This window comes from Phodopus roborovskii, unplaced genomic scaffold, assembly GCF_943737965.1.
Source record: "Phodopus roborovskii unplaced genomic scaffold, PHOROB, whole genome shotgun sequence".
NCBI lineage: Eukaryota > Metazoa > Chordata > Mammalia > Rodentia > Cricetidae > Phodopus > Phodopus roborovskii.
Window position 1 is genome coordinate 12,712,995 of NW_026126410.1, and position 72,089 is coordinate 12,785,083.

The window sequence follows — 72,089 nt, forward strand, 5'->3', positions numbered from 1 at the left end:
TTTCATTTTGAAGATGTAAGGTTTAACATATCATAAGTTTAATCTTTTTGTGAGAGCCATTTAATCATTTCCTTCATTTATGAAGTAAGTATACTAAGAAGGATGTAACTACTTTCTTTTTTCTGTAAAATAAAAATCAGTGTTACAGCCTATGAGAGAATGTTTGCCATGATGAAGTTCCTCTGGGGATCAAGGGGGAGCTTTAAAAAAGAAGGCAGTGAAAGAAGGCTCCATACATGTGAGAGTTGTCTTATCACTGGGTTTAACACCAATCCTGTTTTATCTTACCCAATTAGGGGTTGAGTTTTATGTTTCCCTGTAGCCAAAGATCAGAGCATCTTAATCTACCATTTTGTTGTTCTAAATAATCAAAATGAAATATTGATCATATCAGTTTTTATGCCTAAACTTGCAGGCATATGAAGTAGGGGCAGGGAGGAGCAGATGCAGCCAAACAATTGGTTCGTAAGTAAAGCACCATGCTGCCACATCGTCTTCCATCTTCTCTCATCTAATCCAGCCATAAAAATCCAAAAGCCAGGGGTAGCACAGAGGGTGACTGAACCCAGGAGTTTGCCAAAACAGACTAGACCTTACTTCTCTTAGGTGAGAAAGAAAAGCCCTTATGTGTGAGAAATGGACTGGGGGTTGGGGGGAAGAGGCGGGGGGGGGGAGAAGACAGGAGGGGGGAGGAAGAACTATGGTTGGAAAGTAAAATGAAATTTAAAAGAAAGGAACAAGAGCTCCTGAACAAATTGGGAGCATGAGGGGAGGGGGAGGGAGGGAGGATAAATAGAAGGGGAGAAGAGAAGAGTACAGGAGAACATGAGGGATCAGGAAGATTGAGTCCAGGAATGAATAGAGGAGAGCAAGAAAAGAGGCACATCAATAGAGAGAGTCACTGTAGGTATAAAGAGACATCTGACACTAGGGAATTGTAAAGAGATCCACAAGGATGACCCCAACTAGGAATCTAAGCAATACTGGAACAACTACTTAAATGCCCTTCCTCTATAATGAGATTGATGACTACCTTATATGCCATCATAGAGACTTCATCCAGTAGCTGATGGAAACAGAAGCAGACACCCACAGCTAAACACTGAGCCAAACTCCTAGAATCCAGTTGTACAGAGGGAGGAGGGACAAACAAGGGGGTCTAAGACCATGCTGGGAAAATCCACAGAGACAGCTGACCTAGGCAAGTAGGAACTTGTAGACCCCAGTCTGACCAGCTAGGGATACAACATAGGACCAAACCAGGCCCTTTGAATGTGGATGTCAATTGGGGAGGCCTGGACAGTCTATGGGGGTCTCTGACAGTGGAACCAGGATGCATCCATGGTGTATGAACAGACTTCAGAAGCCCATTTCCCATGGAGGGATACTCTCTTAGCCTAGATACATCAGGGAGGGCCTAGGCCCTGCCCCACATGATTTGACAGATTTTGATGATCCCTTATCGAAGGCCTTGCTTTTTGTCTTTGTAAAGTTCTTAGAAAGATTGTTATGATATGTTTCTTAATTACAGAGGGAAAAAGGGCTGCTTTTTAAAGCAACTCGGGGCCAGAAAAAAGAAGCAAAATTTGTTTTTAAGTTATATAATTTCTTACAAATTATCCCTAGTCAGACAACTGGATTGTAATCCTCCACTTGCATACGTATTTTTCATGATATTATTCTTCCTCTGAAAAGTAAAAAAAAAAAAAAAAAAAAAAAAAACTGTTACTGAGAATGAACCACTTAACAGTAATACTCTGCTTTTTGTTTTTCTTTCTTTCTTTTTTTTCTTTTGCTTGAGTGTCAACCTAATACAGAAAGTCTAAAAGCCTCTTTAGACATGAGATAGATAGGTGTGTGTGTGTGTGTGTGTGTGTGTGTGTTTGCAACTGGACAGACACAAGTGCCATTACCATTTATCCAGCTCCTATCACATTCCAAAAGCTGTCCTTGGGATGGAGAATGCCACTGCCACCAGCAGATTCCTATCTCATGGAGTTTAAACATTAGAGGGAAGCCCCAAGACAAACAAAGTGATGAGATGGACAGTGAATTAGATAATTCTAAAGTAAAATTCAGTCTTAAGGAAGCAAGAGAAAGGGATAATGGTAATAACCTTTAGAGTATCCCTGAGCCTCCTTCAGCAGCTGACAGGAGTGTAGAGAGGAAGGAGACAAAGGAGAGGAGATATGGCAATGACAGAGAGGACAATCTCTTCCAAGTGAACATCAAGTAACCAGCCTGAGCCTGGACCAGGCCTGAAGAGTTCAAGGATTATGCTGAAGTTGGAATGGGGAAGAACAGGAACAAGAAAGAAAATCAAGGAGAACACAGACCAAACATTTAACACCTGATGAGAAAATAAGATGATTTACCCTTCTCTAGAGGATGGGGATGTGGTGGAGGGACTCAGAGCACAGAAGCCATGTCCCCAGTATTTGAGTAGGATTGGGGAGTTCACAGTCACAGAGTCACAGAGAAGACTGAGGGGGAAAAGCTGCAAGTCTGTCCAGATAACAATAACCTCCACCATTCAGGACACACACGTTAGCCTCAAGTTCACTGTTGTAGTGGTTAGAATGAGAATGATGACACCCCCCCCCCCCGCAAAGGCACATATTTTTGAAAGCATGGTCACGAGGGAGTGGAACACTTTGGAAGGATCAGGAGTGTGGCCTTGGAGTAGGTGTGGCCTTACTTGAGGAGGTGAGTCACTACGGGTGGGGTTTGCGGCTTCACAAGCCCATTCCAGGATCAGTTTCTACCTCCCTCTGTGTGTGTCTCTCTCTTTCTCTCTCTGTCTTTCTATCTCTGTCTCCCTCTCCCATTCTATCCCTGTCTGTCCCCCTCTCTCTCCCTCTCTCTCTGTCTGGTGTCTAGGGATCAGGATATAAAGCTCTCAGCTACTTCTCCAGAATCATGCCTGCCCATATGCCACCACATTCCCTATCAGTGTTTCTCGATGTGTAGATGGCAACCACTTTAGGGGAATCAAATGGCCTTTTCACAGGGGTTAAAATACAGAGATTTACACTACAATTGATAGAAGTAGCAAAATTACAGTTATGAAGTAGCAGCAAAAATAATTTTATTGTGGGGGTTACCAGAACATGAGGAACTATATTACAGGGTCACATTAGGAAGGTTGAGGACCACTGTTCCCCAAGATGGTGATAATGGAATACCCTCTGGAACTATAAGCAAGCCCCCAATTAAGTCCTTACTTTTATAAGATTTGCCTTGGCCATACTGTCGCTTCACAGAAATTGAAAAATAACTAAGACAATAATGAAGCTGAAGCTGGCCTTAAACACATCATATTCTGGCCTTTACCAACAAAGTGATAGAATTACAAACCTGCACCACCACACTCTACCCCCTTCATCACATCTAACAGTGGTTTATCCTTGTGGTCCATCCTCATGGCATTATAGAACTGCCCTGCCTGGTGTCTGGTATCTCCTGACCAAGGTAGTCACCTTTAGGGGAAGTTCATGTATCAACATGTATTCAGTGTGCTTTCTTAACTTCTAGCATGCCTAAACATGTTTCTGCGTGCCATTTTAAGATTTCATAGATGATCTTTATAACTGTGTCCTGGAAGGACCATAAAGAAAGAGAAAAGTGTTTGCCATCTACAGTATCTGTTTTAAATGAGAAAAACAGGAATCAAGAAAAAGAGTATTTTTATTGTTTTTAACTAAAGTCTTTGAAAACCCAAGGTCTGAAAATAACACCCACCTATGGAGCCAGAAGGATGGTTTACCAGGCAAAGGCTCTCACTACCAAGCCTGGTGACCTGACTCTGATCCACACAGTAGAAAGAAAAATTGACAAGTTAAAGTGGTCCTGTGGAATCCACATACATGCTGTGGAATTCATGTGTCAATAGATAAACATAATAAAAGATTTCACCTAGGAAAACACTTAGGTCTCAAAAGTTCAGTAGTCCCAAAAATATAAGGTACATTGAAATGTCCACCTGCTTCAAATTCATCTTGAATCTGTAACTTTTTCAGTCTTCATAGAAAAAACAAACACGCTGAGCCTTGCTTCCTATGTCCTAAAATGTGCTATATATCCTCCTGCAACTCCCATTTACCAGTTGTCGAGTCCTGTTTGCTATCTATATTAGGTGCCTGGGGCTTCCCCTGTCCTTTAATGCTGTCTTCCCAAACTCAGCCTTAGAAGCTGATCACAGACTAAGCATCAAAATTATCTAAGTACCAGAAGAAAGGAGCATCCCATTATCCCAGAGTAACTAATGAAAATAATTTCATTTTACTTTTTTTTTTTTTTTTTTTTTTTTTTTTTTTGTTTTTTGTTTTTTGTTTTAATTGAATGAAAGTAAGGAAGAGAGTTTATCATCTCCGGCTTACAGATCACTGCAGCACGGGTGTTTATTTCTGGCTGCAAGACATGGGGGGAGAATTCTAAAGCCCGGCCCTTTCCCTTCCTGAAGCCTGAGTCTGTGGAGGGTGCTTACCGACTTAGGAACTGGGCATGTCCTGGAGAAGCACACAAGCCAACTGTCCTTACTCCTCCCGGGACTCTCCTTTGTGTGACAATAGGCCACCAAGAGCCTGTCCCAGTTTACCGGACAGCTCTGCCACTTCCAACCTAAAGCCTTCCGAAAAGCTCTCATTTTGATGAATGAAGTAATTTATACACAAGATAGGAATGGCAGAAAGAGCGATGAGATACAGAGTGCTGCTTCAGCCCTCTTGGTGTGGTCTAGATTGCACACCGACAGCCAGCCTTGTCAAGTGTTCGATGTTCTCTCGGATAAACAGTTACCGTGTGCTGGAAAGCACTGGAAGTCTTTTTGGCCCATCTCCATTGACTACCAGGAAGAAAAATCACCTTCTTATTCCAAGCTGTCTTTTTATTTTTTCTTTTGTAGTCATGGCCATAACTGCTATTGCTTTAAGTAAAGCAGTTAAAACTGCTTAACCTCTGAAAGTCTCATTCATAGAAAGTATTCACTTTAGTTGAGATATGACACAGAAAAGGCAATGTGCTGAGGAGACAACAGGAAGTGTCCTCGAGCTTCTCCCTGGGCCACCTTTTGTGTATGTGAAGATGAACAATACTAGTCTCAGGATACAGTTTTTGCAACACATCTTTAAAATGCTAAGAAATTAAAAATAACACCACCATAGCCCCTAAACACTGCACAATTCTGTCACTGTGGCATCATCTGTTTTGACTATACCAATGACAAATATATAGCATTTCTTTCCACTGTAATCAGTAAGCACATTTTTCACATTTCATATCTCATTTAGTATCCTTTGAAGACTGGGTTTCTGTCCTGCTTAGTCCCACAGCTATTTAGGCCCAAATAAACACACAGAGACTTATTTTTTTATTTAATTTATTATTTTACATGTCGATCTCAGTTCCCTCTCTCTCCCTCCCTCCCTCTTACCCTCTCTACCTCCTCACATGCACCCTGACCACCCTCCCCTCCCATCCCCCCCCACCCCAATTCCACATGTAGGGCAATGCCATCCAGGTGGGGTCATGTAGATCTGGCAGGTCATTTGAAGTAGGGACTAGGACTTCTCCCCTGTCTCTAGGTTAAGGCAGTATCCCTCCATGGGGGATATGTTCACAAGGTCCTTTTGTGCACAAGGAATACACCCTGGTTCCACTGTCTGATGTCCCTTAGACTGCTCAGTCCTTCTGGCTGAGACCCATATTCAGGGGGGCCTGAGTTAGTCCCATACTGGATTCCCAGCTATCAGTCTGGGGGCCCGTTAACTCCTCCTTGTTCAGGTCAGCTGTCTCTATGTGTTCTGCAACCTGGTCTTGTCCTCACCATCTGCATCTGGGTTCTAGTTCGACTCAGTGTTTAGTTATGGGTGTTTGCTCCTGTTTCTAACAGGTATTAGGTGAGGGCTCCATGGTCAAGTTAGTTATTGATCTCACTATCAGGGAAGGGCATTTATGGTAGCCTTTCCATGGATGCTCAAATTGTTAGTTGGAGGCAGTCTTGTAGGTCTCTAGACCTTTCTTTGGGTTCAGTTTTCTCTTCAAACCAATATTGGCTCCCTCTTTTATGTTCTCTCTCTCTCTCTCTCTCTCTCTTTCTCCTGTCTTCTATTCCTACCCTGACTCAATCTTCCTAGTCGCACATGTTTTCCTCTCCTCCCCCTCTCTTTCTCCTACTTCTCTCTCCATTCACTGCCCCCCCACTTCCACCAAACAGAGACTTATTATAAACTGCTTGACCAATGGCTCGGGATTCTCATAGGCTAGCTCTCTCATAATTATTAACTCATTTCTATTAAACTATGTATTGCCATAGACCGTGGCTTACCAGTAATGCTCTGACATTTTCTTCATTCCAGAGTTATATGGGGTCTCACTCTGGTGACTGCTCACTGCCTCCCCCTTCCCACAATTCTCCTCATCTGGTAGCCCCACCTATACTTCCTATATGGCTACTGACCAATCAGCATTTATTCATCAACCAATAAGAGAAACAATATTCACAGCATACAGGAGGACATCCCCCATCAATCCTTCCCATTAAACTAGTTCTCAAAAAAAAGAAAAGAAACAAAAATCTACATCATTTATACTCCAATTGCCTTTCCAATTCTGTTTCAATTATTCTTCAGTGAATTAGAATACAGTTCACTTGTTCTCCCAAAAACTATGTTCTTTGTGCAATCAATATTTCCTTTGTGTGACAAGTCCTATGATTTTATCTTAAATAAGAAAATAGCTTCCATTATTACAGAGTCAGTGTTTCTCTCAGCACACCCAAAACTTCAAATGAAGACTGAGCCAATGACAGGAAGAGCTCTCAGCCATTTATATACAACCAGTTAGACAACAATAATGAAAAAGGTACCAGAGGTCTTCTAATAGTTATGTTAAAACAATTACCTAGCTGGGATAATAGTGGGACACAAAAGAGAAAAGGAAAATTTTAAAGTAGGACTTACTCTAAAAATTAGATTCATGAAGTAAACAATTTTAAAAATCCATAGACAGTTAGCTAATCATTATTAAATTCAATAATTTAGTATGATATGCATGACGGTTTCGACCTCCAAAATAATTTAGTGCCTTGAGCTGAGATTAAATGCAGAACATTAATTTTTCCCTCTGGTTGTCAAGACAACAAGAAGCCATCAAATTCATTTAAATAACGTCTGCGTCATGTAATAATATTAAAGGGAATAAAATATTAATATGGGCCTGTGGTAGAACATTGACCAAAAGAGCTTCATTGCATTTTATTTAATTTATTACCCTAACCATCTGTCTTTATACTGAAACTAGAAATTAAAGTGTCATCTAAGAAATATTGTTTTTGTGTTCACAAGAAGGATTGATTAAGAAAGGGTCTTCCAAATGCTGGGAAAGTTTTGAATAGCCAAGAAAATAAAGTTATGAGTCTCATCTTAACTATTAGAATTGCACCCACACCAGGGGTCATATCCACAAAAATGAAGCTTTAAAAAAAAGAAAGAAAAGAAGAAAAGGAAGACATTCAATTCACTAAATGAGTCTTGACAAGATTTCTTCAAAAATAAGAGTGCCTATAAACTTTTGTTTTACATACATGCCCATACTCCTGGCTTACTCATTGGTCCTCCCAAAGTACACCGATGTCTATTCTGAAGCTCACCCTGGTCAACATCATTCTCATTTTGAGAATTCTCTCTGAAGGGTGGAGATTTGCACATCCGAAGATGATTTCCCAAATGAACCATACATGTTCCATATAAAACTTTCATTATTTGTTTGCTGGTTTTGAAACAGAGTCTCACAATATAACCCAGGCTAACCTCCAAGTCACTAGGAAGCCCAAGCTACCCTGAAAGGCTTTATCTTTCTGCCACAACTCATGGTGCTGGGATGACAGAAGACAAATCTCAGCTAGCTGGCCACAAAGGAAGATTTTACACATAAAAGTCTCTGTGGCCAGGGCTACCAGCATGGAAAACAAGCAGTGCTTGGTTTACTAGATTCCAAGAATTGTTTTCTTGGCAAAAATACTTTACTAATTGAGAAATTCACACAGAATTGTTTATTTTTTAATTTACTTATTTTTTAATTTCATTTTACATTCCAACTACAGTTCTCCCCCCCCCCACTTACTTCCTCCAGCCCCCCTCATCTCCTCCCAGCCCACCACTAGTTACTCCTCCTTATAGGTAAGGACTCCCATGAAGAGTCAACATAGTCTGGCAAAATAGGTTGAGACAGGGCCACAGGCACTTCTGCCATGCATTAAGGCTAAGCATAGCATCTCATCATGGGGAGTGGTCTCCACCAAGCTAGCTCTTGTACTAGGTTTGTATCATGGTCCTACTACAGCTAGTTCAAGCTTCAATATTATCTCCTGTATATTGAGGGACTAGGTGGGTCCCATGGAGTCTCCACAGTTGTAGGTTGAGTTCATGACTTTCCACAAACTTGGTTCAGCTATCTCTGTAGATTTTTCCATGATGGTCTTGACCTCCCTTTCTCATATATTCCCTCCCACATCTCTTGAACTGGATTCCAGGAAGTTGGACTACTTTTTAATTGTGGATCTCTCCATCTGGTTCCATCAATTACTGGATAAAGGCTCTATGATGATAGTTGGGGTATTCACCAATCTGATCATAGGGGTAGGCCAGTTGGGGCATCCTCTCCACTATTGTTAGGAGTCTTAGCTGGGATCCTCTAGAGAGAGCCAATATGGGCTGAGAGAAAAACCACAAAAAATTATTTTAAAACTCAACTTGGTTTAAACTTTATTTTAATCCTACCTTGCATTCTTTAATGCTCATCTTCGCATCTGTCTGAAAGATAGGAAACACACACAACAAAAACTGGAGGCTGGCCTCTTACAATTTCCCCATGCACAGGACACAGCAGGGCATGTCTCTTTAAGCTGAACTTCCACTGACTTCAAAGAACGGTCTGTGTGAATGAACCAGGCAGAAGCAGAGAGAGAAGCTGATCAGAAACCTGGCCATGGGGGATGTTGGGAGCAAGAAAAAAAAAAAAAACTTTCCAATTTCCAATGAAAACACTGAATCCTCCAAACAAGGCAATTGCTTGGTAGTGCTGAGATCAGAAAGGAAATTATGAAAGTCAGAACTGGAGCCAGACAACTTAGCTTCATGTGGAAAAAGAAAAAAGATAACACTGACATAAAATCTCAGAGTGATTACAGAACTAAAGACAACTGGAGTTTACTTAGACTGATCTACCATCACTTAACAGAAGACAGTGAACACATTTCTAGATTCCCAAAGCAGGGTTGTCATTTCAGGATGGGGGGACAATTGTATCAGAGTCAGAGGATCAAAATGGGATTTTTGTCTTTTATTCATATTTTAATTTAAAGTAAGTTCCCTAAACTAACTAAGTTGAAATATGTCTATACTAAAGCAGTAGGCTTGCCAATGAAACTTGAGGGAGGCATGGTTTTTATTCCATAGTTGCAGATATATGTACTTGGGACCAGGAAGGTGTCAGCTGCTATTTCCAGAGCCCCTACCTCATTTGTTAAATGATCTTTAGACAGTCATCAGTGGGATGTGTCACTCTTCTTTATCAAAATCCCGTGTGGGAAGTGACAATTAATGGAAGAGAAAAGAAAAAGAAAGATATAAGCTAGATAAGATATATAAGGAAAAGATAAGAATCATTGCCTAGATGAAACCAAAGACTTAAGAGAGTAATGTATTAACCTGTGACTGTCTCTAAGGGATCACTAGTTCATTTCCTGGAGTAAAGACATATATATCAAGAGTTATATGGAATTTTCTTACTACACCAGTCTTCTTCAGAACTACCAGAAAGATGTCAGCTTCTCATTCACTTTTAGGAAATGCTTATTAACAAAAATGCAAGAATCTAGACTTCAGACAATCTCATAGAAATCGCATTAGGAATTTATGATATGGAGGAAGGCATTTTCCATTGACCTATATATCCTATTCAAAATCTACCACTATTAGCTGTACCACAGTTCAGGATACAGATATGACATACATTAACCATGTATCCAAAAACCTTGACATCTAAGCCAGTGGTGTCATCCTTTAACTCTAATGTAACAGGCCTGGCAGGGTTGAAGATATTCTAAAGAGATAGCTATGTTCCTCAGTTTTGGCTAAAGGGTTATTAAAATAAAGGGCCTTGAGAACATAATTCCCCAGGAAACTTATGCTTGGAGAAGAGAAAGCCTGGGCCAGACAGAATGAGAACTTTTCTTCTAGGAAGGCTTACACATCGATTGACCACCTTACAGGAGAGACAATGAATGGTCAGTGATGGACAGGATCAAACCTTGACTTGGACTGCTTAGAGATGTATAACTTTGGCTCCTACTTAAATTATAACCATACTTCTTTGCTCTGAAGAGGAAGTATAGGGGAGACAAGGAGTTTGTCATCTCTCTCTTTAATTAAAAAATATTTCCTTAGTGCAGCCACATTAAATAAATCTCCCCTTTCTGCATTTTTTCTATGAATTTGACAATTTTAATTGTCTTATCTAAGAAAAGTGGCTAAAACTGACTTGTTGGAACAGTGGCTATGGCCCTGAGTGTGATAACACTGGAACTTCAGAAGGCTGGGAGGCCAGACACATGATGTGAACCTTTGTCAGAAACCAAAACAAAAAAATCTTTCATCTAAAGTTACAAAAGAGATGCAGTTGACAGATAAAATACATACATTTAAATTTTAAAATAATGTTTTTTTAATATTACTAGATTACATTAAGCAATTTGAAGTATTTAAATATACATGTGAATCTCAAATATTGAATGAAATACTTAAATATACTAAATGTATACTTAAATATACCAAAAAAAAACCCCTCTATGTTCTTTACCTGAAACTCAAAGTCAGCTAGATAGCCTGCATTGTTATTTGCTTGATTTGTCAAACTTATAAAGGAGAGGCATAAGAAAGGAAGATAGTAAAAGCTCCAGCTCATGGTTGCTGAAGAGAAACAATACGTCAGCTTTCTGTACCAAGAATAGAACTCAAAGATTCCAAAGAATTGCATGAATAGCCTGTGTACTCATATATAGTTGATCATCACTTAATAAATATATGAATATATTATTCTAAAAGAATAAAATGTTGCTTGAGTGAACTGCATTTGGCTATATTAAATAGTTAAGTTAAACTACTATTTACCTAATGATAGCATATAGAAGCACACAAAGTCATGCTTAATCATTAAAATGTTTTTTATTCCTAAATCACCATTAAACATTTATTTTTGAAGCATTAAATGTAGCTTACAATTGAGTTTTCTGACATGTCTTGTAATAGTCCATAAAAATACTATATCTATCTGTATGTGAACAGTTGTTGGAAAGAAAGGAATTTCTCCTCACTTTCCTTCTTCTCCTTATCTTCCATTAACCAAAATCTACTCTGAACAATGAGATCTTCCTCCTTTGTCCTCCTGGTCATCATTTTCTCAAAGTTCCTTGAAACCAGGACACAGCTTTTATATAGTTTGCAACATTCATGACTTTGAAAAATACTTTAAGACATATATTTTTAAAACATAAAGTATTAAAAAATACTTTAAAGCATTTCTTATTAAAAATAATTGTCCTCAAGAAGCTTTTTGCAATTGATAACTGCTTGGAAAATCCATTTTCTCTAATAGGGTGTCACTGGCTATATGCCCTGAAGAAGTTGTCTAACACAAAACAAGCCCTATGGGTGTGTGTGTGTGTACATTTTTGCATTTTGTTCTATTTGTCTTATTGGTTTTCTTTTAGCTTGTTTTAATTTTTATTTGTTGTTTTTCTGAGGTTTTATGAGAAATAGAGAAAGAATATGAAGTTGAGTAGGTAGGGATGTGGGAAAGATCTCAGAGGAGTTATGGGAGGTGAACAATTATATTCAAAATCCATTGCATTAAAGAAAATTTCATCTGACCACCTATGAAAGAAGTGTTCTTCTATGCTTTGAGTCTAAGTTTTCCCCCTCACAGTTGCAAGTTTTAAATGCTTGATCTGGGCCTAATGGTACTTGTTTGAGAGACTGTAAAACTTTTAGAAAATGGCACAAGTAGGTCACAAAGGGGAGCCCTTCGAGGTCACAGTCTAGCCCCTTGTTCTAGAGAAATTTTTCTTCCTCATCCAGCACCATGTAAATATCTCATGCTACCCTCTTGTGGTGGTTTCAATGAAAATGGGCCCCCTAGGCACTTAAAGAGAGCTAATATTAAGAGATGTGGCCATATTGGAGTAGATGTGGCCTTGTTAGAGGAAGTGTGTTTCTAGGATGGAGTCTGAGGCCTCAGAATCTCAAGCCAGACCCAGTTACTCACTTTCTCCTCTGCTGCCTGACAATCCAGATGCAGAACTCTAGGCTTCTTCAGCACCTCTACCTGCACTCAATCATGATAACAATGGACTAAACCTTACAACCTATAAGTCAGCCCCAATTAAATTCCTTCCTTTATAAAAGTACTCATTATGTCTTTTTACAGCAACAAAACCTTAACTAAGACAGAAGGTTATATGAGAGACTGTGGTATTCCTCTGATTGGCCTGACAATATTTTTGTTGGAGGATTCTGGAACACCTTGAGACTTTGCACTGGAAAATAAAATCAACATTTTAAACTAGTCATAATGAATCATGCTAGTAGGAGCATGGGAGACAGTGCTATCGAAGGTGATTTGAACTGCAAATGTTTAGCTCAAGCAATATCAGTGAAGAAGTATAGTAATATATAATCTAGAAATAATTCTCGCGATATTTTGGCAAAGAATTTGATTGCTTCCTTCCCTTGACTGAAAAATATGCTTGAGGCTAAATTTAGGAGTTAAGGATTAACAGCTTTGGCAGAGGAGATTTCCAGACAGCAGTATTGACTATATTGCTTGACCATATTCATGCAGGTCTATATTTAAAAAGGGAATAATCTGAGGAGCAAGGAAAAATAAAAAACATACAACTTGAGGGAAAAAGGGGCACCAGGAAGTATAAACACTGTGATGTTAAAAATGTAATGTAAATGAAATAAAGGGAATGGTGACCTCAGAACAGGATCCCACACAGCTAAGCTTCCAATTTGTAAAAACAATTTAAGGAAAAGTAAAAAAGAATTGTCAAAAAGTTTAGAGCTGTGTGTGGTGGTGTACACCTTTAATCCCAGCATTTGGGAGGCAGTGGCAGGAAGATTTCTGAATTCAAGTCTAGCCTGGTCTGCAGAGTGAATTCAAGGATAGCCAAACTTAGGCAATGAAAGAAAGCATCAAAAACAGATAGCCTGTGAAGATGTAATTTAATAAGGAGGGCATTTCCAGCCCCAGTAAACAGCAGAACTCAAAAGTCTCAGCCGTGTGGTACCTGCTTTAGAGTTAAATATAAAAGATAGGTGTTATGGAATCTTCCTCCATAACGAAGGAAAACTGCTGAGGCCAGGGATGTTATTGCCTGGAGGGCTAGAAAGAACATTGAGTGAAGCTTTGAAAGTAAAACCTAGATTGCCTTGGAGACCCCAAAATGTTGGAGATGCCTCAGCCATGGGATACCTTCAGAGGAAAATTGCCATATAGGGTGTGGAACCAGCCCAAAAGAAAGAAGTGAGCTGCAGTCAACAAAGCTGAAAGGAATTGGTGATCTATAGAGCACTTTGACATCAGACATGGAGATCCAATGTGCAGATTTTGCCCTGCTAATATTTGATCTTGCTTGGGTCTGGTATTTCCTCGTAGTGCTCCACTTCCTCCCTGTTGGAGTAGTGTATATGCTGTACTATTATATGTTGGATATATGTGATCTGCTTTTTTTATTTTGACTTTAGAGGAGATGACAGTTAAGAGTCTTAGAAGACACTTTGGACTTAGACTTTTGCTGCTGAAAATTAAAATATTTTCCCTTCTTCCCGCTGCAATATATTGATATTCCCTAAAACTATGGGCCAAAATAAATCTTTACTCCCTTAATATTCTCTGTGTCATGTATATTGTCACAGGAAAGTGAAACTAATACATTATCTGTTGCCTCACGGTTCTCCCTCATCTAAGTAAGAAATTGTAGTTCTAGTTCCTAAATTATGATGATTTCTGCACAGGTAATTATTCATTGGAAAATCTTGATATTATCTGAAGTCAAGTCCCTGCAATGTGTAATACATCTAAGTAGTGCAGTATTTTAGATCATTTAAAGATGTAGTTGGTTCATTTAGAAAGGTGAAATTACTGATTGTGCAGTTTTACATGAATCAAATGTCAATTAAAAATTGAATTCACTGATCACACAGGAAAATAGCCTAAATCTAGGGAAGCAGGATGGATATTCTTTGTCTTTTGCTATTTCGTGGAGGATATTCTGCAACTCTTTTTTTAAATATTTTTATTAAATTTGAAGCAAGCTTGTTTTACAAGTTTTCTATAGCTGATTAGTAGATGCAAAACTTAACAGGCATATATGAAAATATTTTTCATAAATCATTTGTTTAAAATTCTTTTGACTGGACAACAAACACATATAATACTCATGCTCAGAAAGCTGAGACAGGAGAATGACAAGTTCAAAAAGAGCCTGGACTATGGTAAGACCCTGTGTCAAAACAGCAAACACACATACACACAGACAAAGACACACACACACACACACACACACACACACTTTTTCTTTTTTACTTTAGTCATATTTACTCCAGAGGCTAGAGATAAGGAACAGTTGTTCCTAGAAGTTCAAGGTTAGCCTGGGAAACATAGAGACCCATATGTTTCATTACATTGAAATGTTATTTTCTTGTATTTTAGCTTAGGGGAAATAACCTATCCCTGAAAATCTAATGTGGTATCATACTTCTGAAAGTAACTTCTAATCTTCTTATGCTGTGACAATGTTTCTCCTTCTTGTGCCTCAAAACATTTGCTAGTGTTGGTAGAATGCCAGATACTTATCTGCTTTTAAAGGACACTAATGGAAGGACAACGCTTAGTTGGACACTGCAAGGGGCAGTGGACGAAGAATAAATAGAACAACACTGTCCCCCTTGAAGCTTACATTCCAGTAAGAAAAAAGAGAGAGAGAGAAAACTTTTCCCTTCCTCACTTCTCAGGTCTAGAGAGAATAAACAAATAAAATAAGTTACTTATCAGTGAAAGGACACAACCCTAAGTGATTTGATATGCTGCTTATAGGAAGGAAAATTTAAAGTGGTGCAATTAAAGCATATTGTGTTGGCTCATTCATGTTGTGAAAAAAAAGTGCATCAAAAAGTTTAAAAACAAAAGAAGTAAACAAGTATGAATTGTTTTTTATTGGGTGTCACAATAATGTTAGAAAGGTTAAGGACACATTAGCTAGACAATGTAATCAAATATGCATGTACATATATGTGTGTGTATACAAACTCATGACATGGAAGAGCAAGATAAAGAGAGTTCCAGAGAGAAGAAAGAACTCCTGTCTGTAACCCTGATGCAAGAGAGACACTCGCTTTCAAAAATGACTGGTACATTTGGAAGGTGTCAGGGGAGCCGTGGGTGAATAGAAGTGAGTAAATTCATGACCGAGAGCAGTCAGTGCCATTATCCTGATGGCCTTTACCTCATTTCCCATGGATGTATTTATCTGTGTTCACCTGACCTGAGCAGTTGGTGGGTGTTAGTTAGTCAATGGGCTACAGTTCCCTGTCCAGGGGCTAGGTTACAAATTTCAATCCTTATCATACATGTTCTCTACACTCATCATATGCAAAGCAGTAAATTAGCCACTTGGGATATTCCTGTAAGAGCCTTGATAAAAGTCAAGTGACATCCACAGATAAAATTATCAAGCCAACAAGCACAGGTGATAAGAATTCAGAGCACACATGACTGCTCAGAGACAACCTGCAAACTTAGACACACTGACTCTGGAGCTCTTCTTTTTTTCAGAGAAAACCATCTGGAGGAGTTTCAATGTCTTTCCCTGTGACAAATAGCAGTCAACTTACAAACTGTGGGATCTGTCTGCTGGTTCCATCTAGTTTTCCAGACATACATCTGTCAACACGTATACTACTCAATTCTAGTGTAGTTTCCGATAGGGCTGAAAAACGTTTCTGAACAAATCCTGGCACCTCTCACACTCCCAGCTTCCGTAAGTTAATTACTCTTCCATAAGATGTGATTTCCTGGGATTCAGTGAGCTGACATTGCTTCCTGTTAATTTATTCAGGGCTGAACAGTTACATTGATTAGACAACTCCACAGCATGGTCTCCATGCTTCTGGACTTGCTCTCTTTGCATTTTAATGCAGACAATGACTGAAGAGTGGAGCTAGCATGCCTTCTACTATGACCTCTTTACAAGTCACACACCAGCTTATAGTTCTTGAGAGGAATGGGTATTGTTTGAGCAGCATACTGGAAGAGAACCCTCTTACTAAGTTTGAATATCACTGGGAAAAAGGATTTCTATTTTTGTTTCCACAGAAAATGAAAAGCTGTGGATTCCTTCCAGACTAATGTGGTTTGATCAAGCCAGACCCCCTAAAACAGAGTTCCTGATGATCCAACATTCAAAAGAACGACACCCAAATTCCCAAATATTGTTTATAAATGTTTGTTTTCATTTAAATAGACTTGTATATTTCTCCTCTTGTTTAGATGTTGTGTTTATATAACTCAGAAATGTAATGTATAATTTAGTACAGATTTTAGATAACTACCCATAATAGTCAAAACTTATAGTTAAGTTAGTTAGGATTTCTAGATATACAGACATGTATTTAAGATGAATAGGCATTCTTCAAATCTTTCAAATACCTACAGAATATGGCATTTAAAATGGTTTAGGGTTTTTCTTGACAGTGAGACATAAATGCTCCTGGCAACACCACCTACACCAGAAAGAAAGATGGAAGATGGACATCAAAGAAACGTGTTATGAAGTTACTTCCAATATGGCAAGACTAGCCATTTAGACAAGGTACTGCTCTTGTCTTGACTGTTTGACTTTATGCTGTATAAACTGGACATGCAGGACCCACAGAAAAGTGACTGCTGATTCAAGATGGACATTACTACAGAGTTCCTACTTCATGGAAGAGTCTGCCAGACAGTCTACAGGACACAGAGAAAAGTGACTAACAAACTGCCAATACAAAAATACAGTTTAAAGTTTCCTACTTTGCTAAAGAGTCTGCCAGACACACTATGCCCTATGGGCTGAAGATGAAAAATTACAAAAGAACTTCAGGTAACTGAAAAGGCAATATGTCTCTGTCATTTCTAGAGTTTATATACTATCCTTCTGTGGTCTTTGTTGGAGTTAAAGATAGATAGTTATGGTTATAGTTTTCCTTAGTTAAACTTAAAGATAAGTTACATATAGGACTTTTAACTCACAAATATAGGATAGATGATAAAATAGTTTCTTTTAATCTCGCTAAATGTTAATGGACTAAATATTGTTAACTGTGATACTTATTTGATAACTGTTGTGTTATATATTTTGCTACGTTAAGGTTAAAACCCTTCTTTTTATTTAGACAGAAAAGAAGAGATGATGGGAGATGCGATTCTGTAAATATGTTTCTCATACTGGTTTAATGAATAAAGCACTGTTGGCCAATAGGAAAGCAAGATAGGAGATGAGGAGGAAAGAGAAAGGAGGGAGGGTCAAGATGGACAGACTGGGGAGACCAGACACCAGCCCCACTCCCCGGTAAGGAGACCACGTGAAAATACATAGATCAACAGAAATGGGTTAATAATTAAGACAGAGCTAGCCGATAAAAAACTAGTACCTGGCCAACAAAATTATATCTAATACAGAGACTCTGCGTTATTTGGGGCTGGCACGGTGGCGGGACAAGACCAGTGGTGGGCAGAAAGCTCTACTCCCTAACAATTTATTGGTGTGCATGAGAGTTGTGTGATACAACTCACATGCTCTTATAATAAGAGTTCTGTATGTCAGGAGGAACGTGGTATTAAAAGCAGCATTTTGAAGGATAATGATAGTACAGTATGTATGCCCCTAACAACGGACACAGGAAAAGTGCTCAGGTGAGTTCCTGACATTTCTGCATGAGCTACACAGAGTGATGGAATGTGTCCTGGCAGAAAATGTTAACAGGACAAAGCTCAGAAGAGCCCAGGAAGACTGGAAAACCATTGACTTGTAAACATCCCACCCTGCCACATTCAGTGTTTTAACACACTGGGTACCTTTCTTAGCTTTTTACTTCTTTCCTTGCTGGTCATGCTGGAAACAATTTTGTTCATTGCTTGGATGCACTCCAGAAGAACACAAAGAACTTCAAAATGCCACTCTAGAGAAAATAGACTAGGAAGTTTGGCTCGGATGGCTCTTTGCAAACAGAAAAGATGTTTCCAATGATACCTCCGGAAGAAATGTCTTCTTGGGACTCTAATGTCTAATGTTGAAATTGCAGTTGTCGCGTACAGTAATTTTTGCTCTTATTCTCCTCCACAACCTCAAGGCTGCTTTAAAAGACAGCTGTTCCCTTCAGCTTAAGTCAGTGGTGCATAAGAGGAGCAGAGGAAACAGGAAATCAGCGAGTCACTAGACAGAAAGCAGAGCAATTATCAAATAGGAAGGAAGCTCAGAGAAGGTAGGAGACAAGAGCAGGGGAATGATGCCAAGGGAACTAATCTGGCACAAGTGGATTGGTTCTGCTTCTGGCTTTATTCTAGAACAGACTGTCTCAGTCTTGCTCAGGACCCAAAACTCTCTAGTCACCCTGGATCCTTCACCAACTCTCTACAAGCTCACTGGCTCAGGGCTATGGTCGCAGGTTCTGGTCTCTTTAAGTGAGGATGTGAAGGATAGTTGTAATTCAGGCTAATGGGAGTTACAGCAGGCTCCAGGAAAATCTAGCTCTGAGAAAAAATAATTGGAGCAGGGGCAGGGGGACATTCCCATAGATTCCCTGGCTTCCTAAATGCCTGCATTTGTCCTCAGCTGAGGAATAAAAGGCTGAGTGCAGAAGCCATCCTCAAAACAAACCAGGCCTCCCAGTGTAACATGAATCCCTTCCAGGCCACAGACTAAACTGACTTCTTGAGAGAAGTCAGTCCTACACATGCATATGGCTTTCCCAAGAACCTTAGTGTCATCAGTGTGAATGAGTTCTGCCAGCGTTTCTCAGGCCTTTGAGTACTAGTGTCATGTCACAGATGCATCTCTACAAGGAACGACCCAGCTAAACAAGACCAGCCATGTCCCATTTACTTAACTGGAGGTTGAAAGAATCTACCAAAACAAGAAGTCTAAGGCAGAATTATAAGCAGCACTGATCCACTCATCACTGTTTTCTCTGGTCCCTAGAATGAGAGAAGTTTTAAAAATAGCTGAGAGACAAAAGGATAGAGGGGAAAGAAAAGCATAAGCTAGGTCATCATTTTCAAATATTGCCTTTATAAAAATGTTCAGTTCTTGCTTGAACAGTTCGTCTCACAATGCAGAAAGCATGGAACATTTCTGGAAAGCCTTCATCTTCTTCAGTACAGACTATAGCACGAATGCCAGTAGTTAGGAACAGTTGTTCACATAACTGCCTTTGAGACAGGGATACCTTTGCTTATCTATGAAATTCTGAAGAAATATGTAGCCCTAAGCTATAATAATCTGAATTATAATTTTTCAACTTTAAGATGATACAATAGAAATCTATACTATCTATATTCTTGCCTTTGAGTTTTGATCATTTCCCTAGCTAGCAACATGCAGTGGAATGTTGTGTACTGAGACATAGCTCATGATAAACCACACAATCCCTGTAAACAACCCAATTTTACATTGTGTTGAGCAGCTGAGCATGACATGCAATAGGCTAGAGAACGATGAGTGTTTTAGGCTTATAATATTTTTGGCATGCTGTCCCATTGTAAATCAAGGTGAAAATATACTTAACAGGTGATAATTAAACATCATAATTCCTAATAAATAAATAATTTTTGCCATACATGTCTCAAAACTTCCTAATTCCTTTATTTCCATAGATTTTTTACTGAGTATGTACTTTAAGCAAAGTCCTGGGGACACATCCATGACCTATGACAATGAAAAATTAAAATGTGCCAATGAGCAAGTAAATACACAGAGCATCATATAGTGATTCCCATTATAGAAGAAACTAGAAAATGGCAAATGAGGTGGCTGGGAGACAAGAGGGCTGGTCTTTTACATAGCATGGTTAGGAAAGTGAAGAGAATGGTGATCACACAACGGTTGATCCCAGAAGAAATCAAGGCAAAAGATCTTAACTAATTGAAGCATAATTGAAGACTATCACAGAGGTAGGTGTATCTGGAGTAAATTTACTAGGGGAAATAGTAGAAATGAGGTCTGGGAGCCACCTCATACAAAACCCAAAGGGCTACAGTGGGTATTGTGGCTTTCCTTCTATTGAATGGAAACCAGGGCTGGGTTTTGAGCATATAAATACCTTTTCACTTAACAGTCACAGAACTTCTCTAATTGCTGTACAAAGAGTAAGGAGGGGCTAGGAATGAGGTTAAAAATATTTCTTGCCTTTGTAGAGGATCTGACACCCATGTCAGACAGCGGCCTGTAGTGCCAGAACAGAGCATCTGAAACCCTCTTCTCAACACTACAGGTGCCTGCACCCACTTAATTTGTATTCACACAGACCCTTACACTTATCTTCTTTTCATTAAATGGACTTCCTGGCTGTTTTTGTGTGAACATGAAATGTACCCACAGGCTGGAGAGACAGTTCAGGAGTTAAAATCCCTTCCTGCTCTAGCTGAGGAATGGAATTTGTGCCCCAGCATCCACATGGGACACATCCCAGCAGCTCACAACCACCCATCTATAACTAAAGTTCCAGAAGTCCAACACCTTCTTCTGGCCTCCATACATTTGCACACAAACACGCACGCATGCACACACACACACATACACACACACAATTTTTAAAATTTAAAGAAAGCCTTAAAAGAAAGAGAGAATAAGGAGCATTAGAATAAACATAGTAGTAGAAAACCCACTTCTGGGCTCTGCAATAACAAAGCAACCAGGTGTGGGTGGTGCTAAAAGGGACTCTGGTCAGATGTACCGGATTTGGGGAGTATTTAAGGTAACATCTGTAAGATATGGCATTGCATATAAGCCATTTGGATATTAGGGGGTTTGGGCTGTGTAGGTGGACACTGCCCTATCTATTTCCCATTGCTATCTAATCACAAACCAGATCTTAACTCATTAGGATAATTTTCAATTAACTCTAATTAGAGCCTGTGACATTTTAAGCAACAGGGATGTTCCTGGTAGCAACATGTCAAATATTTCTCCACCTCCTGTTCATCTTTACCCTCTGCAAATTATTTGCATCTCACTTTCCATAGCAGCCTTCAGATGGTATTGGGGGAGCTACAGCATTCTACAGAAGAGACCATCTGCCCCAAAGTTACATTTCTAGCTGTCTTTCTAAGAAAGTGTAACATACAACTGGCTCCCAGTCCTTTCAGGTAATAGAATTCTTGATCTATGCAATGGCTTTTTCCCGTTTCTCAAAACTACATGTTAACAAAAGGTCACCAGCTGGCTCTGGTTCCCTGTGCGCTTTGCAAGGTAATATACTTCGGAAAAAGAAAGCTTAACTTAAAGGTCAAGCTACAAAATCTATTTTTCCTGACTGTAAAATAGTGAACATTCCCTTAGATTCATGGGCAATGACTTATCAACCTGAATGGCCACCACTATTCCTTAAAACTAGTAAGGAAATTTTAACATGAGGAAATGAGACAAAAGCAACCAAAGGCACACCAAAACCTTTGTCAATTCAGAAGTCTTTGAAGCTTGCTTTGCCCATCATAATATATTCAGAAAACATTCACATTTCCTAGGCACACACTTGTAAATTAAACCAAGCATGTTAAGAAGGCTTTGCCTTAAGGAAGGAAGAGAATGAGGAAGGGAAGAAGGGTAGGAGGGAAGGAGGGAGGGAACTAAAGTAAAATTATTGCCAAGTTGTTTCTCAATAAAATTTATTCTAAATTTGAAAAACTTAAGTTCTAGTATCAAATATGAATTCTAAACCAAGTGTGACAGTGAGTAACTAACATCCTATAGCGTGGTAGGCTGAGGCAGGAGGATTGATATGAGTTGCAAGTAACTCTATATAAAGGGGGTAAAGCATGTCTCACAAAAATAAATGAATGAATAAATATCTGTTATAAAATAAAAAATATGCTTCTTTTAAAGAAAAAATAAATTGAAATTAAAGCATTTGATAAGACTGTAGGAATATGTCATGTCACTGGAAACTCTACCCCAGGAACCACAGCTCAGCCCTACCCATGTCTGCTTCTCAGCCTTCACACACCTGAGCAGATCTCACACTCCAGGTGCAGATCCCTGGCCCATGACCCCACTCTCCGAAACTTAAAAATCCTTACTACTACCTGAGTATTCCCCAGTTGACCTCAGTTTTTACCCCATTTGTTCCATTTTCTCTTGTGTCAGGACATTTCAGAAGCTCAAACAAATGGCCACTCAACATGTTCCTTCAACAGACTACAGTCTTTACGACTCAGCAAAGGTTTTGCCAATTCTTTATATTATGTTTAAGCATATTCATGGCTGGAGATTTGTTCAGGGACACAGGACCTGATAACCAGATGCAAGACTGTGTTTAATCCCTGCCACCAGAGGAAAATAAGCATGTTTCATTTCCTTTACTATCATTTATTTTATTGACATTGCATATTTCACTTTCTTCATGTGCTAATTATCATACAAAGAACATGACAATAGCAAAAAAGAAAAATTAATCCTTGCTCTTACTTAAAATGGATCATTCTGGGGAAAACTCACAGTGAAGCAAGTGGGACAGGAGACTTGTGGAAGCAAGAAGTCAAATGTGCACCATTTGGAGTGAAATGGCAACTAAACTCTAGGATACTAACTCCCTCTCGTTGCCTTAGTACCCTGATTAATAAGTGTAATGGCACAGTGGCTTGGAGCTAATATTTTAAACAAATGCTAAACAAAACTGAGACTGCTGTGCTCAGAGCTCCTGAGGACTGGGGACTGCATGCTGGGGAGCCCCTCCAAGCAGACCAGCCCATCCAGGTGGACTAGCCCATCCAGAGCCTGCCAGCTTCCTGGTCCCACTTCCACCCACTAGAAGAGCCCTCCGCCTCTCAGCCTTGCTGAGAGCCTCCTGGGAACTGCCCACTGAGGAGCCTGTCCCAGGGGACAAGCCCATGTAGAGTCTGTTGGGGTCCTAGTCCCACCTCCACCCTCAGTAGCAGGTAAGCATGCGCCTGTTTCCAGACAGCCTTCTGCAGCCATGTTTGAAGCCTCCTGGAATCTGGGGACTGTGCATGCATAGAGGGAACTGTCCCAGCAGACCAGCCCACACACAGACTGCCAGTGCCCTACTCCCACCACCACCCACTGGAAGAGGAGAGCCATCAGAGTACTGAACCTGTTGCACCCACCAGAAGAGAACCTTGGTCCCGTACCACCAGTACACACTGGAAGAAGAGATGGGTAGACTATGGTATAAGCTCACATTCCACGACAAATAAAAGATCAATATGACTCCACCAGAGTCTAGGGACTCCACACCAGCAAGACCTGAACTTCCCAATACAGATGAAGCAGAAGAGAGCAACCCTAAAAACAACTTCATGAAGATTATAGAGACTCTAAAAGAGGAAATGAGAACATCCTTTAAAGAAATGGAAGAAAAGACAAACCAAAAATTGCAAGAAACAATTCAAACAGTACAAGGGTTGAAAGCCGAAATAGAGACAAAAAAAAAAAAAAGTCTAGAGGAATGCTGGAAATAGAAAAGCTGAGTAAATCATCAGGAACTGCAGATGCAAACAACAGAATACAAGAGGTGGAAGAGAGAATCTCAGGCATTGAAGATACACTAGGAGAAATAAATTCATCAACCAAAGAAAATATTAAATCTAACAAAATATACAGGATATATGGGACACCATGAAAAGGACAAGCCTAAGAATAATAGGTATAGAGGAAGGCATAGAAACACAACTCAAAGTGCAGAAAATATATCCAACAAAATCAGAGAACTTTCCCAACCTAAAAAAAGATATGCCAATAAAACTTCAAGAAGGTTACAGCACACCAAATAGAGTGGACCATCCTTCTGATGCATACAAGAAACACACCTCAACTTCAAAGACAGATGTTACCTCAGAGTTAAGTGGTAGGAAAAGATTTTCTAATCAAATGGTCCCAAGAAATATGCAGGTGTAATATCTAACAAATTAGATGTTAAACTAAAATCAATCAAAACAGATGAAGAAGGTCACTTCTTATTCATCACAAGAGAAAACCATTAAGATTAAGTATCAATTCTGAACATCTGTGACCCAAATATAAAGGCCCCCACATTACTAAAAGAAACATTACTAAAACTCAAATTACACATAAAATCTCACAGACTTATACAGGGAGATTTCAACACCCCACTCTCAACACTAGACAGGGACACCAGACAGAAACTTAACAAAGAAACAAAAGAACTAAGAAAAGGTATGACCCATTTGGGTTGAACAGTCATTTAAAAAAACATTCCATCCAAACACAAAAGAATAAAACTTCTTCTAAGCTCAACATGGAACCTTCTCTAAAATCAACCGCATACTTTACAATATGGCAAACCTCAACAGGGACAAAAAAAATGGACTATCCCCCTGTATCTTATCAGACCATCATGCTTTAAAGTAAAAATTCAACAACAACACAAATTGCAGAAACCCTACTAACTCATGGAAATTGAAAAAATGCACAATTTCACCATTCCTGGGTCAAGGACAAAATAAAGAAATTAAAGACTTCCTAGAATTCAATGAGAATGAAGACACAACATACCCAAACTTATAGGACACTTTTACAACAGAACAAAGAGGAAAGTTCATAGCACCAAGTGTCCACATGAAGAAACTGGAAAATAGTAGATTAGAGAATTGACAGCTCTAAAATAAAAAGAAGCAAATTCATCTCTCTTAACCTGGAGGAGTAGACACCAGAAAATAATCAAACTGAGGGCTGAAATCAATAAAGTGGAAAATGGGAAAACAATACAAAGAATCAATGTAACAAAGAATTGATTCTTCAAGAAAATCAACAAGATACACAAACCTTTATCCAAGCTAACCAAAAGGCAGAGAGAGAATATGCAAATAAACAAAATCAGAAATGAAAAATGGGACATAACAATGGACACAGGAAATATAGAGAATCTTGAGGTCATACTTTGAAAATCTGTACTCCACAAAATTCAAAAATTTAATGTAAATGGACAATTTTCTGGATAGATATCACTTATGACAATTAAATCAAGAACAGATAAATAATTTAAACAGACCCACAACCCCTAATGAAATAGAAGCAGTCATCAAAGGTCTCCCAACCAAAACAGCCCAGGGCCAGATGGTTTCATTGCAGAATTCTACCAGAAATTAAAAGAACAGCTAATACCAATACTCCCCAAAGTGTTCCACACAATAGGAGCAGAAGGATAATTGCCAAACTCCTTCTCAATTACCTTGGATCCAAACTACAAAAAGAAAAGCTACATACCAATAACCCTCATGAACATTGATGCAAAAATACTAAATAAAATACTGGCAAATCGAATCCAAGAATACATCAGAGAAATCATTCACCATGACCAAGTAGGCTTCATCCCAGGAATGCAGGGGTGGTTTAACATAAAAAAAAATCAGTGTAATCCATCATATAAACAAATTGGAAAAGAAATACTACATAATCATCTCACTAGATGCTGAAAAAGCCTTTGACAAAATCCAACACCTGTTATGAATAGTTTTCCCACCAGCTTGGTCCCACAGCCGAGTCAGCCACAAATAACATATAGACACTGTATTAGATATAAAGCTGTTGGCCTGTTACTAGCATGTCTTATTGGCTAGCTCTGTCTTAAATATTAACCCATTTCTAGTAATCTAAGTATTTCCTACCTCTCCCTGAATCCTCCTTCTCTCCTAATCCCAACTATCTTGCTTTCTATTGGTCAATGGTGCTTTATTCATTAAACAATACGAGAAACATATTTATAGAATGACATCACCCCCTTTGTGACAACGGTCTTAAAGAGATCAAGGATAATAGGAACATAATTAAACATATTAAAAGCAATATACAGCAAACCAACAGCCAACATCAAAATAAATGGAGAGAAATTCAGTGTGATTCCTCAAAAATCTGGAACAAGACAAGGCTGTCCACTCTCTCCATATCTCTTCAATATTGTACTTAAAGTACTAGCTAGAGCAGTAAGAAAACAAAAACATATCAAGGAGATACAAATTGGAAAAAATGGAAATCAAACCATTACTATTTGTAGATGATATGATAGTTTATATAAGTGACTCTAAAAACTCTACCAGGGAACTTCTACAGCTGACAAACACCTTCAGCAAAGTGGCAAGATACAAGATTAACTCAAAATAAATCAGTAGTGCTACTATATACAGATGATAAAGGGGCTAAGGAAGAAATCAGATAAACATCACCCTTTACATTAGCCACAAACAACATAAAATATCATGGGGTAATGCCAACCAAACAAGTGAAAGACCTATATAGTAAAAACTTTGAATCTTAGAAGAAAAAAATTAAAGAAGATACCAGAAAATGGAAAGATCTCCCATGCTCTTAGATAGGTAGGATCAGCATAGTAATAATGGCAATCTTGTCAAAAGCAATCTACAGATTCAATGTAATCCACATCAAAATGCCAGCACAATTCTTCACAGACCTTGAAAGAACAAGACTCAACTTTATATATAAAACAAAAGACACAGGAGAAAGAAAACTTCTGGAGGCATCACCATTCCTGATTTCAAGCTCTATTTCAGGGATATAGTCCTGAAAACAACTAGGTATTGGCACAAGGATTGACAGGTAGACCAATGGAATTGAATTGAAAATCCTGATATTAACCCACACACCTATGAATACCTGATTTTTGACAAAGAAGCTAAAAAATATACAATGGATAAAAGAAAGTATTTTCAACAAATGGTGCTGTTATAACTGAATGCTGGTATATAGAATACTGCGGATAGATCCATATCTATCACCATGCACAAAACTTAAGTCCAAGTGAATCAAACATAAATCCAGCCACACTGAACCTCTTAGAAAGTGGGAGGTACCCTTGAACAAATTGGTACAGGAGACCACTTCCTGAACATAACACCAGTAGCACAGACACTGAGATCAACAATTAATAAACAGGATCTCCTGACACTGAAAACCTTCTGTAAGACAAAGGACACAGTCAACAAGAACAATGATTTCCCATATAATGGGAAGAGATATTCACCAACCCCACATCTGACAGAGGGCTGATCTCCAAAATATACAAAGAATTAAAGTTACCAAAAACTCCAAATAATCCAATTAAAAAGTGGTGTACAGAACTAAATAGAGAATTCTAAATAGAGGAATCAAAACTGGCTATGAGACACATAAGAAAGTGTTCAATATCTTTAGCCATCAGGGAAATGCAAATCTAAACAACTCTAAGATACCATCTTACTTCTGTCAGAATGGCTAAAATAAAAAACCACCAAAGACAGTTTATGCTGGAGAGGATGTGGAAAAGGGGGAACCCTCTTCCACTGCTGGTGGAAATGGAAACTTGGATAGCCACTTTGGAAATCAGTATAGAGTTTCTTCAGGAAAATGGAAATCAGTCTACCACAAGATATAGCAATTCCACACTTAGGCATATAAACAAAAGATGCACATCCATCTATTATGGTTATCTCTTTTATTTCTTTTTATTCTTTCTTTTTTTTTCTTTCTCTCAGTTATAGGTTTGAAGAGAAAACTGACTCTAAAGAAATATCCAGAGACCTACAAGGGTGACTCCAGCTAACAATCTGAGCAACAGTGGAAAGGCTACCTTAAATGCCTTTCCCTGATAATGAGATTGATAACTAACATATATGCCATCATAGAGCCCTCATCTAGTAGCTGATGGAAACAGAAGCAGACACCCAAAGCTAAACATTGAGCTGAACTCCTGGGATCCAGTTGCAGAGAGGGAGGAGTGATGAGCAAAAGGATCAAGACCAGGCTACAGAAACCCACAGAGAATGCTGACTTGAACAAGAGGGAGCTAATGAACCCCCAGACTGGGAAACCAGCATTGGACCAACTCAGACCCCCTGAACCTGGGTCTCAGTTAGAAGGCCTGAGCAGTCTAAGGAACCTCTGACAGTACAACCAGGTATATCCCTAGTGCATGGAAAGACTTTGGGAGCACATTCCCCATGGAGGGATACTCCCTTAGCCTAGAGGTGGGAGGCAGGGGAAGTGCTAGACCCTAGTCCAAATGACTTGACAGATTTTGATGATCCCTCCTGGACAGCATCACCCTCCCTGTGCAGTGGGAGGGATGGGATGCAAGGGAGTTCCAGGGACATGGGAAGGAAAGAGGGAGAGGGAACTGGGATCGATTGATATGTAAAATAAGAAAAAATAACTATAAGTAAATAAAATCATAACCACATATTAATATAAGTTAAGCATAAAATCCATTGAAAACAGAAGGAAAAAACACTCTACAGACTTGTAATTTACTTCAACTACCATTTCCATCCTGATTCTACAAAGCTGTAGTTCAAGAAAAAAATGACTAAGAAAACAAAAAAAAAAATGCACATTCATACAAGGATATCTTTTCAACTGTGTTCGTTATTTGTAATAGCTAGAACCTAGAACTCAACTGAAGAATGGATGGAGAAAATGTGGCATGTATATGTAATAAAGTACTACATAGAGGGGAAAATAAAATGAAATCTGTGAAATGCACAGGCAAATGGATAGAACTTGAGGAAACCATCCTGAGTGAAGTAACCCAGTCACAAAAGACAAACACGGTATATATTCACTCATATGTGGATTTTAGACATACCAAAGGATCGCCAGCCTACAATCCACATGGCCAGAAAAGCTAGGAAACAAGGAGAGCCCCAAGAGAGACAGACATACATGGTACCCCTGAGAAGAGAAAGGGACAAGATCTCCCAAGCAAATTGGGACCATAGCAGGAGGGGAGAGGGAGTTAGGAGAAAGAGAAAAGGAGGAGAGGAGGAGAGAGGAGGACATGAGGGAGGAGGAAGATTGAGTCAAGAGAACAATAACGGAGAGCAAAAAAAAAAAAAGATACCATAATAGAGGGAGCCATTATAGGTTTAAAGAAAAATTTGGCACTACGGATATGACCAGATATCTACAAGGATGACCCCAACTAAAAATCTAAGCAATACTGGAGAGGCTACCTTAAATGCCCTTCTCCAATAATGAGATTGATGACTACCTTATATGACATCCTAGAGGCATTACCCAGTAGCTGATGGAAACAGAAACAGACATCCACAGTTAAACACTGAGCCAAACTCCTAGAATCCAGTTGTAGAGAGAGAAGAGTGATGAGCACAGGGCTCAAGACCAGGCTGGAGAAACCCAAAGAAACAGATAATCTGAAAAAGGGGGAGCTCAATGATCCCAATTTGCAGGCAAGTGGGTGGCACTTGAAGAAACCATCCTGATGAGGTAACCCAGTCAGAAAAAGAGGAACGCAGTATGTACTCACTTATATATGGATTTTAGACGTAGATCAAAGGATCACCAGCCTGTAATTCACACCACCAGAGGAGCTAGGATACAAGGTGTATTCTAAGAGATTCATATAAAGTCCCTCACAGAACTGATAAGGGGCAAGTCCCCCAGAACTCAGGGGAAGTGGGGAAGGGCAGCGAATGGATAGAGAAGTAGGAGAAAACGAGGGGGAGGAAAGGAAAACATGTGCTACCAGGAAGATTGAGCCTGGTTAGGAATAGAAGACAGGAAAGAGAGAGAGACAGAGAGAAAGAGAACGTAAAAGAGGGAGCCAATAGCGGTATAGAGAACTACAAGACTGCTGCCAAATAACAATTTGAGCTTCAATGGAAAGGCTACCATAAATGCCCTTCCTGGAGAGTGAGATCAACAACTAACTTATCCAGGGAGCCCTCAACTAATGCCTGATGGAAACAGAAGCAAACACCCATACATAAACACTGAGTCGAAGTAGAATTCAGATGCAGATGGAGAGGACAAGACCAGGCTACAAAAACACATAGAGACAGCTTACCATCCACTTGCCTGCAAATTTCAAAATACCATTATTTTTTTTTTTTTTTTTTTTTTTTTTTTTTGCAGAGTAGTATTCCATTGTGTAGATGTGCCACATCTTCATTAATCATTCTTCAATTGAGGGGCATCTAGGTTGCTTCCAGATTCTTGCTATTACAAATAGTGCTTCTATGAACATAGTTGAACAGATGTCTATGTTACATGGAAGTGAATCATTTGGGTATATGCCTAAGAGGGGGATTGCCAGGTCCTGTGGTAAACTAATTCCCATTTTCCTGAGGAAACGCCATACTGATCTCCAAAATGGCTGTATGAGTTTGCACTCCCACCAGCAGGGGAGGAGTGTTCCCCTTTCTGTACATCCTTTCCAGCATGAGTCATCATTGGTGTTTCTAATTTTAGCCATTTTGGCAGGAGTAAGATGGTATCTCAAAGTTGTTTTGATTTGCATTTCCCTGATAGCTAAGGGTGTTGAGCATTTTCTTAAGTGTCTTTCAGCCTTTTTGATTTCCTCTACTGAGAATTCTTTCTTCAGTTCTGTACCCCATTTTTTAATAGGGTTATTTGGTGTTTTGTTGACTAGTTTTTTGAGTTCTTTGTATATTTTGGAGATCAGCCCTTTGTCGGATATAGGATTGGTGAAAATCTTTTCCCAGTCTGTGGGCTGCCCTTTGGTCTTGTCCACTGTGTCCTTTGCCTTACAGAAGCTTCTAAGTTTGAAGAGGTCCCCCTGATTCTCTCAGTGTCTGTGCCCCTGGAGTTGTGTTCAGGAAGCGGTCTCCTATACTAATTTGTTCAAGGGTACCTCCTACTTTCTCTTCTAAGAGGTTCCATGTGGCTGGATTGATGTTGAGTTATTTGATCCATTTAGACTTGAGTTTTGTGCATGGCGACACACATGGCTCTATCTGCAGTCTTCTACACACCCTCATCCAATTGTGCCAGCACCATTGTTGAAGATGCTGTCCTTGCCCCATTGTATAAGTTTAGCTGTTTTGTCGAAAATCAGGTGTTCATAGGTGTGTGGGTTAATATCAGGATTTTCAATTTGATTCCCTTGGTCTACCTGTCTATTTTTATGCCCATACCAGGCTTTTTTCAGAACTATAGCTCTGTGGTAGAGCTTAAAGTTGGGAATGGTGATGCCTCCTGAAGTTCTTTTATTGTATAGGGTTGTTTTGGCTATCCTGGTTCTTTTGTTTTTCCATATAAAGTTGATTATTATCCTTTCAAGGTCGGTGAAGAATTGTGGTGGGATTTTAATGGGGATTGCATGGAATCTGTAGATTGCTTTTGGCAAGATTGCCATTTTTACTAATGTTTATCCTACCTATCCAAGAGCATGGGAGATCTTTCCATTTTTTGGTATCTTCTTTATTTTCTTTCTTTAGAGCCACAAAGTTCTTATTTACATAGGTCTTTTACTTGTTTGGGAAGTGTTGCACCAAGATACTTTATGTTCCTTGTGCCTATTGTAAAGGGTGATGTTTCTCTGATTTCATTCTCTGTCACCTTGTCGTCTGAAAAAAGTAGGGCTACTGATTTTTTTGAGTTTATCTTCTAGCCTGCTTGTTTGCTGAAGGTGTTTATCAGCTGTAGGAGTTCCCTGGTAGAGTGTTTTTTGTTTTTTTGTTTTGTTTTTTTTTTTTTTTTGTCACTTATGTAAACTTTCATATCATCTGCAAATAGAGACAGTTTGACTTCTTCCTTTCCAATTTGGATCCCCTTGATCTCCTTTTGTTGTCTTATAGCATTAGCTAGAACTTCCAGTACGATATTGAAGAGATATGGAGAGAGAGGACAGCCTTGTCTTGTTCCTGATTTTAGAGGAATTGGCTTAAGTTTCTCTCCATTCAGTTTGATGTTGGCAGTTGGTTTGCTGTATATTGCTCTTATTATGTTTAGGTATGTTTCTGTTATCCTTCACCTCTCCAAGACCTTTATCATGAAAGGATGTTGAATTTTGTCGAAGCTTTTTCCGCATCTAGGGAGATAATCATGTGGTTTTTCTTTTTCTGATTGTTTATATGGTAGATTACGTTGATAGATTTTCATATGTTAAACCATCCCTGCATTCCAAGGATGAAGCCTACTTGGTCATGGTGGATGATTTCTCTGATATATTCTTGAATTCAGTTTGCCAGTATTTTATTGAGTATTTTTGCATCGATGTTCATCAGGGATATTGGTCTGTAGTTTTCTTTCTTAGTTGTGTCTTTGTGAGGCTTGGGTACCAAGGTTATTGTAGCCTCATAAAAAGAGTTTGGCAATGAACCTTCTGTTTCTATCTTGTGGAACAGTTTGAGGAGTATTGGTATTAGTTCTTCCTTGAATGTCTGGTAGAATTTTGCATTGAATCCATCTGGCCCTGAACTTTTTTTCATTGGAAGGCTTTCAATGACTGCTTCTATTTCATTGCGGGTTATAGGTCTATATAAGTTGTTTGTCTGTTCTTGATTTATTTTCGGTAAGTGATAGTTATCCAGAAATTTGTCCATTTCCTTTGAATTTTCAATTTTTGTGGAATACAGGTTTTCAAAGTATGACCTGAAAATTGTCTGGATTTCCTTTGTGTCTGTTGTTATGTTCCCCTTTTCATTTCTGATTTTGTCAATTTGCATGTTCTCTCTCTGATTTTTCGTTAATTTGGATAAAGGTTTGTCTATCTTGTTGATTTTCTCAAAAAAACAACTCTTAGTTGCATTATTTTTTGTATTGTATTCGTGGTTTCTATTTTGTTGATTTCAGCCCTCAAGTTGATTACTTCCTGGCATCTACTCCTACAGGGTGAATTTGCTTCTCTCTGTTCTAAGGCTTTCAGTTGAGCTGTTAATTCTCTTATGTGAATAGCCTCTGTTTTCTTCATATGGGCACTTAGTGCAATGAACTTCCCTCATAGCACTGCTTTCAAGGTGTCACATAAGTTCGGGTATGTTGTGTCCTCATTCTTGTTGAATATTAGAAAGTCCTTAATTTCTTTCTTTATTTCTTCTTTGACCCAGGTGTGGTGCAATTGCACATTGTTCAGTTTCCATGAGTTTGCAGGTTTTCTGCTATTTGTGTTGTTGTTGAATTCCAATTTTAAAGCATGGTGGTCCGATAGGATCAGGGGACTATCACTATTCTCTTGTATCTGTTGAGGTTTGTTATGCCACCTAGTATGTGGTCGATTTTAGAGAAGGTTCCATGTGGAGCAAAGAAGAAGGTATATTCTTTTGTCTTTGGATGGAATGTTCTATAGATGTCTGTTAACCCCAGTTGAGACATAACTTCTGTTAGTTCTTTTGTTTCTTTGTTGAGTTTCTGATTTGTGGTCCTGTCTAGTATTGAGAGTGGAGTATTGAAGTCTCCCACTATAAGTGTGTGAGGTTTTATATGAGCTTTGAGTTTTAGTAGTGTTTCTTTTACTAATGTGGGTGACTTTGTATTGGGGGCATAGAGGTTCAAAACTGAGACTTTTTGTTGATGGATTTCTACTGCGATGAATATGAAATGACCGTCTTCATCTCTTTTGATTAATTTTGGTTTGAAGTCTAACTTGTTAGATATTAGGATAGTAATGCCTGCTTGCTTCTTATTTCCATTTGATTGGAAAATCTTTTCCCAACCCTTTACCCTGAAGTCTATCTTTGGTCTATCTTTGAAGCTTAGATGTGTTTCTTGTATGCAGCAGAAGGATGAATTCTCTCTTCATATCCATTCTGTTAGCCTGTGTCTTTTTATAGGTGAGTTAAGACCATTAATGTTGAGGGTGATTAAGGACCATTGATTGTTGATGCTTGTTTGATTTAGGTTTGTTGTTGGCAGTGGTATTGTGAATATATTTGTTCTGCTTTACCCTTGGTTTCTGGTGTAGTTGGATTATCTGTTGCCTACATTTTTGTGGGCATAGTTACCTTCCTTGGGTTGAAGTTTTCCTTCTAATAATTTCTGTAGGGACGTATTTGTAGATACGTATTGGGAAAAATCTGATTTTGTCATTAAATATCTTTTTTTCTCCATCTATAGTGATTGAGAGTTTTGCTGGATATAGTAGCCTAGGCAGGCATCCGTGATCTCTTAATACTTTTGGAACACCTATCCAGGACCTCTGGCCTTGAGGGTTTCCACGGAGAAGTCAGATGTAATTTTGATAGGTCTGCCTTTATATGTTACCTGTTCTTTTTCCTTCACTGCTCTTAATATTCTTTCTTTATTCTGTATGCTAGGTATTTTGATTATTATATGTCGAAGGGTCTTTTTTCTTTCGTCCAGCCTATTTGGGGTTCAGTATGCTTCTTGTACTTTCATGGGCATGTCCTTCTTCAGATTTGGAAAGTTTTCCTTGATGATTTTATTGAATATGTTTTCGGCACTTTTGAGCTGGGCTTCCTCACCTTCCTTAATGCCTATTATCCTTAGGTTTGGCCTTTTCATGGTGTCCCACATTTCCTGGATGTTTTGTGTTAAGGATTTGTTGGATTTATGATTTTCTTTGGTTGATGAATCTATTTCTTCTAGTTTATCTTCTGCACCTGAGATTCTCTCTTCCATCTCTTGAATTCTGTTGTTTATGCTTGTATCTGTAGTTCCCAATTTTTTTGCCCAGTTTTTCTATTTCCAGCATTCCTTCAGTTTGTGTTACCTTTATTTTCTCTATTTCAGTTTTCAAGTCTCGAACCGTTTCCTTTACCTGCTTAATTGTTTTTTCTTGGCTTTCTGTACTTTCCTTAAGGAATTTGTTCATTTCTTTCACTTTTTTTCCCCTCCATTTCTTTAAGGGATGTTCTCACATCTTCTTTGAGGGCCTCTATCATTTTTATGCTGGTAATTTTTAAGTCGTTTCCTTCTGCTTTCTCTGCGTTGTTGTTGTGCTCTGTTCTAGTTGGTGTAGATTCCCTAGATTCTAGTGGTGTCATGCTTGTCTTTCTGTTGTTAGGTGTTTTCTTGTATTGCCTTCTTCCCATAGCTTCTTCCAGTAGGTGTTGGTGGGGTCTCCCCTTCTCTCTATGGTACTTCCCCGGTGGGCAGTGGTCCCGCAGAGATAGGCGGATCTCTGAGAGGTGTCCAGGACTCCAGCAGAGGACTGGAGGTGGGGGTCAGAGACCAAGAAGGTGGAAATTACTGGTGGTCCCGCATGGGTAGGCAGGTCTCCTTTGTTCAGAGTTGCTCAAAGAAGTCTCCAAAGTAGGATGGACTGTTGGCTTCACCCTCTGTCCCAGTGCTCAACCAGAGCGGCAGGACCGTGGGCAGGGTAGGGCACAGGGTAGGGGGGACAGGCTCGTGGTGGGGATGGGTGGGGGTGTATCAGGACTCCAAGGGTGCTCTCGATGGGGACAGGAGACAGGAGTAGCAGGATCAGGGGCCAACCCATGGAGTTCGTGGGGTGGGGAGGTTGTAGGGGAGAGGCAGCCCCGATTGGGCCCAGACTCACCTTTGGCCAATAGCTGGTGGAAGAGGATAAAGGCTGAGCTGAAACTTGGGAAGGTTTTACAGGATAGTCGGATCTCACTGGAAACTGGAACTCTCCAGCTGAGGCCTCTTTCTTTAGCAGAGTCCCAGATTTGGGGGTCAAGGATCTTGCAGGCAGGAGCTCAGACTGGACCCGCAGAGATAGGCAGATCTCTGGGAGGGGCCCAGGACTCCAGCAGAGGACTGGAGGTGGGGGTCAGAGACCAAGCAGGTGGAAATTATGGGTGGTCCTGCATGGATAGGCAGGTCTCCTTTGTTCCTAAAAACTAAGTTTTAACAGCCTTCCCATACTTAGCTTTCTCTCTATAGAATAGAATACTATAAATGAAAAAAAAATCTTTTTATTTTACATATAAAGATTCACTTTATGTGAAAAATATCAGCATGTTTCGTAAAAAAAATACAAAATTTATTTTAGTAACTCTACTACTCTGATAGAAGTAAAGTAAGTTAATTATGTATCTTATAGCATATGAAAATAGTGGTTCTTAGGAAAAGCACAAGGATCCTTTTGCTCAATACATTTGTACCTTTATTTCCAGCAGGGTTTTTCTTCACCAAAACTCACATCCAGCGAAATTCATAGGGTGAGTTCCTTAACCATCCCTCATGCTAAGCTGCCTGGTGAAGCCCTGTACTGTACTTATTCTATCCCTGTACTCTCTGCCTGGTCTAAATTGCAAGATAGTTGATTACAGCTGGCCTCTGTTTGTGTTTTAACAGTAAGCAACAGAGAAACAGAACCTCTTCTAGATTATTAATTATTTTAGGAATCCAGCCTATAAACTTTATTTGGCTATCGTAGAGGGATAAGAAAAGATCGATAAAGCTTAATGACTAATTGGCAGAAATAAATTGCTTCATTTTGTGTTGTTTGCACAAACACAGACACACACTATCCCACGAGAATTTTAAAAAGTAAAAATAAAAGGAGAGGCTAAACAGCCTTTTAATTGGAATTGGAAAGAATACAGAAACTTGCACTTTACAGGGAAGGCAGGAAGAAGGGTTGAAAACCAGGCAGGAAGGAAGAGTTTCCATTGTTCCAGCCAGTCTTCACTACCTGCTCCTGCCCTTGAGTGTGCTTGGTAGTACTTCACTGACAGCAGAACCCTAGTTGACTGGAGCAGTGATAACTATGTGCTTCATCTGTAACATGTGATAAAAAAGCTTCTGAAAAGAAACATGAAAAAACTATGGATTTTAACACAGAAAATTATCAGTTTAAAAATGAACTGAAGGTGGATCTGTGCCGTAACTAGTAAACCCACATGGTTTAGAATTTTCCTCAACCAAAACATATACTTTTCTCACTGTAATTATTTTATAGAAATGATGTTTTGTCAAAATGTTCAAAAATCACTACCTTTATTAAAATTCAAGTCTGTGTAATTTTCACTCTAATGTTTCACAAGTATATTGTTTCTGCAATTATTATTACAAGATAACAGTTGGCTTACATGCTGCTTCAAAAATAGCCTAATAATGTCTAACTGCCCCACCATATTTATTGTGATCACCATAATAGTATCACAAAATAGCTATTTCCATGTTAAAATATGCTTTAGAGTCAGGTAGCTCAGACTGCCTTTAAGAAAAATTACAGGAGCTTATTTGCTTAACTGATTAGCTGCTAAGCTTTTGCACAAGTAATCTGTGACAGCATACGGGAAGTTAATAGATTGAGCACATACTCCAGAAGCATGTGAATAAAACGCAAGCCAATAAATCACAATCATTCCCTATAACCAGAAAGAAAGCAGCTTAGCAAAGAACTTCTCACAAGGGGCATAAGTTCCTTTGATCTCAGGAACCAAATTCTAAAAGCATGTGTCTTGTGCCAATTTACATGGGGCACATTAAATAATGTAACAGATGGTGTCACAATAAATGAAGATGCTCCGTCTGTGTTGAGGTCTTCGAAAAAACTGAGAGCATCATTTTACACTGCATGGGGAGGGTAGCTTCAAAGGGCTAATAACCAAATGTATTGCTTTTTCACCATGGATCTGACTACAGAATAACTTAAAGCATGCAGAGGAGAAAACACTAAAGAATTCCCTGAGATGGTCTTTCCTAATTGTTGTGTCTTACAAATATGACTTTAAGATGGTCTGGAATAGAATAATTTGCGTTCATATTCTTGAATAGCACCCTTGTAAATGTTTTAACTGGGCTTAAGTGAAGACCTACATGCCATGTATAATGGAGGAAAATTAAAGAGCAGTTTAACCTTCAAAATGGTCACGGCTCCCTGTAGATAATATTGAACAAAGTTAGACCAGCAGGAAATACAGAATTTTCTTTGGTAGTTTTTGCTCACTAACAGGTGATACACAATGTGCAAATAGAAACCAGTGTTTATATGAAGTAGCAACATAATTTCAGTTCAACAAAATGTTTTGTTTTCACGATTTCCTTCTACTCAAACACATGGAGTATAACAAAAAGTATTTCTAATAACACAATTAAGAATCAAACTTTTACTATCATTCAAAAGATTGTGGCTTAGAAAATGAACTAAGATCAATCTACTACACAACACACAGATAAGGGTTACTATATGATTTATTCTTCTAATTTTTGTCTAAGATTTCTCTCCATTTTGAATAAGATATATCAATTCCAGATCTATATTAAAGTTTCATAGGTATATAGAAGGTCATAAATTCAGGCCAAAGGAGATTGGGATTTAAATAATTTAGAGTTATGACATTACCATTGCCCTGTGATTTCATTTTCTACATCCCTGAATGGAAATCAGCAATTTTAACTCAATTGCATGGATTTTATAGGCTGAGTTAGGATGAAGACCCCAAACGAATAGACTCTATGAAACTCCCCAAGCTGTGAAAAATTCATGTCATAGGTTTAGCCACTAGCTAAGCCTAATGCTAGGAGGCAAAAGGCACAGTCCACACACTACAGACACATCAGGAGTGCTGTCACAGTAGCCAGAGGGCTGGTGATCAAGTTTCTCTTCTGCAATAAGGCCCAATTTTGTACTGTCTGACACTTTCAAAACTATGTTAAATTGTATTTAATTGATTCAGCAAAATCCCTGCATGTTCAGATAGTCCTTTCTTGTATATTCTTATTGGCAAGTTAGCTAAGGTCCAGATAGGCAAGTCTAACTGCTGTGAGTTGCTTGGTTGCTTGCACAAGGCAAGCAAATGCCAAGCAGAATATTCAAGACCAAGATAGCTACATCCCAAAAAAAAAAAAAAAAAAAGCTTTATTTTTATTTCTGCCTTTATTTAATCTACTTTGGGAATCTAGTTCGTGACCCACCCTTACATAAAATCTGATAAAATACAGTTTCCTCAGTTGTTATGGAAATAAATTCGGCCCAGAGTAGTGTATTCAGAGTCTGAATTTTATTTGAACTTAAAGTCTCTTGCCTCTCCTAAGTTATTTAAGCTCAGAAAGCTGCAATGGGAATATATTCTATTTCTTGTCTATTTCCCCACCTCACTGCCTCCCCTCACACCTGATTTTCTAACTCTTGTTTGTGTCCTAAAGGTCTGGAGCAGAGGAAGAAAGAAACGGGTAGATAAGTTGATCTGCACTAGTTTCTTCTTGGCTCTCATCGATGCCTATTTATTTCTTTCTGAAGCAGAGAACCACAGCTGAATCTGACTTGTGTGGGTTCTCAGTTAAGTCTAAGCACTGACCAGATGTGAAGAGACAGGATAGTCCTTCCAGCCGGGTTGCAGAGTCCTCCTGGACAGGATATAATATGACTGCTGAAGATGCCTCGAATTAGTAAGTATATGATCCCCAAAAGCACCCATGTGAATTGTTGTCCCCAACCACTGACATCTAATTCATCTGCTCTGCTCCTTGCTTTGTCTTGCCATACAAAAACAGTGTCTGGACCTCCTCGACCTTGGCCCTTCTAACTTCTCTGGAAACTGATTAATCCTCTATACTGGTGCTTCAGAATAGTGCTTTTTTTCCTCTGTGCTCCAGTGTTCCCTTATTGATCCCGGCTTCCTCAAAATCAGTGTAGAAGCTCTCGCAGGAGCTCTGGCTTTCCTGCGTGAACTCTACCAGACACTTTCCACTTTAGCAACACAGACAAACAGATAAATGCTATAATTTGTCCTTGAATTTAGCCTTGGTTTTCTAAAGAATGTCTCCTTTATTTGATTGTGACTTTATACTGTGTGTATATCTGTTTGTGTCTCTGTGTGTGTGCTGTGTGTTTGCTCACACTCTCTCTCTCTCTCTGTCTCTCTTCCTCTCTGTCTTTCTTTCCTCTCTCTCTCTCTCTCTCTCTCTGTGTGTGTGTGTGTGTGTGTGTGTGTGTGTGTGTGTGTGTGTGTGTGTGTGTGTGTGTTGGCCTGGGATAGGTGGTATGTAGATCAAGATTGGGTCAAACTCTTGATATTCTTTGCTTTAGCCTTCTGAGTGCTGGGATTACAGTTGCACACCACCTTGCACAACTCCATAAACTTCTCTTTCATCCAAAAATAGAGAAATAGAGATGAGTGGTATTTTAGATATTTTTATGTAACAAGATAACTCATAAAAGTAATGGTGCCATTGTCACAGCAGGGGGCACAGTGGTGGGTGTATAAGTGGCAGTCACTTTTCATCCATATCCAGAAAACAGAGTGGGACGAATTCTGATGCTCCTTCTTTTTATTCAGTCACTCTGTGCCCAAAAGAGAATTATTCTGCATGACAAAGGGAAAGAAAATTCAGTATTTTTTACAAGGCCACATATAGCACAGTTAAGTACTGGTAAACAACAAGATATTCCATACCCATGTCCAACAAAACAGATGGAAAAACCTAGGACTTTGGTGACTGAGATCCATATTAGAAAAACTCTAGCTATTCTAATATTTGAGAAATTTAATGTGTATAATCAGAGACATAAAACCAGAATGTGATAGTTTAAATCTGAATGTCCCCAGAGGTTTAGGTATTAAAGGACAGCAGCCCATGGCACTATTAGGAGGTGGGGAATCCTTTAGAGGATGTAGCCTACTGAAAGGAAATTAGATCATTGAGGGAGGACCCTTGAAGGGAATATGGAGACCCAGCCCCTTCCAGACTCTCTGCTTTCCAATCATCATAAGAAGAACGGTTTTGCCATGCTATATGTTCACCATGATATAGCATTATACCACAGGCCCATGTCAACAGGGTATATGAATGTGAACTGCAGTATCTGAAACCATGACACAAAATCCTTGAAAATGGATTGCTTCAAATGTTTTTGTCACAATGTATAAAGAAATTGCACTGCTTAGAATAACCATCCTTTTCTTCACACCTGTGTCCCTGACTTCCTTCTGGATAATCTTGCACTCTCCCCTTTTACATCTAACATTGACTTTTTTTATTATTATTATTTTTTCTTATTTTACATATCGATCCCAGTTCCCTCTCATCCTCCCATGCTCCCTGACTACCCCTCCCATCCCATCCCCCCACCCACTCCACAGGGAGGAATCCTTCCAGAGGAATCATCAAAATCTTTCAAGTCATTTGGAGTAGGGACTAGGCCCTCCCTCCTGTCTCTAGGCTAAGGGAGTATCCCTCCATGGGGAATGTGCTCCCAAAGTCCTTTCTTGCACCAGGGATATAACCTGGTTCCAGTGTCAGAGGTTCCATAGCCTGCTCAGTCCTTCTAATTGAGACCCATGTTCATGAGGTCTGAGTTGGTTCAATGCTGGTTTCCCAGCTATCAGTCTGGGAGCCCATTAGCTCCCCTTTGTTTGTTCAGCTGTCTCTGTGGGTCTTGACCCCTTTGTTAATCACTCCCTCTCTACAACTGGATTCCAGGATTTCGGCTCAGTGTTTAGCTGTAGGTGTCTGCTTCTGTTTCCATCAGTTACTAGATGAAGGCTCTAGGATGGTATATAAGTTAGTTATCAATCTCATTATCAGGGAAAGGCATTTAAGGTAGCCTTTCCACTGTTGCTCATATTGTTAGTTGGGGTCATCCTTGTAGTTCTCTGGAGATTTCTCTGGAGTCAGTTTCTCTAACATTGACTTTAACCATGGTGATAGAGTTATGAGGTAGAAGGAGAAAAGAGGTGGGAATAAACCTAATCAAGGGATTGAATAATTTCTACATCAAAACCTTAAGACTCTACAAAAAGAAATTGAAGAAGACACTACAAAACAAGGTTCTCAAACCGTGGGTCACGACCCATTTAGGGATTGCATATCAGATATTTACATTATGATTCTTAACAGTTTCAAAAGTACAGTTAAGAAGTAACAGCAAAATAATCTTACAGTTGGTATCACGGTAACATGAGGAACTGTATTAAAGTGTCATACACTGAGAAGGCTGAGAAACACTGCTACAAGATAAAAAAAAAAAAAAAAAAAAGACCCTTCATAGTCATGGATTGACAATTTGTATTTCAGGAAGCCATTTAAACATTCAAGGCACTCTTCACAATAATTCCAATATCACTCATCAAAGAACTTAAGTTTCACATGGAAACTCAGAAGGCCCTGAGTAGAAGAAGTCATCCTCCTAAGCAAGAGCAATGCTGGAGGCATCTGAATTCCTGATTGTAATGTTTGGAACACTAATACAGTACTGAAGTAAAGACAAACATATGGACCAATGGAATAGAATAATGAATAGAAAAAGTAACCCATACAGCTACACTATCTAATCTGTGTGAAAACATATTGGTGGAGTGTAAAAAAAAAAAACAAAAACAAAAACAAAAACCAGCAAGTAATGAGAAATGCTTGTGTCCATATACAAATAAATCTACTCAAAATAGATCAAAGACTTGATGTAAGACCAGAAACTGCTAGTAAAAATCACAGAAAAAGCACATTAAGATGTTGAGATGGGCATGGACTGTGTGAAAATCACTCCAGGGGCAAAGGAATAATCCAAAGAACTGATGCATGGTACTGCACAAAATTACAGCTTCCTCCTGGCCAAGAACCTCTAGGGTGAAGATGCAGTGTACAGGATACAAGTGAAATTTTTGGCAACTATATTTGACAGTGAATTGTGATCTAGAATCTATAAATAAATCCAAAAAGTAAATAGAATAAAATACCATCCATTGAATCGACTGGTAAAAATTTGAATAAGTCATGCTAAAAATAAAAAGAAATAAAATGGACAATAAATTTTTTTTAGTGTTCAACAACATTAGCCTGCAGAGAAATGCAAATCAAAATTACATAGATGGCACTCCAGTCATTAGGCTACCATAAAGACAACAGATAACACTGCTGGTGAGGGTAGGGGATGGGAACACTTGCACACTGCTGGTGGGAATATAAACTGTAGAAATAATTATAGCAGTTCCTCTAGGGAAAAAATACAATCCAGCTGTACCACTCCTGGGTGTATGCCTGAAGGTTTCTATGAGGGTATACCATAGAGATACTTTCATATCTATGTCTATTACTGCACTATTCATGATATGGAAGTAGCCTACAGATATACCAACAGATAATCAAATAAAGAAAATGTGGTACATGCAAATAACAGAACCATATGTGGCTGTAAAGAATAAAAAATGACATCTGCAGGAAAATAGATGGATAATTATGCTAAGATAATTATGCTAAGCAAAAATAAGTCAAACTCAGACAGATACACTTATCTCCTGTACAGAACTGAGATTTAAATTATATGTTTGTATACGTGTGTGGGTGTGGGTGTGTGTGTGTGATAAAATTACAAAGAAGGACATGAAAAGAAAAGAAGAGGTGTAAATGGAAGAGGGGTGGGGAGCAAGAGAGAGGAATGGAATGTAAGTAGAAGGAAGGACTATTAAGGTAAGAAAGAAGACCAGGATAGGCACTAGGAAGAAAAATAAGATCAAAGTATAAAGACATTGACATCATTCTTGACCCAACAATGACTATATCAATAGTCTTGACCCAGTCAATAACTATAAGATAGATAGATAAATAGATATATAGATGATAGACATTTATATGAAAATGTCACACTGAAACACAATCCTTTACACACTGAATATAATGAATAATAAAATACAATGATAAAATAAAAAGATGAAAATAAGGACATTGACTTGTTACACCAGGTCAAATAAATTACACATTAAATTAAATTAAATATAATTTTTAACATGGTGAGTAATTTTTAAAAAATAAGCTAAGCTCATTTCTTTTTCTTATTATTATTATGCAGGGTGACATGTTGCCATTTTCACAAAAGTATACAATACAGTTGAACGTATTCCTACCACTCTGCTCCACCCTCCCTTTACTCACCCTACCTATTTCTTTAGTTTATTCTGCAGACCCTTTTGCTTTCATGTCTCTAATAAGTGCATGTCAAATATAGCTATAGCATCTAGGACCAACAAATGAGAAGAAACATGCATATTAATGTGGATGGCAGCAATTTTTAAAAGAGGATAATAAAAAATTTTTTCTTCATTCCACTATTTGCAGCATAGGGAGTTAAAAGTTGCCATTTCTAGCTATTGAAATAATGAATGAAAGCATGAGGGCAGAGGGAGTTAGGAGAAAGGGAAGGAAAGAAGAGGAGGGGAGAAGAAGGCATGAGGGAGCAGGAAGATTGAGTCAGGGAAAGAATAGAGGAGAGCAAGAAAAGAGACACCATAATAGTTGGAGCCATTATAAGTTTAAAGAGAAATCTGGCACTAGGGAAATTTCCAGAGATCTACAAGGATAACCCCAACTAACAATCTAAGCAATACTGGAAAGGCTACCTTAAATGCCCTTCACCAATAATGAGATTGATAACTACCTTATATATGCCTTCCTAGAGGCTTCATCCAGTAGCTGATGGAAGCAGAAGCAGACACACACACACACACACACACACACACACACACACACACACACACAGCAAAACACTGAGCTGAACAAACTCCTGGAACTCAGCTGTAGAGAGGGAGGAGTGATGAGCAAAGGGGTCAAGACCAAGCTGGAAAAACAAAAACAGCTGACCTGAACAAGGGGGATCATGGACCCCAGTATGATAGATGGGAAACCAGCATAGGATGGACCCAGATCCCCTGAATGTGGGTGTTAGGAGGACTGGGCAGTCTATGGGACCTCTGTTAGAGGATCAGTATTTATCCCTAGTATAAGAATGGACTTTGGGAGCCCATTCCACATAGAGAGATACTCCTTCAGCCTAGACACATGGGGAAGGGCCTAGCCCCTGCTCCAAATGATTTGACAGACTTTGAAGAGGCCTCATGGAAGGTCTTACCCTCCCTAGGGAGCAGAAATGGAATGGGATGGGGTTTATGAAAGTGACAGGGGAGGAAGGGAGGGTGAGGGAACTGGGATTGACATGTAAAACGGGCTTGTTTCAAATTTAAATTTAAAAATATTATCATATAAAAAAGAAATAATGAATGAAATGATTATCCTATTTAACCAGTAAGCATGTCAAAAAAAAAAAAAAAATCCATCAGTAGTGGGAGAGAAAAAAAGTACATTGTTAAATGACTATGTTGACTGAACTCAAACTATGATGTGATTTTCTTATATATTCTAAACTTATTGTGGCCTTTGATTCTTCCTGCCCCAGGTGCCAAGCATTGGTTCCAGGCTAGTAAGGAGCCACCTCTGATCATTCTGGGACATTCCTTTTCTCTTTGGGTCTGGAATGGTTGGAAATGGCTGCTTTCTCAACTCGTATTATTAGCTGTGCCCGCCAATGAAATAGTCATTTTCTCCTGTCAAAAGAAGAAAAGAGGGAGACAATTTAATTTTCCTCTTTTATTATAAAAATGTAGTTACAGAGCCATGACACAGCCCCTTCAGACCATTAAACACCCTCTGCTAACAGTGGGAGAGAGCATCACCGTTAAATCATTTCATGCCCAATGTAACCAGACTCATGTGTCTCTGGAGTCAGCACTGACAGAGGAAGGGAAGACCATTGATCATGAGTTTTATTTGCACTGGATTCCTCCCGGTGCTGGCAGTGATACATGTTATGGGAGCTGTATCCCTGAGAAGAAGTGTGTGAAGGAACCATGATTGCCTTGAGTTTTATGTAAAGTGGGAAAATGTAAGAGAGGGAAAACAGGCTAAAAGTATCTCGGCTGGAGCTATCTTTAGTTCAATTGGAAACTGGACACCCCACCACCACCACCCCATTTTCTATCACTGCTCTGAAAAGTCTCTTGGAAAAATACCCAACACCATTCTAGAAATTCAGTGTCAAAATGCCCCAGCCAACTGCATCATTTGGCTTTTGTTGAACTGCTTGGTTGCTTTACTTTCCCCTTCAACTGCCAGCCAGGATGTGCTTTTTCTGTGTTCTTTGCCTTTAAAAGCTCCCTGTAAAATGCATTCAAGGCCTCTCTGTGAGAAGTGTTTCTCTTCAGGCAGTCTTAGGCCACCAGCAAGCTTAATACAGATTCTCAATTTGGACTTTGGTCCTACTGGGCTGTCTTTGAGTCTCTATCCCACAACACTTGGATGTCCTGCTAAGATTATTTTGAGCCCCTTGCCAGTTTGACTAACCCCACGAGACTGGCTCAACACAAAATTTCTATAATTGTTCAACTAACCAATTCAGTTACTCCCATCCAGGTTAAACAATACCCAATGATACTGTAAGCCCAAAAACAAAGGAAAAAAGGAATTTCAGTCTAGAGAGACTGACATCCATGTGCCCTGCCCATTATCTTGGAATACACCTCTCCTGCCTATAAAGAAACCTGGGACCTCGGATTATAGACCCATCCCAGATGTAAGAAAAGTGAGTACGAGGGTCAAGATGATCCACCCCATAGACCTACACCCACACATTCTCATGATTGTGGTTCTTCCAGTCCAACAGGTGTACACTGTCTTGAACCTGAGGTGCATTTTACAATCTCCCATTGGCATAGTAAGTCAATTTATCTTTGCTTTCCTATGGACAGATCCAGAGAGAGGTTATAGTATCTATATACTATAACCTGAACCAGGTTGCCCCAAGGATTTAAAAACCTTCCAACCATGTTTGCTGACCTCCTCCCTTTCCATCAGAAGTTTCTCTTAGAATATGCAGATGACTTTCTCCTAGCCTCTGACACTGAAATAGATTGTAAAAAGGCTATGGAGGGGCTGCTCCCAGAGTTACAGACCTTGGGCTACAGTGTGTCACTAAGAACACCCAATTTTGTATATCAGAGGCTGTAACCTATCTTAGCTACCAGCCATGGAGGAGGCAATAGGATCTGTCTCAGAGTAGGCGTGCCACCATCCTTCAGATCTCAACCCCAGAGACCAAGAGTTGAGTTCAGAATCTCTCAGGAGCAGTTGGCTAGTCCTACTTCAGAGAACCGGGGTTTTTGGAGATAGCAAGGCACAATCACAAAGGAAGATACTGAGCCCTTAATCTAGAATGAAACCTAAGCTTTAAAAACAGATTGCTTTTTGGATCCAGTCCTGGTACTTTCGGAGGTCTCAAAATGTCTTCTATATGTCCATAGAACAGAAGGCATTGCAAAGGTTCTATCCTATGGCATACCTGTCCAAACAATGGGACCTTATAGGCTAGGGATGGCAACTTGTATAAGAGCTGTAGAGGTTCCTGCTATTGTAGTGCAAAAAGAGCAGACAAGTTACCTCTGGGTCGGGATCTTACATTCACAACATGTTTCATGGATGAGACCCTCCTCTGAGGGACACCAGAACACTGGCTGTCTAATGCTCATGTGATCCTGTGCCAAGCTCTACTCCTGGCCCACCCTCCTGGATCACCCTCCTAGCCCAAGTCCAATTTGAGAAACCCACCACCATCAATCCTTCTGTCCTCTTGCCTGATGCCCACAAGCACCAGCAGGTTCTCTTCCATGAGTGACTCAAAGTGACCACAGTGGTCCAGGGGACCTGCACAGACCTAGTGAACATCTTGCAAACAGTTCCTGATGCGGTACTCTACACAATGGGAGCAGCTTCTTTACTTTTTCTCTTTTTTATTTAAATTGAAAACAATCTATTTTACATGCCTATCCCAGTTCCCTGTTTCCCTCCTGTCCTCCCGTGCCTGCACAACTCCCCATCCCAACTCCCACTTACTCCCCAGGGATAGTGAGGCCTTCATCAAAGTCTGTCACATCATTTGGGGCAGGGTCTAGGTCCTCCCCCATGTATCTAGGCTGAAAGAGGATCCTCTATAGGGAATGGGCTCCCAAAGTAGGTGTACTAGGGATAAATACTGGTTCCATTGCTAGAGGTCCCATAGACTGCCCTGACCTCCCAACTGTCACCCACATTCAGGGGGCCTGATTTGGTCCTATCCTGCTTCCTCAGCCATCATACTGGAGTCCATGAGTTCCCACTTGGCTCAGGTCAGCTGTTTCTGTGGGTTTCCCCAGCATGGTCTTGACCCCTTTGCTCATCACTCCTCCCTTTCTAAAACTGGATTCCATGAATTCAGCTCAGTGTTTAGCTACGGTTGTCTGCTTCTGCTTCCATCAGCTACTGGGTGAAGGCTCTAGGATGGTATTTAAGGAAGTCACCAACCTCATTATAGAGGAAGGGCTTTTAAGGTAGCCTCTCCACTATTTCTTAAATTCTTAGTTGGGGTCATACTTGTGAATCCCTGAAGATTTCCCTAGTGCCAGATTTCTCTTTAAACCTATACTGGCTCCCTCTATTATGGTATCTCTTTTCTTGCTCTCTTTCTCTATTCTTTCCCTGACTCAATCTTCCTGACCCCTCATGTTCTCCTCCCCATCCCCTTTCTCCTAGCTCCCTACCCCCACTGTGCTCTCAATTTTCTCAGGAGATCGTATTCCCTTCCCCTTCTCTTTTTGTTCATGTATCTCTCTCTTAGGGTCCTCCTTGCTTCCTAGCTTCTTGGGGGTTGAGGATTATAGGCTTGTAATCCTTTGGAGCAGCTTTTTTAAAGATGGAACCAGGAATGTGGAGGCTGCAGTAGTTACTTTTAACTGAAATTATTTGAGCCTTAGCCTTCGGACCAATGTTTTAGGGTTTCTATTGCTGTGATTAAACAGCATCAACAAAAAGCAAGTTGGGGAGGAAAGTGGCTTACACTTTATCACTGTTTCTTATCACTGAAGGAAGTCAGGATAGGAACTTAAATAGGGAAGGGTTAAGAGGCAGAAGCTGATTTGTTAGCCATGGAGGGAAGCTTCTTACTGGCTTGCTTCCTGTGGTATGTTCAGCCTACCTTCTTATGGAACCAAGTACCAGCATTCCAAGAATAGCACCACCCACTATAGGCTGGGCCCTCCCCCACTGATCACTAAATGAGAAATGCCTTACAATTGGATTGCAAGGAGGCATTACCTCAGCTGATGCTCCTTTGTCTAATATAGCTTGTCAACTTGACATAAAAAACTACCTAGTACAGCCAGGCACATCAGCCCCAAGAGTAGAACTGACTGCTCTGACTCAGACTCTCAGATGGGAAAAGGACAGTCCATCATGATATATTTGGACAGACACCATGTATTTGCCACCACACATGTCCTTAATGTCATCTATAGACAAAGAACACTTCTCACTGTGGGTCAGGGGAGGGGAACACATTAAAAAACAAAGGAAATCTTGGCCCTCCCAGAAAGTATTTGGCTTTCCCCTATGAGTTGGTATCCTCCAATGCTGTGGACATCAAAAACATGACTCTCTGAGTTAAGAAGTAACTGGATCACTGACTTGACTGCCACACAAGCTTACCTAAGACCAATAAGGCCTATGGTATTCTGGTGAGATAACTCAACCTTTTGTTCACTGATGCTCCATGATACAACCAAGAAGAAATAGAGGATGCAAAAAGAAGGAATGGATAGCTAGAACCCAGGGAGTGGTGGAGGTCCCCAGAGGGAAAGATCATTCACCCAGAAACAATTGACAGGAATCTGGTAATTGACTCTCAGCTACCCATCTGGGGTCCACAAAACTTTCAGCGACTCAGACCAAGACATGTTATGCCTAGACTGGAAAACCTTGTATACAGTGTCTCAGTCAGATGCCAGGTTTGTACTCAAGTAACTCTAGAACAGAGAGCCCTTACTCAATAAAAAGTCCAAATTAGAGACTAACATCCCTTCAAACTCTGGAAAACTGAGCAAGATCCAGCTGGCCATGGGAGGACACAAGTACTTGCTAGTTTTTATAGATACCTCTTCTGGGTAGGTAGAAGCAGACTGAAATAGCTTGAATAGTAGCTTTAAAATCTCCTTCAGGAACTGATCCCTGATTTGACCTTCCCTTAGCAATGGGGGTCCAACAATAGCCTGGCTTTCATTGCCAATATCTCTCAATTAATAGTCAAAGCTTTAGGGACAGATTGGAAACTCCTTTGTGCATACGGACCTAAGAGCTCCTGCAAGTAGAAAAAAAATGAACAGAGTTCTGTGAAAGGTGGCTAGACCTCTTTCCCTTTGCTTTTCTTCAGACTTCCATATAGGGAGAGATTTATCTCCTAGGAGATTATGTTTGGAAGATCTCCACTGCTTCACCATCCCAGTGACAAGTAGTTGGCAGCACACTAACCATTTCTTTCTCAGGTTACCACAGACAACCACCCTCCTAGTCCTCCATAATAACTGTTGATTGGACTATCCAGGAGACCCAGCTGACCTACAATCCCACCACCAGTTTCTCCTTGTTCTTGCCTACTGACACTATTTATGTCAAGTGGTTAGCCAAATGGGCAGGCGCTAGAACTAACTTGTAAATGACCATTTGTGGTGATTCTTTTCACTCCTATGACTATGAAGATAACCATTATCCCATGTATCCATCATTCCCAAGTCATGAAAGTAGAAGCCATGGACAATACTACCAAATGGACTATGTACCCTTAAAATAAGTTTTCATTTAGCAAGGCCTTCTCATTCCTTTCCCCTCTACCTCCTCCTGAGTCTTGTGTTTTGCCTCAGGCATGGACCTAGAAACTGAGGAAGACAGCAACAAAGGTATTATCTACTGTAACTACAGAACAGTAACTCATATTCCACCTTGACTTTGCTCACTTTGAGACTCTGTTTGAATCAGGAGAAAGGGAGGATGTGAAAGTTTATCTTCTGAGATAGGAATATAGAGTTTACAGTTTTATTCATGTCCTGTACCTGTGCCCCTAGTTGCCAAGAACAAGGGAGTTTCCATTACAAAGAATAGGGTTGTGAAACAGAGGCTTCCCAGAAACACACAGATAAGTGCATAGCATGCACACACACAAAAAAAAAAAATAGATGGATAGATAGATAGATGATAGATAGATAGATAGATAGATAGATTATAGATTATAGATTAAAAAACAAAAGGCTCCCTCCTAAGAAATGCATAGTAGGAAAATATAATCCAGTGGCCATAAAATCAAAGGCTTGGAAATTCCTTAAGAAAGTTGCTGGGGAGTAAGAATTCCATGCCACAGGAAGGGAGGCTGGGAACAGATTTACCATCCAGAAGAACTCCACCCCCAGACCTCCAGACCTTTTGGTCCTAACCAAGATCTCCAACCCATGCCAAGACCAGGACTTTCCCTTCCAAAGCACTTAACACACCTGGGATCAGATGCTGGCTTCCACTGTCCAGAAAGCTGAGGGACCCCATGCCTGTGTTCCACTCTTGACCAGGTCCATCACTTATTTAATCATTCCAAGCCAGAAATCAGCCAGAATTGCTGGTTATGCTTAGACCCCTGGCCCCCACACTACCCGAGGATAGGAACTAACCAGACTGTCAGCTCACTGACTGAAAAAACTTACTGTGACTGGGGGCAGCCCAAATTAATTAGAGGACTTATAGTGGGCTAGAGCTTGTCTAGTGTCCAAAACCCTTAAGTTAGATACTTCCCTTATTCTGGAGACTGCTACTCTGCCTTGGGGGCTAATTCATCTGAACAGCAGAAGTAATTACTAGGTCCCTGAGATTACATGGTAAACACAAAATAATGATTTGACTAAATGTATCTCTCTCTTCTTACACTTTCCAAAAAGAGAAACCATTTTCATGCATCTTAGCATGCATTTTTTTTATTTAAATTTGAAACAAGCTTTGTTTACATGTCAATCCCAGTTCCTGCACCATCCCTTCCTCTCCTGTTCCCCCACCACCACCACCACCACAACCCCATCCCATCTCCTTTCTGCTCCCCAAGGAGGTGAGACCTTCCATGGAGAGACTTCAAAGTCTGTCATATCATTTGGAGCAGGCCCTCCAATGTGTCTAGGCTGAGGGAGTATCCCTCTGTGTGGAATGGGCTCCTAAAGTCCATTCTTATACTAGGAATAAATACTGAGGCCCCATAGACTGCCCAGTCCTCCTAACATCCACATTCAGGGAATCTGGGTTGGTCCTATGCTGGTTTCCCAGCTATCAGTCTGAGATCCATGAGCTCCTCCTTGTTCATGTCAGCAATTTCTGCAGATTACTCCAGCCCAGTCTTGACCCCTTTGCTCATCACTCCTCCCTCTCTGTAACTGGAATCGATGAGTTTGTTCAGCTCAGTGTTTAGCTGTGTGTGTGTGTCTGCTTCTGCATCCATCAGCTACTGGATGAAGCCTCTAGGAAGGCATATATAAGGTAGTTATCAATCTCATTATCGGGGAAGGGCATTTAAGGTAGCCTCTCCAGTATTGCTTAGATTGTTAGTGGGAGTCATTCTTCTGGATTTCTGGACATTTCCATAGTGTCAAATTTCTCTTTAAACCTATAATGGCTCCTCAATTATGGTATCTCTTTTCTTGTTCTCATCTATTCTTCCCCTGACTCAATCTCCCTGCCCCCTCATGTCCTCCTCTCCCCTTCTCTTCCTCCTAACTCCTAACTCTCCCCTCCTCCATGTTCCCCATTTGCTTGGGAGATCTTGTCCCTTTCCCCTTTTCAGGGGGACCATATAGGGTCCTCCTTGTTTCCTAGCTTTTCTGGTGGTGTGGATTGTAAGCTGGTAATCCTGTGACATATGTCTAAAAACCATATATGAGTGAGTACATATCACGTTTGACTTTTTGGACTGGGTTACCTCACTCAGGATGGTGTCTGCTAGTTCCATCCATTTGTCTATGCATTTCAAGATCCTATTGTTTTTGTTTTTTACCCACTGAGTAGTACTCAATTGTATAAATGTACCACATTTTCTCCATCTATTCTTCTTCAATTGAGAGGCATTTAGATTGCTTCCAGGTTCTGGTTATTACAAATAATGCTTCTATGAACATAGTTGAACAGATGTCCTTGTTATATGAATGTGCAACTTTTGGGTATATGCCTAAGAGTGGAATTACTGGATCTTGAGGTAGACTGATTCCCATTTTGCTGAGGAACCACCATACTTATTTCTAAAGTGGCTGTACAAGTTTGCATTCCCACCAACAGTGGAAGAGTGTTTCCCCTTCTCCACATCCACAAAGCATAAACTGTCTTTGGTGTTTTTGATTTTAACCATTCTGACAGGAGTAAGATGATATCTCAGAGTTGTTTTGATTTGCATTTCCCTGATGGCTAAGGATGTTGAGTACTTTTTCTTAAGTATTTTTCAGACATTTTAGATTCCTCTATTGAGAATTCTCTATAGTTATGTACCCCACTTTCTAATTGGATTATTTGGTGTTTTGGTAACTAGATTCTTGAGTTCATTGTATAATTTGAAGATCAGCCCTCTATCAGATGTGGGGTCTTTTCCCACTCTGTGGATGGCCGTTTTCTCTTGTTGACTGTATCCTTTGCCTTACAGAAGCTTCTCAGTTTGAGGAGGTCCCATTTATTATTTGTCCATCTCTGTGTTTATGCCACTAGTGTGTACCAATTTGTTCCTCCCACTTTCTCTTCTAAGAGGTTCAGTGTGGCTGGATTTATGTTGAGGTCTTTGATTCATTTGGATTTAAGTATTGTGCATGGTAATAGATAAGGATCTTCTAACACCAGCATCCAGTTATGGCAGCACCATTCTTAGCATGCATTTTGGCCCAGATATTTCTATATCATTGGGACAAAGGGAGAATACATTTTAATATGGGCCCTAGACTACAAAGGAGAAAAAGAACTGCCTGTGTTCTTAGCCGAACCCTGATTGGAGCCAGCAGACCTCGCTCAGCAGACATAGGCACATCAACCTTTATTATGTGGACACAAAATGTAAGGAACTAAGCAGACAGGTTGATCAGGACCTAGAGGTGTTAAAACTTTTTATTTCTGAATTATAACAATAGTTAGACTTCCTTATGCAAATGGTCCTACAAAATTGTAGAGACTTAGACTTACATCAATCAGGAGTAATTAGAGAAAATCTTGTCATGGCTCATGGGGGAAAAAAAAGTCAAAAAGGGAGAGAGACAAAAACATGATTCAGATAATTAGTACAGTCTGTTTTCTTGGTCCCTCTGGCTAACTACTCTGCTATCAGCATTGGCTGGGCTTTCGTTTTCATTCTGAATGGATTTATAGTGGGGTCCTGAATCTTAAACTGTACACCCAATTGTGTAAAACAAATGATTAATTCAGTCAAATTAATAGTCTTCAGAACCAACAACAACCCTTTAGTGTATTATGAGGCTATGATTTGACTCATTCACTGAGACTGGAGGGGAATGTGACAGGGCAAATGTTCCTCCATCTTTTCACAGCTAGAGCCATCTTTGGTTTAACCTAAACCGACACCCTTTCCTGCCCCGGCCATGAAAAGTCCCATGGGAAAGTACCCAACACTGTTCTAGAAATTCAGGGTCAAAATGCCCCAGCTAACTGCATGATTTTGGTTTCTGTCAAAAGTCTTGCTTGCTTTACTTCCTCCTACAACTGCCAACCAGGATGCAGTTTTTCTTTGTTCATTGCCTTTAAAACTCCCTGTGAAATGTTTTCAGGGCTGCTTTACCAACTTAATACAGACTCTCAATTTGGACTTTGGTCAAACTAAATAGTTTTTGGGTCTTCACCCTGAAACTAGAGGAAGTATTTATTGACCTTCAACTGTATGCTGAGTGTTACTTTTATTTAACTCTTACACTGAAATTAAATACTAGAAATAGTGATTAATTTAATCTACTGGAGAGACTGGTATTCAGGTACATTGAGTAGATTGACTAAGATCCACTTAGAAAGCAATGGATTAAGATTCTACCTTAATTCTGTCTAAAGAGCAGAAGCTACTAGCAGATACACTGTAGGAAATGGCACATTATTGGATTATTGGAAGGATTAAGTATAATACAATGAACATAAAGGACCAAAATTCAGTAAACATTGGTTCCTTTCTGTAAAAATCAAGTCCTGCAACCAGTCTCATACTGTAAAGCAAGAAAAAACTGTCTATTAGCATTCTGAATTTCACATCAGACTCCTTTGAGGTAGAAAATGTTGAATTCACCACATTCTCTGTGTGACTTAGAAAAGCATGCATTTTTTTCCTTTTATCTGCTGCTTATTAAATTTTATGCAATAAAATTAAAGATCTTACTGCAGATTCAATCCCTCATCCAAAGGACAAAATTAATGACTGAGAAGCAACAGAAAGGACCAAGTTGGAGATTTTGATATAGCCACCGTGATTGCCTTTCTGTTAATGCTGCATAGTCAAAGAATCATGTCATGCTAAAAATCAGGAAGTTGTTCTTTGTCTTTAGTCAATTTAGACACACACACACACTCCACACACACACTGAATCCCAAGCCTATTTCTTCTGTCTTTTTTCTGATCCACAGTCACACAAGTTTTACTTCTTATACCCTATCTCCTTGTCATAGCTAGGATTGCTACTGCTGTGAAGAAACACCATGACCAGCTCAACTCTTATAAAGACATCTTGTAATAATAAATGCGAAGCAGCCAGGGCCTTTGAATACAGTGACTGAATTCCCGAGAATTCCCATGCCTGTTGAATCACTGTTAAAATGGTCATCAGTAGAGTTTGGGAACACTGAGGAAATTTAGATCTTGGGTTCTGACTGTTTAAATGAGAATCGGGTCCAGGGTATGTGTGTAGCTCTGTGTATACCTCCAGAGAGTCCATTTCAGACTAATAAGTACCTTCCATGCTTGTGAATAAATCATTTGTGTGGTCCTCATTTGTTTGAATTCATATGGTAAATTCACAGTTTTATGCACTATACCACAAACACAGAAATATATGCATACAACAATGTGGCATGGAGGGAGAAAAAACATACAAAAATATCAAATCCAAGACTACAAGCATGAGAATTGGCTATTGTGAATGGTATCTGCTGACTATAATGAAAATTACTTCTACCCTTAATCAGGAAAGACATTCTTTGCCGCCATTATCTGGGAGTTTCAGTCAACTATTTCTGATGAATTAATCCCAAGTATCTTCTATGGATGAACAACTTCCATTATCACCAGCAGCATCTCACTTTTGATTTCTTGCATATTCTCTCTTACCTTGATATATCTTGGCTTCTTGCTAGAAACCTCAGGAGATACTCCTTGGTCTCATGTGACTAAGTAAAAGAGCCAAATCCACAGGACAGGGAAAGGCAGACACAATTTCAATTGTCATGTTAAAGCAAGCTCAGACCTCATTTCCAGACTTCAGCTTTCTCTTGAGCTTAGATGTCTGGTTTCTTGGTTTGCACTTCAAAAAGTTGTCATTTCTCTCACTTTAATGTAATCCCTGAAAAATGCCAACTTAGCTGGACTTTTACTGACTCCATTTGAACGGAGATCTATTTTTCCACCAGTCAATGGGCTTAATTTTTCTTCATGACAGTAAGTTAAAGGAGACCACAGTTTTATGCCACAAAGAGGAACGTTTAGTGGAAATGAATAGTTTTAAATCTACAAAGGATTCTGGGAGATCAGTTCACTTTGTTTCTCTGAATTTTAAACATTAGACACGTTCATTATTTATTTTAATGGTACCTATTTAAATATTTTCCTCTCCAAAACAGGTTATGCAGTTTAGGTTGTATGACAGTTATTGGATGTCATAAAATACTTTCTAACAGGGTGAGATTGACTTAAGAGATATTAATTTGTTCCTAATGTTAGTATGCTTATGCTCAGATTCTATAGCTTCCTTTGAGAACAGGGTGAAAACTGTAACATCAGATCCTGTTGTTGTCTATACTGTGTGTGTTGTAAGGAATATTTAGGCTTTACAACAAAAAAATGACAAACTGGATGGATATAAAAAGTAAACATGTATTTATTTTCTCTTTACTGGCAACTGAAAAATCCAATATCATGGTGCCAGCAGTTTTATAATCTGGTGGGGGACTATCTCCTGTCTCATAGATGACCATCTTCTTTATGTATCCTCACAAGATGAAAGAATGAAGGAACTTTTAGAGGCCTCTTTAATGAAGACAATCCTGGGGTGAGGACCCTATCTTCATGATCTAGTCACCAACTCAAGGCCCAATCACTTAATATCTCACTGGAAGTAGGATTTCAATGTATTAATAGAGATTGTTATACCTTCAGTTCATATAGCATGTTAAAATAGCATCCCACAAATAATCTATGTAAATACTTACATATATTATGTTTTATTTTAAATATTTTAATTTACTTCTAATTACAAGATTACATTATGCCCCCTTTTTCCCCCATCCAACCCCTCTCAAGTTGTCATTGTCCCCCTACTCCCTCTCAAGTTCATGGCCTTTCATTCTTTAGTATTGTCATATACACACATGAGTAAATAAATATACAAATATATCCTGCTGAGTATTTTTAGTGTCACTTATATGTTTTAGGGCTGACCACTTGGGATTGGATAACCAATGGGGGATCTATACTTGGAGAAGACTAATTCTCCCTCTCTCAGAAGTCTTTAATTTCTATAGTTTATCATATAGGAGTGGGGTCCAATGAGAGTTTCTCATCCAAATTGGGAGGTCAACTAGTACTGAAATTTTTCAGGTCTTGTTTAAGCAACCATACTGTTGAGATTTCATGGGGATGGCTTCTATATCATATTTGGAAGACAAAGCCTGGCCCCCTCTTAAGATCTTCTGGCCCCTTCTTTGGTGAAGTTCCCTGGGCCTTATGTATAGAATTGTATTATCTGACCTATCCACTGGGACTGGATCCCCTCAGGCAGTTGTTCCTTGCACTTTAATCGGTTGTTGCTGTCTACAATTGCCTCTCTGCTGCAAAAAAGAATATGAATTCCCATTTAATTTGTTTCTTATGACATAGGGAATGACTTTTCTCATTATCAAGACATTTTTTTTAATCATCTGCCTGCTTAAGAAAAAGTACAGTTTGTTGAAGATGCTTTCCTCCTTCCATTGCACACTTTTATCTGTTTTGTCAAAAATCAGGTGTTTGTAGGTGTATATGTTAATATCAGGATTTTTGATTCTATTCCATAGGTCTACCTGTCTAATTTTGTGCCAATACCAAGCTGTTTTCAAGAATATAGCTCTATAGTAGAGCTTGAAGTCGGGGATGGTGATGCCTACTGAAGTTACTTTATTGTACAGGGTTGTTTTGGCTATCCTTGGTTTTTTGTTTTTCCATATAACATTGAATATTATCCTTTCAAGGTCAGTGAAGAATTATGTATGGCTCTGCATGGACCCCCAAGGTGCCTTGAGCAAGCCTGAAGCTGTTGGCGTGAACTCGTTGCCCCAAGGCTGTTGTTGGTATTCCTCCCATTTTGATAACACACACCTGGTGACTACACACACCTCATAGGGAGGAGCTAAGCCTAAAATTCCTGTAATTTTCCAGTGTGCTGTAAGTCCGTATTTAAGCCCGTTCTTTCCCCTCAATAATGGCATTGGGCATTTGGCGTTCTGACCCGCTGTCTTGTCTTTATTTCAATCTCTAGGCCTTTGCCTGACTCGTGGAAGAGATGGTAGAGTGGGCTCTACACAATTGTGCTGGGATTATGATAGGGATTGCATTGAATCTGTAGATTGCTTTTGGCAAGATTCCCATTTTTACTATGTTTATCCTATCTATCCAAGAGCATGGGAGATCTTTCCATTTTCTGGTATATTCTTTAATTTCTTTCTTTAAAGACACAAAGTTTTTTGCTATATAGCTCATTCACTTTTTTGTTTAGTGTTACCCCAAGATACTTTATGTTGTTTGTGGCTATTGTAAAGGGTGATGTTTCTCTGATTTCTTTCTCAGCTCCTTTGTGTGTATATAGTATGGCTACTTTTTTTTTTCTTTCTTTCTTTCTTTTTTAGTTTATCTTGTATCCTGGTAGTTTGCTGAAGGTGTTTATCAGCTGTAGGAGTTCCCTGGTAGAGTTTTTTGGGTCACTTATGTAAACTATTATATCATCTTCAAATAGTGACAGTTTGACTTCTTCCTTTCCAATTTGTATCCCCTTGATGCTGGCACGATTGGGTGATGGTGTGTAGAATACTGCAGATAGACCCATGTCTATCGCCATGCACAAAACTCAAGTCCAAATGGATCAAAGACCTCAACATAAATCCAGCCACACCGAACCTCTTAGAATAGAAAGTAGGAGATACCCTTGAAAAAATTGGTACAGGGGACTGCTTCCTGAACATAACACCAGTAGCACAGAAGACACTGAGATCAAAAATTAATAAATGGTACCTCCTCAAACTGAGAAGCTTCTGTAAGGCAAAGGACACAGTGGACAAGACCAAACAGCAGCCCACAGACTGAGAAAAGATCTTCACCAATCCTACATCTGACAGAGATGTACAAAGAACTCAAACTAGTCAACAAAACACCAAATAACCCTAACTAAAAGTAGAGTACAGAACTGAAGAGAGAATTCTCAATACTGGAAAACACAAAGGCTGAAAGGCACTCAAGAAAGTGTTCAACATACTTAGCTATCAGGGAAATGCAAATCAAAACTACTCTGACATACCATCTTACTCCTGCCAGAATGGACAAAATTAGAAACACCAATGATAACTTATGTTGGAGAGGATGTGGAGAAAGGGGAACACTCCTCCACTGCTGCTGGGAGTGCAAACTTGCACAGCAATTTCGGAAATCATAATGGGAATCAGTCTACCACGGGACCCAAAAATCCTACTCTTAGGCATATACCCAAATGGTCCACATCCATGCAACGAAGACATCTGTTCAATTATGTTCTTAGCAGCATTATTTGTAGTAGCAAAAGCCTGGAAGCAGCCTAGATGACCCTCAACTGAAGAACGGATAAAGAAGATGTGACACATTTACACAATGGAATACTGCTCTCTGGGGGGAAAAAATGGAATCTTGAAATTCGCAGGCAAATGGAACTTGAAGAAACCATCCTGAATGAGGTGACCCAATCACAAAAAGAGGAACATGGTATGTACTCACTCATATAAGGGTTTTAGACATAAAGCAAAGGATCACCAGCCTATAATTTACACTGCCAGAGAAACTAGGATACAAGGAGGAATCTAAGAGTTTCATACAAGATCCTTCACAGAAGGGGAAAGGAACAAGATCTCCTGAGCATATTAGGAGTGGGGAAGGGGGGAGGCAGTGTGTGGAGTGGGAGCTAGGAGAAAGAGAACGGGAGAGGAAAGCACATGGGACTAGGAAGATTGAGTCAGGGGAGGAATAGATGAGAGGAGAGAGAGAGACCATAAAAGTGGGAGCCGTTATAGATTTGAAAAGAAAACTGACTCTAGAGAAATGTCAAGAGAAGGATGGCCACAACTAACAATCTGAGCAACAATGGAAAGGCTACCTTAAATGCCCTTCCCTGATAATGAGATTGATAACTAATATGGAGCCTCATCTAGTAGCTGATGGAAACAGAAGCAGACACCCACAGCTAAACACTGAGCCTAACTGGAATCCAGATGCAGAGGAGTGATAAGAAAATGGGGACAAGACCAGGCTACAGAAACTCACAGAGACTGATAACCTGAACAAGAGGGAGCTAATGGAACCCCAGATTGATAACTAAGAAATCAGCCTTGGACCAACTCAGACCCTCTGAACATGTCTCAGTTAGAAGGCCTGGGAATTCTAAGGGACCTCTGACAGTGGAACCAGGATGTATTCCTGGTACACAAATGAACTTTGGGAGCACCTTCCCCATGGAGGGATACTCCCTTAACCTAGAGGCAGGAGGAAGTGTCTAGTACCTACTCCAAATGACTTGACAGATTTTGTTGATCCTTCCTGGAAGACATCACCCTCCCTGTGTAGTGGGGGGGGTGGGGGTAATGGTTGGGAGGGTGGTAGAGGGCATGGGAGGGAGGGAGGGAAAAAAGGGTGGGAAGAAGGGAGGGTGAGGGAACTATGATTGATATGTAAAATAAGAAAAAAAAACAAAAAAGAAAATAAAAGATTCAGTTGAAGGAAGAAACAAGGAAGACACATGGAGGTAAGAAATAAGTGGATAAAGTAAATCAATGAAAGAGAAAATTCTGATCTTGTCATCACATTCACTCAGAACTCCCTGTTGGGAGCTGGCAAGACAGACTCATCCTGGGATTTTTGTATCTCGATATGACAAATGTCATAAAATATCCTTCACCTAAAGTAAGAGCGAAAATGAAAAAGATGAATAACTCAGTCACAAAGTTATACAATGTTCTATTTCTATTTTAGTGGCTCTTAACCTTTGGATAGGAGTTGGAGGATCTGTGGACAAGGGTCAAAAAAATAAATATTTCAAAATGTTTTTAACCTCTCATAAAATTCCGCACTGCATTCAATTGTAAATTCAGAAAGGATATTAGTGATATTCATCATTTTGTCACAAATAGCGCAGATATTTTCAAACCACTTACAATTGTCACAGATATCTCAAAATATTGCTTAAGCTTATCTCTATTTTGAAGTAATGGCAGTTATTAAGCTTATTTATAAATTGCATGCTATTTTTCTATATAGAGAATTTTAGGCAGCATAGCCAGTCAACTCTTGGCTAATCCTCAGCTCATAGCTGTGCAGTTGAGCAATGAAGTCATGTCTTGTCATCCTGCTCACTCAGACAATGACTCTTTTTCCCTCTACAGTTGTTTGGTGACCAACTTGGAAGGAGATGAAAACTCAAATGCTAAAGTTTTACAAATGTAGGCTGATAAGTTTCTATTGCTAATCATCTCTAAGATTAATAATTTATAATTTATTAAGCTTATATAGGGCACAGGAAATGAGTAGTTAGCCTTAACACAGACATGTTTGTGTGCATGTGCGTTTGTGTGCACGTGCGCGTGCATGCCAGACATGCGTGTGTTTGCCCATAGTGGAGTGTCCAGAGGCTAGAAGTTGAGGCTACTTTATTTATTTTGAAATTTAAACCTATAGCTCCCTGTTTAGTCCTGTCTAATAGACCAGCAAACTCTGCATAAACCTGCCTGAGTCAGTGTATCCTCAGCATTGCTGGAGACCCAAACTTAGATCTTCCTGCCTGTGCAATTTCTCCAGATCCCTCACTAATGCATTTTTTTATTAAATTTTATTATTTATTTTATATACCAACCTCAGTGTTCACTCCTTCCTATACCCCCATTCTCTCCCACCACGTCCTTTCTACAGTACCCCCATCCATTCCTCAGAAAGGGTAAGGCCTCCCATGGGAGTCAACTAATACATATTTTAAAGATAAAGTTTCACTTAACTTACACATATGCTGTCCTGCTTTACCTTGATTGTCAACTTGACAGTCTTATGAGTCTCAACTGAGGACTTGCCTAGATTGTGTTTCTCTGTGGAGAAGCCTATAAGGGATTGTCTTAGTTATTAATTAATAGAGGAGAATCCTCTTCACTGCCAACGTCAACATTTCTCAGACAGATGGTCCTGATACACAGGAAATAGACAAAAATGCTCTTAGGAGTGAAAAAACCAGAGAGTAAGACAGCAAGAAGCATTTCCCCACAGCTCCTGCATCAAGCCTCTGCCTGGAGTTCTAGCCCTGGCTTCCCTCACAATGACTTGTGACCTGAAAGCATATGCTATTAAAAAAAAAAAAAAAAAAAAAAAAAAAACTTTTTCCCAAGTTATTTTCAGTAATATTTCAGTAATAAGGTTTTAAGTATGTTCTAAATGGATTATCTTGATATTCAATTCATTAACACAAACATCCATCACAGACATGTTAATCTTATGGTAAAAGTGCTTTGATATAATCGTCATCTTTTTTTCAAACATGAATCCAGCTTTTTGTACATTTTAATATATTATCCTTAGAAGACATTTGTGAGTTTCAACAGACTGCCCAAGGAAATCTGTATGAGTTTATGATAGGTGTTGTGACCAGTTTCCATAAACTTGATTGACACAAATTCATTATCTTACATATTTGGAGATCAGAAGTTGGACATGGGTGTCATGTGACAAATCAAAGTATAGGTACAGCTACACCTGTAGAGGCAGAGTGCAAATTTTGTTTCCTTGTGTCTGAAAGATGACATTTCTGGCTCATGCCTCCTTTCAGCAATTTGTTCTCTACTCCTATCATTTTCTCTCCTCCTACCATCCAGCCTCTCTATTTCAATTACAAGGGAGTCTATAATTACACTAGACTACCTAGATAACAACAATGACAAAGGTTAATGACAGCCACAGAACTTCCTTTGCATGTAAGTTAACATGTAAAACTCAGATCATCTATAAAGGGCTGCCTGTGCCCACTGCACGCTCACATGCCTAAGGCAAGAGCCCTGTTCGATGCCATCACCCACCTTGGTAAAAGAAAGCTATCAATAACGTCTTTCTTAACTGCAAATAATATGCCATACTCTTTTATTTCCTTGAAACAATCTCACTTAGCAAACAGCTACTCACAAAGTCTTCATGTTTTGTCTCATGTTCTGTGGAGTTGGATTGAATTGTAACCAAACCTGTGGCATAAGTCAAAAAACTCAATGGAAAATGATTACATATGCAGGACAAAGAAGCTGAAATGTTTTAAACTGATACAAAATTGGTACAATGTATTTTATAAATCAAAGTGACATCAGGAAAACAATCATCTTATATTCCTCTAAGATACCAGACTGAGAGAAGCTTATCTTTTTGCCCAGAAGAAAAACTAGAGACTCTGTCATAGAATCAAAGCTAGTGCTAACAGGAAAAAGGAGCATTACAAAAACTAGTTAGGAGAGTTGAGTTTTATTCTCATTTTTCTCAATTATCCCTGCTGCAGAAGACAACATGTGTAATGGCCAGCCTCTCATATGGAAGTTCTTAGACTCCAGGTACATTTCATTAATATTCTTACATGTTTAGAAACCTGAAACAAAACAGTATAACATGTGTCTAGCTGATCAACTTAATCCATTTCTCAGCTCTTATCACACATGTATTTCCTTCCCCCTCCCTAAGAAAAGAAACATGGACACCAAGGTTTGCCCAAGAATGTGCCTGTTTTAACAACATAAAACAGGTCTCCTATAGGTCCCCAGTTCTGAACTGATAAACTCTCTGCTCTTTCATCATAAGTAGCAGGTTCTGCAGTGTTTCAAACTGTGAGATGCTTCCTCCTCTAGGAGATTAGTAGCCACCACCTCCAGATAGCCATAAACTCAGAGTATTCCAAACATCAAAGTTATTTCCATGACTTTAAAGCTCTAGAATACCTCAGTTCAGTACATCAAAAAGTTATTCTTTTGCAATAATAAAAATATCGCCTCTGTGCATGCATCCCTGTGTATACACATCAGTACAAATTCATCATATCAAAATGTTACATCTCGTAAAGACAGAATAAATTTGCATTTCTGCTGCTCCTCCCACCCCCATACATGGTTGCAGTGCGTTGGATAACACAGGAAAATTTTTCAAATACTCTTCACCTTGTCCCTTTCTTATTAGAAAGCTCTGCAGAATTCATTTCACCCTAAAATAAAAGTCACATTATTATTCTCAAAATAAAATTATTTAATAGGGAAAAAAATCCTCTCGGGATAGTTTTAAACACTTATGTAGAATTGCGGTTTTTTAAATCAAATGTGATTCTTTCTGGAATCCAATGGACTTTAATAGCCAATTTTTGTCCTCATTCTCATTTACATACAAATTCTTTTCTCCTACTTAAATGCCATCAACTTATCTTAAATTAGTAGTGAGGTGGGAAAATAGGGAAAGTGGAATATTCTAGGAGATAAAATAATTATTGCTTTTGCAGTTGGGTACAGCTAATTGTCTTTGGTGCTGTTCTTTTTAACAAAGGAAGCCTGGAAGCGGCCCTCTGCCTGGCTGCCTGTCAGTGGGCATACGAAGGCTGTATAATCTCATGTAACCCATTTACAGCTTTCTCCCCAGTAACTTTCTCCATGGAGCATCACCCACATGGCAACCAACTAGGATAATTTTGGCCTGGGGTTAGACATGTGACATCTGCATTGTTTATAACTCTTTTCCAGGAGTCCTGTTTAAAGAACACAGGGCTGCTGATGATGTGTAACTGGAGTCAGGACAACTTCTGCTAACCAATTTTGGGACCTTGAGTACATGGTTTCCTCCTAGAGTGACCTCATTTGGTAACCTTCCACTTTTCTGTCATTCTGGGAAATTATGATATTTTATTTTTTAACTTTTAATGTTTATTTCCTTGGCACATGCCATTGTGGAGGTCAAATGACAATTAGTGGAAGTCAGTTCTCTCCTTCTACACCATCAGGGGCCCATATATTGAACCTGGGCAGACTTGATCATAGATTCTCTTACCCAATAAGCCATTTCACTTGCCTTTCAACTTTGTCCTTCACTTTATTATTGGGCATAATGTTTCTAACAAAGTTTAAAACTTAGAGGGAAGCATCACTGATGTGCTAATACTCTTTGTGCAGTAGAAAGAACTGAAATTACATTAGTGGCTCCTACTAGGTCTCCTCACTGGAGAGGCATGGACACCGAAACCATGGTTAGACTCTAAGCTGTAAGACCCTCAGAATGAGGAGTCTTCCAGGTTTGGTCGATACCCCAAGAACTCAATGTCCAGTCCAGTTGCTGCAAAACACAAGAGGCTTTAATGAACAGGAACCGTTTGCGCAAACGGGCTCCTCCAGCATGCAGGCTAGGGAGAAGCCCCCTCCCTTGGGCCCAGGTGTTTTTAAAGGCAAACCCACAAGCTTAGGGAGGGGGTGGGACCCTCTGTCCATTGAGTATGCAACCCTTGGAGGCCGGATGGTCTCCCTATTAGGGCTTCAGGTGTGTTAATTAATCTTGTCTGGGCAAACCAGAGTTACAGTTATCTCTTGACCCTATTTACCACCTGTTGACTCACAGGAAAGGAGGGGCAGTGTGAATTCCTCTTATCTCAGGGCCTTGTGAGAGGAAGCTAGCAAATTCCAAGGAACAGATACTGGTTTCTAGGTTAGTCCATCATTAATATTACTTTTTAGGTCTTTCAAAGCTACTGTTTTTAGTGCAATGAGTTGTGATAGATTCACCATCAAGGAGGAAAAAAAAAAAATCAAACAATAACAACAAAAATAAATAAATAAAACAGCATAATGTGGCTAAGAATGAAGGCAGACATGATTCCAGGGCAATCTTCAATAGACCAAGTCTCACTCCTCAAATCATTAAGAGCCAGAGCTATTGAAACTCTGATGGGAGGAGTTAGGAAGTCCTCTTCTAAAACAGCCAAATAGAAATATTTTGCCTTGCAGCTCATACTATCCTATCTCAACTTTCAATGTTACCCTTGTGCCAATCCATAAACCCTACATGAATGAAAGGACATATCCTATCTTTGTTTCTCCTTCTTTAGGCATTTGTTTGTTTTCATTGGGGTTACTAAGGGGTAGTATTTTTGCTTTGTTTTGTTTTTGTTGCCTGGTTTGCTGTTTTCAGTGGTTGAGATTCAGCTCAAGGCCTTGTGCATGGCTCTGTCAAGGAATACCATTCCCAGATCTATTCTAAAAAAAAAAGAAAGGAAGGAAGGAAGGAAGGAAAAAGGGAGGAAGGAAGGAAGGAAGGAAGGAAGGAAGGAAGGAAGGAAGGAAAGAGAAGGAGGATGGAAAGGGAGGGGAGGAGAGGGGTAAAGGCAAGGTAAGAAAACCTTTACTTTCGTGCATTGACACTGGAGTTACATTTAATTTTCAATGCTGCTGTTCTTTTAACTTTCTCCAAATGTCTAAAAGTATGGAATCTGCTCCATGATTCCAGGCTGTACGTCATAGTCAGCCAGTCAGAACCGGTTTGTAGGTCATCATGACACTCACCAACCTCTGCTCTAGACTAGAGTGAGAGGCAGCAGCTGCATGTTCTTCATCTCCAGAATATGGAAGTAACTCCAGATATCCTTAATTGTCAGGAGAGTTGTTAACTGTCACTGGCTGGGCAAGCAATGTTTGATTGCATTTAATCAGGGCCTCAAACAGCAGATGGGCCCTCAGGACACTTAGGGTTATAGGCAAAGCAGCTTGGAAGTATAAATTAGCACAGTCACTAAAACAACAAGTGTAATAACACTGTTCAGTGTGTTCCACACTAAACAAACAAGGAGTCCACATTAGAGTAACACAAAAGTGCCTTACTTAGCACACTGTATAAGACAGTGTAAGATGAATCTCTAAATTTTCAGCTGAGGCATTAACCTTGATATATGGATTGGATTTGAAAATTCATAAAGGATGCACAAAAGAACTACTTAGGAGCGAGGACACAGAGGCAAGAAAATGGTGTGTGTACTCTTGATGCCTACAGAGAAATCAGTCCTGCTATGTCTAGGAAAGCAAAGTTGTAGAGAACCAGTGCTGCTGAATTCCCACCTGATTCAGGGCTGTATCACAACAAAGGCTGGAACCCAGGAGGAAGCACATCTGGGAACCCCTCTGTCACTGCAGGAAATGCTGAGACACATGCTCATGCAGGTACTGAAAGCCTGAGATTCCAGCAGCTGAAGGCAAGATAACCCACACTGCCAGGAGGGCTACCTCTCCCACAGATAAGCAGGAAGCAAAGCTACAGTGAGGGAGGGGAGATTAAGAAAAAGCGCTGAATCAACCATCTTTTTAGCTCTGTGGGTCTTTATAACCTTGGGAGTACTTTCTGCTCCCTCCCCCAGCCCCCATGTAGGTCTGTCTCAGTCTGTTTTGCAACTACATCGAAACAGGGAATCATAGGCTGGATGGTTCACGGTTCTGAAACCTGGAAAGTCTAACATCAAGGCTCCTGTAGATTCTGTAGCTGGGGAGAGAGTGCTTTCTCATTTTTATATGGGGCCATCTGTCTTGTACTCAGCAGGTAAGAAGGGCAAGGCGGCCTTTGGGGCCTCTTCTAGAAAAGCACTAATCCTGGCTTCATCCTTGTGACCTAAACACCTGCCAGAGGCCCCACCTCCCCAATTCATCACACTGGGATTGAAAACTTTGGGCTCACAGCACAGTCTCTGTGTGACCAGCGCCAGGCTATGAGCCCTGAGCTATTCTTTTCTAGGGACTAGCCCCTGGCTGGGAACATCTAACAGGGCTTTTCATGGGTTTATTTCCCACATCCTTTTTCATCTTCAGAGTGAGATGGTGATGCAGTGTCTTGATCAGAGGCCTCATCACCTTAGAAGCTAAGGCTTAGATGAGAAAGCAAAAGGAGATAGCCACCTGCAAGGCCTCACCAGTTCATGCACCAAGAAGAACCTGTGGGTAGTCAAAATCCTGCTTCAGAATAAAGAGGAGTCCTTGGCCAGTGTCCTTTCAGAGCTTTAGAACTGTGTGGGATAGAAAATTCCCATATTGGTATTGTGAAAGCAGTCCAATGAGCCAGAGGGAGAAATCTCTGAGGATAACTCCCAGCATGAAAGCAGCATCTGTGCTGGCACCAGTAGGGGTGAAAACATCCAAGACTATCCATCGTGCTTCCTTACATCCTAAAATGATCATTGGTTGTGGAGAGGGAGCAGTTTTTGTCCACCTGGGATTATGCAATTAGACACAGTCTGGGAGGTTTAATGCCTTTTTGCTAGGCAGCCATAGGGATAAAAAGCAAGAAATGATAAAGACCAATAAAGGACAGCTCTCTGCTGGCATCTAGTACTCCAGTGCTCTGAAATGCTTAGAATTCACTCACTGAGCTTCACTGAGCGTGCCTCCAGCAGCATGGTCCTAAGATTCAGTCCTGGAGTTGGCCAAGGCTGAAAGGAAAGTGACAGCCTTGACTATCATTCCAGAAAAAAAAAAAAGATGAATAAATAACTGCATATGACTTTTACTGAATGAAAGAGACTGTCAGTGCTTAGATTCCCCTGCTCCATTGTGTGACATTTGACTTGGAAAGGAAAGGAAAATGCAAAGGGAAATGTCACTGTGAGTTTCCTGATGTTTGATTCTCCACAAGAGGTAACAAAGAACAGTCACTAGGCCTTCTCTCCCTTTTGTCTGCTACTTGGGCTATATTGGCATGCTATTCACAGATTGAAATGACAGGAAATGAATTTTAACAATGGCATGCTTTGGAACAAGGATGAAAGTCACTGGTCCAAGAACTATATTATCGGACGTTTCCTACAGAGTTTTTGTCTCTGATAATATGTCCTGCACAATCACTATCAGTGACCACTCATTTTCTCATCCACATTCATCCTACAAGAATGCATACATTTTCTCTGCAACACATGCATACATGCAAATATCAGTGCCCATTCTGTTCCCTTCTTCCAGACCTCACAAGTGGTTTGTGATATTTTTTACTGTAAATTACTTTTATAATTTTCAGTTTCTTGGTAGATATTATTCCAGTGTTGTTTTTCTGGTTAGATTCCATAAAGACTAAATTTAGATATAGAAATTATTTCTCAAAACAGAAAGATGATTTCTAAGATTACAAAAATAACGGGCAAATAGCATGAGTTGCAAGGAAAGACATACTCTAAGTTCTGAAGTCTTCATTGTCACTTCTCCCACCATAAACATTCAATTGGACCCCCCCAAAAATGGTAAAAAAACAAAACCTCCAATGATGGCAAATATTCCTGCCAAATCACTATAGTTAATAAAACAACCATTATTCCAAAAATGTGAATTTACTGATAAAAATATGCTTCAATGGTTACAGAGATGACTTAGCTATTAAGAATTCTGTTCAGCAGAGGGTCCAGCAATGTCCAAACTCCAGCAACCACACTGAGCTACTCACAACTGCCTGTAATTCTAGGATTAAGGAATCTGACACAGTCTTCTGGACTCCACAAACATCTGCACTCATAATACACATTCTACATAGGGTTACACACTACATACATGCACACACACATACACACACACACACACAAAAATAAAATGTAAAAGCTTTGGTTTAATTCATAATAACATTTTTAATTTAATTGTGTGTGTGTGTGTGTTGCCTTCATATATGTCTGTATACTACTTGTGTGTCTGGTGCCTGCAGAGGTCAGAAGAGCATGTCATATCCCATGGAAATGGAGTTACAGGCAGCTGTGAGCCACCATGTGGGTGTTAGGAATCAAACTCTGGATCTAGAGAAGAGTAGCGGAAGCTCTTAACCACTGAGCCATCTTTCCATCCCCAAAACATTATTAGTTAAACCAAGATATCTATTTGTTGAAAAATAACATTCCAAGAATAAAGAAGAATGTCTCTTTTTTCCTTATGTTGCTATGGCAATCAACAAAACAATCAATTAATTTTAATACAAGGACATGTGATAGAGCCTGAGCCACTGCAGATGTGGTTAATTGAAATATAAGGGAAACAATGTTAACTTTAGATACTAAGTGTGGGTATCCAGGATACTCAGTCACTGTGCTAGAACCATGTTAACTCCTCTGGTATATAAATTTATCTTTCAACTCAGAAGAAAAATAATGACACAAATATTCAACATAAACATTTTTCTTATAAGTAATTGATGGAGGATATGGAGTAGGGTGTTGCCCATCAGTAGGCCACGTTACCAGCACACACAAGGAAGGCATCAGGATCATTCCCCAAAACAACCCTATCTATACCCTCAAATAAAGAAGGAATTGAGAAGAAGCTAGCAAAAATACACAAGAAGAATAGATTAGAACAGTATCAATTTCAGTTACTATTTGTGCATTCAGTCTGTACCAGCCATTGTGCTAGAGTCTGAGATCACAAGAATGGATCAAGCTGGCTCAGCTTCCTCTTATTTTGAGAAACCAATTTCTGTAAAGGAGTTGAATGTCAATTCTGTTTTTCATTCTGGCCTCACTCCTGAACTCTGCCTGCTAGGATGCTACTAATTACCACCAAATGTCACAGGTGTCCTTCAAACCTCAGGTTGTTCCCCATCTAAACCAAACCAGTCTCCTAGAAGAGAGCTCATATTAATAATCACGGCTGCTCCCACAGACCATAAGACTGGCTTACCTTCGGCTCCTCACATTCTCCCTCTTAACACCATTACTGCTTTTCCATTCATTTTTTTCCCCTCCATCTCACTGTTCTTTACCTAATTTAAGTCCTCAGAGTCTTGATTCTCTAAGTGAAAACCAGTAACTAGGGAGTGATGAAACCCTGATCTTTGAGACAAAATCAGGAAAATAAGGAAAAAGATCAAGCCATATTGTGATTCGATATTGGCAAAGCTGAGAACAAAATTACAAACCTGATTTTGGTTATATTTGCAATCACAGTTTTGGGGGTGGGATGAAAAAGGCAACTGAGAGTTCAAGGTAAGCCCTAGCCTGGGATGTCCGGGAGATGTAGTTTCAAAGACTGGTTCAGAATGATTGATTGATTGACTTATAAGTTTAAAATCCGATATGTGAGTGTGAGGGGCTTTGAAATCTGAAGGGATAGGGCAAGTACAGAGCTCTAAAATTTAATTAGGAAAAATAGATGCACCCTGTATCAGATCTGTTAAATGATCACATACAGTAATTCTTGGATAATTGTTTCTTCGGAGAACATAACAACTTATGCCCAAAGACTGATTAATTAGTTGGGCTGGAGAGATGGCTCAGCCATCAAAGGCTAGGATCATAACCAAAACTATAAGACTGATTGATTAGCATGGACCTCTGCAAGGTAAGAATCTGAAATAACACAGCAATATTCATAGTCCATTGACGACATGTGATCATGAGAACATGCCACCTATTTTGTTTTCTGAGGTGGTTGGTCGTTTGTTTTTGTTTTTGAGACAGGGTTTCTCTGTGCAGCCCTAGCTATCCTGGAACTCACTCTGTAGACCAGAATGGCCTCGAACTCAGATCCATCTGCCTCTGCCTCTAGAGTGCTGGGATTAAGGTGTGTGTCACCACTGCCTGACAGAAAACTACTTCTTATGCGAACTAACAGACAATTAGTGGACAATAGACTAGCAAATTGGCTTCAGCTGGTTTTGGCTGCACTTGTTTCATGATGTTCTCATTTTCCTGTAAACGGTCCTAACTCAAAGATTTAAAAAGATTTAAAACAAAATAAAACAAAACAAAACAAAAGATAAGATGCAAGAAAAAGCCTGCAAACAGCAAATAGCATATGCCACCTCATATAACCAGGCTCATCTTAGTTTGTCAGGTCACCTTAATCCATCAGTGAGTTAGCAGTATTCCAACCACTGAGATAATTTCCATTCATTGTAATGTCACTCTTGAATGTCTGTGGTGTCTGTAACCAAGAGCCAATTACCAATGTAGCTCATTTATCATTAATGGTGCTTAGGGCCAAGAATTGGAGTGGAGATATCTATACTGTTTTACTT